Source organism: Malaclemys terrapin, chromosome 20 (assembly GCF_027887155.1).
Source record: "Malaclemys terrapin pileata isolate rMalTer1 chromosome 20, rMalTer1.hap1, whole genome shotgun sequence".
Taxonomy (NCBI): domain Eukaryota; kingdom Metazoa; phylum Chordata; order Testudines; family Emydidae; genus Malaclemys; species Malaclemys terrapin.
In genome coordinates, this window is record NC_071524.1 from 6,425,489 (window position 1) to 6,497,577 (window position 72,089).

Sequence of the window (72,089 nt, forward strand, 5' to 3'; positions counted from 1 at the left end):
GCTAATTCCTGGAGAATGTCGTGCCTAGGTATGGTCTGGAATGAACGGCTCATGTTTAGCAATTTTCAGGAAGGAATCACGGCCAAATGGCTAGCAATGCATCCTAATGACAGTTGCAGGAGAATTCCATGAGAAATTCATGCCTAGCTATGATCTGGAATCAATGTCTTATGTTCAGCTATATTCACCAAGGAATCTCTGCCATATTCCCAGCAGTACTCTGTAATGGCATTTGCAGCATTATTCTACGGGAAATCCGTCACTAGCTATGAAATGGAATGAATGTTTCATGTTTAGCAATTGTCACGAACCGATCTCTGCCAAATTACCAGCAGTGCATGCTAATAACATTTGGAGGAGGATACAATGAAGAAGTCGTTGTTAGCTATGACCTGTAATGAATCTCTCATGTTTAGGAATTGTCACGAACGGATCTCTACCAAATTGCCACCAGTGCATCCGAATGGCACTTGGAGGACGATCCCAGGAGAAATTCATCCCTAGCAGTTATCTGGATTCAGTTTCTCATCTTTAGACGTTGTCACGAACGAAACTCGGAGAAACGCCCAGCAGGTCATCCGAATGGCATTTGGAGGCTAATTCCTGGAGAAAGTCGTGCCTAGGTGTAATCTGGAATGAACGGCTCACGTTTAGCAATTGTCACGAAGGGATCTCTGCCAATTGGCTAGCAATGAATCCTGATGACAGTTGCAGGAGAATTCCACGAGAAACACATGCCTAGCTATGATCTGGAATCAATGTCTTATGTTTAGCTATATTCACCAAGGCATGTCTGCCCAATGCCCAGCAGTACTCTATAATGGCATTTGCAGCATTATTCCATGGGAAATTCGTCACTAGCTAAGAAATGGAATGAATGTTTCATGTTTAGCAATTGTCACGAAAGGATCTCTGCCAAATGCCCAGCTCTCTTTCCGATTTGCCTTTGGAGGACGATCCAGGAGACATTCGTCCCTAGCAGAGATGGGGAGTGAAAGGCACATGTTTATCAATTTGAACGAAGGTATCGCTGACCAATAGACAGTACTGCCTTCGAAAGGCATATGGAGGATACTTCCTGGAGATATTCGTGCCTAGGGGTCCTCTGGAATGAATGTTTCTTGTTTAGCAATTGTCACGAAAGGATCTCTGCCAAATGCCCAGCTCTCTATCCGATTTGCCTTTGGAGGATGATCCAGGAGACATTCATCCCTGACAGAGATAGGGAGTGAAAGGCACCTATGTATCAAAGTGAACGAAAGGGTCTCTGACAAATAGCCAGCACTGCCTGTGAAAGGCTTTTGGAGCTATTCGTGCGTGGTATGCTCTGGAATGAATGATTCATGTTTAGCAATTGACACGAACGGATCTCTGCCAAATTACCAGCAGTGCCACCTAATGACATTAGGAGGAGGATACAATGAAGAAGTCGTTGTTAGCTATGACCTGTAATGAATATCTCATGTTTAGGAATTGTCACGAACGGATCTCCACCAAATTGCCACCAATGCATCCGAATGGAACTTGAGGACGATCCGAGGAGAAATTCATCCCTAGCAGTTATCTGGATTCAGTTTCTCATCTTTAGACGCTGTCACAAAAGAAACTCGGAGAAAAGCCCAGCAGGTCATCCGAATGGCATTTGGAGGCTAATTCCTGGAGAAAGTCGTGCCTAGGTGTAATCTGGAATGAACGGCTCACGTTTAGCAATTGTCCCGAAGGGATCTCTGCCAAATACCCAGCCCTCTATCCGATTTGCATTCGGAGGACGATTCCAGCAGACATTCGTCCCTAGCAGAGATGAGGAGTGAAAGGCACAAGTTTATCAATTTGAACGAAGGTATCGCTGACAAATAGCCAGCACTGCCTTCGAAAGGCATATGGAGGATACTTCCTGGAAATATTCGTGCCTAGGTGTCCTCTGGAATGAATGGTTCATATTTAGCTATTGTGACGAATCGTTGTCTGCCAAATGGTTAGCAATGCATGCTGATGACAGTTGCAGGAGAATTCCACGAGAAACACATGCCTAGCTATGATCTGGAATCAATGTGTTATGTTTAGCTATATTCACCAAGGAATCTCTTCTATATGCCCAGCAGTACTCTGTAATAGCATTTGCAGCATTATTCCATGGGAAATTCGTCACTAGCTAAGAAATGGAATGAATGTTTCATGTTTAGCAATTGTCACGAAAGGATCTCTCCCAAATGCCCAGCTCTCTTTCCGATTTCCCTTTGGAGGACGATCCAGGAGACATTCGTCCCTAGCAGATGGGGGGAGTGAAAGGCACATGTTTATCAATTTGAACGAAGGTATCGCTGACCAATAGACAGTACTGCCTTCGAAAGGCATATGGAGGATACTTCCTGGAGATATTCGTGCCTAGGGGTCCTCTGGAATGAATGTTTCTTGTTTAGCAATTGTCACGAAAGGATCTCTGCCAAATGCCCAGCTCTCTATCCGATTTGCCTTTGGAGGATGATCCAGGAGACATTCATCCCTGACAGAGATAGGGAGTGAAAGGCACCTATGTATCAAAGTGAACGAAAGGGTCTCTGACAAATAGCCAGCACTGCCTGTGAAAGGCTTTTGGAGCTATTCGTGCGTGGTATGCTCTGGAATGAATGATTCATGTTTAGCAATTGACACGAACGGATCTCTGCCAAATTACCAGCAGTGCCACCTAATGACATTAGGAGGAGGATACAATGAAGAAGTCGTTGTTAGCTATGACCTGTAATGAATATCTCATGTTTAGGAATTGTCACGAACGGATCTCCACCAAATTGCCACCAATGCATCCGAATGGAACTTGAGGACGATCCGAGGAGAAATTCATCCCTAGCAGTTATCTGGATTCAGTTTCTCATCTTTAGACGCTGTCACAAAAGAAACTCGGAGAAAAGCCCAGCAGGTCATCCGAATGGCATTTGGAGGCTAATTCCTGGAGAAAGTCGTGCCTAGGTGTAATCTGGAATGAACGGCTCACGTTTAGCAATTGTCCCGAAGGGATCTCTGCCAAATACCCAGCCCTCTATCCGATTTGCATTCGGAGGACGATTCCAGGAGACATTCGTCCCTAGCAGAGATGAGGAGTGAAAGGCACAAGTTTATCAATTTGAACGAAGGTATCGCTGACAAATAGCCAGCACTGCCTTCGAAAGGCATATGGAGGATACTTCCTGGAAATATTCGTGCCTAGGTGTCCTCTGGAATGAATGGTTCATATTTAGCTATTGTGACGAACCGTTGTCTGCCAAATGGTTAGCAATGCATGCTGATGACAGTTGCAGGAGAATTCCACGAGAAACACATGCCTAGCTATGATCTGGAATCAATGTCTTATGTTTAGCTATATTCACCAAGGAATCTCTTCTATATGCCCAGCAGTACTCTGTAATAGCATTTGCAGCATTATTCCATGGGAAATTCGTCACTAGCTAAGAAATGGAATGAATGTTTCATGTTTAGCAATTGTCACGAAAGGATCTCTCCCAAATGCCCAGCTCTCTTTCCGATTTGCCTTTGGAGGACGATCCAGGAGACATTCGTCCCTAGCAGAGATGGGGAGTGAAAGGCACATGTTTATCAATTTGAACGAAGGTATCGCTGACCAATAGACAGTACTGCCTTCGAAAGGCATATGGAGGATACTTCCTGGAGATATTCGTGCCTAGGGGTCCTCTGGAATGAATGTTTCTTGTTTAGCAATTGTCACGAAAGGATCTCTGCCAAATGCCCAGCTCTCTATCCGATTTGCCTTTGGAGGATGATCCAGGAGACATTCATCCCTGACAGAGATAGGGAGTGAAAGGCACCTATGTATCAAAGTGAACGAAAGGGTCTCTGACAAATAGCCAGCACTGCCTGTGAAAGGCTTTTGGAGCTATTCGTGCGTGGTATGCTCTGGAATGAATGATTCATGTTTAGCAATTGACACGAACGGATCTCTGCCAAATTACCAGCAGTGCCACCTAATGACATTAGGAGGAGGATACAATGAAGAAGTCGTTGTTAGCTATGACCTGTAATGAATATCTCATGTTTAGGAATTGTCACGAACGGATCTCCACCAAATTGCCACCAATGCATCCGAATGGAACTTGAGGACGATCCGAGGAGAAATTCATCCCTAGCAGTTATCTGGATTCAGTTTCTCATCTTTAGACGCTGTCACAAAAGAAACTCGGAGAAAAGCCCAGCAGGTCATCCGAATGGCATTTGGAGGCTAATTCCTGGAGAAAGTCGTGCCTAGGTGTAATCTGGAATGAACGGCTCACGTTTAGCAATTGTCCCGAAGGGATCTCTGCCAAATACCCAGCCCTCTATCCGATTTGCATTCGGAGGACGATTCCAGGAGACATTCGTCCCTAGCAGAGATGAGGAGTGAAAGGCACAAGTTTATCAATTTGAACGAAGGTATCGCTGACAAATAGCCAGCACTGCCTTCGAAAGGCATATGGAGGATACTTCCTGGAAATATTCGTGCCTAGGTGTCCTCTGGAATGAATGGTTCATATTTAGCTATTGTGACGAACCGTTGTCTGCCAAATGGTTAGCAATGCATGCTGATGACAGTTGCAGGAGAATTCCACGAGAAACACATGCCTAGCTATGATCTGGAATCAATGTCTTATGTTTAGCTATATTCACCAAGGAATCTCTTCTATATGCCCAGCAGTACTCTGTAATAGCATTTGCAGCATTATTCCATGGGAAATTCGTCACTAGCTAAGAAATGGAATGAATGTTTCATGTTTAGCAATTGTCACGAAAGGATCTCTCCCAAATGCCCAGCTCTCTTTCCGATTTGCCTTTGGAGGACGATCCAGGAGACATTCGTCCCTAGCAGAGATGGGGAGTGAAAGGCACATGTTTATCAATTTGAACGAAGGTATCGCTGACCAATAGACAGTACTGCCTTCGAAAGGCATATGGAGGATACTTCCTGGAGATATTCGTGCCTAGGGGTCCTCTGGAATGAATGTTTCTTGTTTAGCAATTGTCACGAAAGGATCTCTGCCAAATGCCCAGCTCTCTATCCGATTTGCCTTTGGAGGATGATCCAGGAGACATTCATCCCTGACAGAGATAGGGAGTGAAAGGCACCTATGTATCAAAGTGAACGAAAGGGTCTCTGACAAATAGCCAGCACTGCCTGTGAAAGGCTTTTGGAGCTATTCGTGCGTGGTATGCTCTGGAATGAATGATTCATGTTTAGCAATTGACACGAACGGATCTCTGCCAAATTACCAGCAGTGCCACCTAATGACATTAGGAGGAGGATACAATGAAGAAGTCGTTGTTAGCTATGACCTGTAATGAATATCTCATGTTTAGGAATTGTCACGAACGGATCTCCACCAAATTGCCACCAATGCATCCGAATGGAACTTGAGGACGATCCGAGGAGAAATTCATCCCTAGCAGTTATCTGGATTCAGTTTCTCATCTTTAGACGCTGTCACAAAAGAAACTCGGAGAAAAGCCCAGCAGGTCATCCGAATGGCATTTGGAGGCTAATTCCTGGAGAAAGTCGTGCCTAGGTGTAATCTGGAATGAACGGCTCACGTTTAGCAATTGTCCCGAAGGGATCTCTGCCAAATACCCAGCCCTCTATCCGATTTGCATTCGGAGGACGATTCCAGGAGACATTCGTCCCTAGCAGAGATGAGGAGTGAAAGGCACAAGTTTATCAATTTGAACGAAGGTATCGCTGACAAATAGCCAGCACTGCCTTCGAAAGGCATATGGAGGATACTTCCTGGAAATATTCGTGCCTAGGTGTCCTCTGGAATGAATGGTTCATATTTAGCTATTGTGACGAACCGTTGTCTGCCAAATGGTTAGCAATGCATGCTGATGACAGTTGCAGGAGAATTCCACGAGAAACACATGCCTAGCTATGATCTGGAATCAATGTCTTATGTTTAGCTATATTCACCAAGGAATCTCTTCTATATGCCCAGCAGTACTCTGTAATAGCATTTGCAGCATTATTCCATGGGAAATTCGTCACTAGCTAAGAAATGGAATGAATGTTTCATGTTTAGCAATTGTCACGAAAGGATCTCTGCCAAATGCCCAGCTCTCTTTCCGATTTGCCTTTGGAGGACGATCCAGGAGACATTCGTCCCTAGCAGAGATGGGGAGTGAAAGGCACATGTTTATCAATTTGAACGAAGGTATCGCTGACCAATAGACAGTACTGCCTTCGAAAGGCATATGGAGGATACTTCCTGGAGATATTCGTGCCTAGGGGTCCTCTGGAATGAATGTTTCTTGTTTAGCAATTGTCACGAAAGGATCTCTGCCAAATGCCCAGCTCTCTTTCCGATTTGCCTTTGGAGGACGATCCAGGAGACATTCGTCCCTAGCAGAGATGGGTAGTGAAAGGCACATGTTTATCAATTTGAACGAAGGTATCGCTGACAAATAGACAGCACTGCCTTCGAAAGGCATATGGAGTATACTTCCTGCAGATATTCGTTCCTAGGTGTCCTCTGGAATGAATGTTTTATGTTTAGCAATTGTCACGAAAGGATCTCTGCCAAATGCCCAGCTCTCTATCCGATTTGCCTTTGGAGGATGATCCAGGAGACATTCATCCCTGACAGAGATAGGGAGTGAAAGGCACCTATGTATCAAAGTGAACGAAAGGGTCTCTGACAAATAGCCAGCACTGCCTGTGAAAGGCTTTTGGAGCTATTCGTGCGTGGGTATGCTCTGGAATGAATGTTTCATGTTTAGCAATTGACACGAATGGGTCTGTGCCAAATTGCCATCCGTGCATCCGAATGGCATTTGGAGGACGATCCCAGGAGAAATTCATCCCTAGCCGTTATATGGATTCAGTTTCTCCTCTTTAGGCGCTGTCACAAACGAAACTCGGGGAAATGCAGAACAGGTCATCCGAATGGCATTTGGAGGCTAATTCCTGGAGAATGTCGTGCCTAGGTATGGTCTGGAATGAACGGCTCATGTTTAGCAATTTTCAGGAAGGAATCACGGCCAAATGGCTAGCAATGCATCCTAATGACAGTTGCAGGAGAATTCCATGAGAAATTCATGCCTAGCTATGATCTGGAATCAATGTCTTATGTTCAGCTATATTCACCAAGGAATCTCTGCCATATTCCCAGCAGTACTCTGTAATGGCATTTGCAGCATTATTCTACGGGAAATCCGTCACTAGCTATGAAATGGAATGAATGTTTCATGTTTAGCAATTGTCACGAACCGATCTCTGCCAAATTACCAGCAGTGCATGCTAATAACATTTGGAGGAGGATACAATGAAGAAGTCGTTGTTAGCTATGACCTGTAATGAATCTCTCATGTTTAGGAATTGTCACGAACGGATCTCTACCAAATTGCCACCAGTGCATCCGAATGGCACTTGGAGGACGATCCCAGGAGAAATTCATCCCTAGCAGTTATCTGGATTCAGTTTCTCATCTTTAGACGTTGTCACGAACGAAACTCGGAGAAACGCCCAGCAGGTCATCCGAATGGCATTTGGAGGCTAATTCCTGGAGAAAGTCGTGCCTAGGTGTAATCTGGAATGAACGGCTCACGTTTAGCAATTGTCACGAAGGGATCTCTGCCAATTGGCTAGCAATGAATCCTGATGACAGTTGCAGGAGAATTCCACGAGAAACACATGCCTAGCTATGATCTGGAATCAATGTCTTATGTTTAGCTATATTCACCAAGGCATGTCTGCCCAATGCCCAGCAGTACTCTATAATGGCATTTGCAGCATTATTCCATGGGAAATTCGTCACTAGCTAAGAAATGGAATGAATGTTTCATGTTTAGCAATTGTCACGAAAGGATCTCTGCCAAATGCCCAGCTCTCTTTCCGATTTGCCTTTGGAGGACGATCCAGGAGACATTCGTCCCTAGCAGAGATGGGGAGTGAAAGGCACATGTTTATCAATTTGAACGAAGGTATCGCTGACCAATAGACAGTACTGCCTTCGAAAGGCATATGGAGGATACTTCCTGGAGATATTCGTGCCTAGGGGTCCTCTGGAATGAATGTTTCTTGTTTAGCAATTGTCACGAAAGGATCTCTGCCAAATGCCCAGCTCTCTATCCGATTTGCCTTTGGAGGATGATCCAGGAGACATTCATCCCTGACAGAGATAGGGAGTGAAAGGCACCTATGTATCAAAGTGAACGAAAGGGTCTCTGACAAATAGCCAGCACTGCCTGTGAAAGGCTTTTGGAGCTATTCGTGCGTGGTATGCTCTGGAATGAATGATTCATGTTTAGCAATTGACACGAACGGATCTCTGCCAAATTACCAGCAGTGCCACCTAATGACATTAGGAGGAGGATACAATGAAGAAGTCGTTGTTAGCTATGACCTGTAATGAATATCTCATGTTTAGGAATTGTCACGAACGGATCTCCACCAAATTGCCACCAATGCATCCGAATGGAACTTGAGGACGATCCGAGGAGAAATTCATCCCTAGCAGTTATCTGGATTCAGTTTCTCATCTTTAGACGCTGTCACAAAAGAAACTCGGAGAAAAGCCCAGCAGGTCATCCGAATGGCATTTGGAGGCTAATTCCTGGAGAAAGTCGTGCCTAGGTGTAATCTGGAATGAACGGCTCACGTTTAGCAATTGTCCCGAAGGGATCTCTGCCAAATACCCAGCCCTCTATCCGATTTGCATTCGGAGGACGATTCCAGGAGACATTCGTCCCTAGCAGAGATGAGGAGTGAAAGGCACAAGTTTATCAATTTGAACGAAGGTATCGCTGACAAATAGCCAGCACTGCCTTCGAAAGGCATATGGAGGATACTTCCTGGAAATATTCGTGCCTAGGTGTCCTCTGGAATGAATGGTTCATATTTAGCTATTGTGACGAACCGTTGTCTGCCAAATGGTTAGCAATGCATGCTGATGACAGTTGCAGGAGAATTCCACGAGAAACACATGCCTAGCTATGATCTGGAATCAATGTCTTATGTTTAGCTATATTCACCAAGGAATCTCTTCTATATGCCCAGCAGTACTCTGTAATAGCATTTGCAGCATTATTCCATGGGAAATTCGTCACTAGCTAAGAAATGGAATGAATGTTTCATGTTTAGCAATTGTCACGAAAGGATCTCTGCCAAATGCCCAGCTCTCTTTCCGATTTGCCTTTGGAGGACGATCCAGGAGACATTCGTCCCTAGCAGAGATGGGGAGTGAAAGGCACATGTTTATCAATTTGAACGAAGGTATCGCTGACCAATAGACAGTACTGCCTTCGAAAGGCATATGGAGGATACTTCCTGGAGATATTCGTGCCTAGGGGTCCTCTGGAATGAATGTTTCTTGTTTAGCAATTGTCACGAAAGGATCTCTGCCAAATGCCCAGCTCTCTTTCCGATTTGCCTTTGGAGGACGATCCAGGAGACATTCGTCCCTAGCAGAGATGGGTAGTGAAAGGCACATGTTTATCAATTTGAACGAAGGTATCGCTGACAAATAGACAGCACTGCCTTCGAAAGGCATATGGAGTATACTTCCTGCAGATATTCGTTCCTAGGTGTCCTCTGGAATGAATGTTTTATGTTTAGCAATTGTCACGAAAGGATCTCTGCCAAATGCCCAGCTCTCTATCCGATTTGCCTTTGGAGGATGATCCAGGAGACATTCATCCCTGACAGAGATAGGGAGTGAAAGGCACCTATGTATCAAAGTGAACGAAAGGGTCTCTGACAAATAGCCAGCACTGCCTGTGAAAGGCTTTTGGAGCTATTCGTGCGTGGGTATGCTCTGGAATGAATGTTTCATGTTTAGCAATTGACACGAATGGGTCTGTGCCAAATTGCCATCCGTGCATCCGAATGGCATTTGGAGGACGATCCCAGGAGAAATTCATCCCTAGCCGTTATATGGATTCAGTTTCTCCTCTTTAGGCGCTGTCACAAACGAAACTCGGGGAAATGCAGAACAGGTCATCCGAATGGCATTTGGAGGCTAATTCCTGGAGAATGTCGTGCCTAGGTATGGTCTGGAATGAACGGCTCATGTTTAGCAATTTTCAGGAAGGAATCACGGCCAAATGGCTAGCAATGCATCCTAATGACAGTTGCAGGAGAATTCCATGAGAAATTCATGCCTAGCTATGATCTGGAATCAATGTCTTATGTTCAGCTATATTCACCAAGGAATCTCTGCCATATTCCCAGCAGTACTCTGTAATGGCATTTGCAGCATTATTCTACGGGAAATCCGTCACTAGCTATGAAATGGAATGAATGTTTCATGTTTAGCAATTGTCACGAACCGATCTCTGCCAAATTACCAGCAGTGCATGCTAATAACATTTGGAGGAGGATACAATGAAGAAGTCGTTGTTAGCTATGACCTGTAATGAATCTCTCATGTTTAGGAATTGTCACGAACGGATCTCTACCAAATTGCCACCAGTGCATCCGAATGGCACTTGGAGGACGATCCCAGGAGAAATTCATCCCTAGCAGTTATCTGGATTCAGTTTCTCATCTTTAGACGTTGTCACGAACGAAACTCGGAGAAACGCCCAGCAGGTCATCCGAATGGCATTTGGAGGCTAATTCCTGGAGAAAGTCGTGCCTAGGTGTAATCTGGAATGAACGGCTCACGTTTAGCAATTGTCACGAAGGGATCTCTGCCAATTGGCTAGCAATGAATCCTGATGACAGTTGCAGGAGAATTCCACGAGAAACACATGCCTAGCTATGATCTGGAATCAATGTCTTATGTTTAGCTATATTCACCAAGGCATGTCTGCCCAATGCCCAGCAGTACTCTATAATGGCATTTGCAGCATTATTCCATGGGAAATTCGTCACTAGCTAAGAAATGGAATGAATGTTTCATGTTTAGCAATTGTCACGAAAGGATCTCTGCCAAATGCCCAGCTCTCTTTCCGATTTGCCTTTGGAGGACGATCCAGGAGACATTCGTCCCTAGCAGAGATGGGGAGTGAAAGGCACATGTTTATCAATTTGAACGAAGGTATCGCTGACCAATAGACAGTACTGCCTTCGAAAGGCATATGGAGGATACTTCCTGGAGATATTCGTGCCTAGGGGTCCTCTGGAATGAATGTTTCTTGTTTAGCAATTGTCACGAAAGGATCTCTGCCAAATGCCCAGCTCTCTATCCGATTTGCCTTTGGAGGATGATCCAGGAGACATTCATCCCTGACAGAGATAGGGAGTGAAAGGCACCTATGTATCAAAGTGAACGAAAGGGTCTCTGACAAATAGCCAGCACTGCCTGTGAAAGGCTTTTGGAGCTATTCGTGCGTGGTATGCTCTGGAATGAATGATTCATGTTTAGCAATTGACACGAACGGATCTCTGCCAAATTACCAGCAGTGCCACCTAATGACATTAGGAGGAGGATACAATGAAGAAGTCGTTGTTAGCTATGACCTGTAATGAATATCTCATGTTTAGGAATTGTCACGAACGGATCTCCACCAAATTGCCACCAATGCATCCGAATGGAACTTGAGGACGATCCGAGGAGAAATTCATCCCTAGCAGTTATCTGGATTCAGTTTCTCATCTTTAGACGCTGTCACAAAAGAAACTCGGAGAAAAGCCCAGCAGGTCATCCGAATGGCATTTGGAGGCTAATTCCTGGAGAAAGTCGCGCCTAGGTGTAATCTGGAATGAACGGCTCACGTTTAGCAATTGTCCCGAAGGGATCTCTGCCAAATACCCAGCCCTCTATCCGATTTGCATTCGGAGGACGATTCCAGCAGACATTCGTCCCTAGCAGAGATGAGGAGTGAAAGGCACAAGTTTATCAATTTGAACGAAGGTATCGCTGACAAATAGCCAGCACTGCCTTCGAAAGGCATATGGAGGATACTTCCTGGAAATATTCGTGCCTAGGTGTCCTCTGGAATGAATGGTTCATATTTAGCTATTGTGACGAATCGTTGTCTGCCAAATGGTTAGCAATGCATGCTGATGACAGTTGCAGGAGAATTCCACGAGAAACACATGCCTAGCTATGATCTGGAATCAATGTGTTATGTTTAGCTATATTCACCAAGGAATCTCTTCTATATGCCCAGCAGTACTCTGTAATAGCATTTGCAGCATTATTCCATGGGAAATTCGTCACTAGCTAAGAAATGGAATGAATGTTTCATGTTTAGCAATTGTCACGAAAGGATCTCTCCCAAATGCCCAGCTCTCTTTCCGATTTCCCTTTGGAGGACGATCCAGGAGACATTCGTCCCTAGCAGATGGGGGGAGTGAAAGGCACATGTTTATCAATTTGAACGAAGGTATCGCTGACCAATAGACAGTACTGCCTTCGAAAGGCATATGGAGGATACTTCCTGGAGATATTCGTGCCTAGGGGTCCTCTGGAATGAATGTTTCTTGTTTAGCAATTGTCACGAAAGGATCTCTGCCAAATGCCCAGCTCTCTATCCGATTTGCCTTTGGAGGATGATCCAGGAGACATTCATCCCTGACAGAGATAGGGAGTGAAAGGCACCTATGTATCAAAGTGAACGAAAGGGTCTCTGACAAATAGCCAGCACTGCCTGTGAAAGGCTTTTGGAGCTATTCGTGCGTGGTATGCTCTGGAATGAATGATTCATGTTTAGCAATTGACACGAACGGATCTCTGCCAAATTACCAGCAGTGCCACCTAATGACATTAGGAGGAGGATACAATGAAGAAGTCGTTGTTAGCTATGACCTGTAATGAATATCTCATGTTTAGGAATTGTCACGAACGGATCTCCACCAAATTGCCACCAATGCATCCGAATGGAACTTGAGGACGATCCGAGGAGAAATTCATCCCTAGCAGTTATCTGGATTCAGTTTCTCATCTTTAGACGCTGTCACAAAAGAAACTCGGAGAAAAGCCCAGCAGGTCATCCGAATGGCATTTGGAGGCTAATTCCTGGAGAAAGTCGTGCCTAGGTGTAATCTGGAATGAACGGCTCACGTTTAGCAATTGTCCCGAAGGGATCTCTGCCAAATACCCAGCCCTCTATCCGATTTGCATTCGGAGGACGATTCCAGGAGACATTCGTCCCTAGCAGAGATGAGGAGTGAAAGGCACAAGTTTATCAATTTGAACGAAGGTATCGCTGACAAATAGCCAGCACTGCCTTCGAAAGGCATATGGAGGATACTTCCTGGAAATATTCGTGCCTAGGTGTCCTCTGGAATGAATGGTTCATATTTAGCTATTGTGACGAACCGTTGTCTGCCAAATGGTTAGCAATGCATGCTGATGACAGTTGCAGGAGAATTCCACGAGAAACACATGCCTAGCTATGATCTGGAATCAATGGCTTATGTTTAGCTATATTCACCAAGGAATCTCTTCTATATGCCCAGCAGTACTCTGTAATAGCATTTGCAGCATTATTCCATGGGAAATTCGTCACTAGCTAAGAAATGGAATGAATGTTTCATGTTTAGCAATTGTCACGAAAGGATCTCTCCCAAATGCCCAGCTCTCTTTCCGATTTGCCTTTGGAGGACGATCCAGGAGACATTCGTCCCTAGCAGAGATGGGGAGTGAAAGGCACATGTTTATCAATTTGAACGAAGGTATCGCTGACCAATAGACAGTACTGCCTTCGAAAGGCATATGGAGGATACTTCCTGGAGATATTCGTGCCTAGGGGTCCTCTGGAATGAATGTTTCTTGTTTAGCAATTGTCACGAAAGGATCTCTGCCAAATGCCCAGCTCTCTATCCGATTTGCCTTTGGAGGATGATCCAGGAGACATTCATCCCTGACAGAGATAGGGAGTGAAAGGCACCTATGTATCAAAGTGAACGAAAGGGTCTCTGACAAATAGCCAGCACTGCCTGTGAAAGGCTTTTGGAGCTATTCGTGCGTGGTATGCTCTGGAATGAATGATTCATGTTTAGCAATTGACACGAACGGATCTCTGCCAAATTACCAGCAGTGCCACCTAATGACATTAGGAGGAGGATACAATGAAGAAGTCGTTGTTAGCTATGACCTGTAATGAATATCTCATGTTTAGGAATTGTCACGAACGGATCTCCACCAAATTGCCACCAATGCATCCGAATGGAACTTGAGGACGATCCGAGGAGAAATTCATCCCTAGCAGTTATCTGGATTCAGTTTCTCATCTTTAGACGCTGTCACAAAAGAAACTCGGAGAAAAGCCCAGCAGGTCATCCGAATGGCATTTGGAGGCTAATTCCTGGAGAAAGTCGTGCCTAGGTGTAATCTGGAATGAACGGCTCACGTTTAGCAATTGTCCCGAAGGGATCTCTGCCAAATACCCAGCCCTCTATCCGATTTGCATTCGGAGGACGATTCCAGCAGACATTCGTCCCTAGCAGAGATGAGGAGTGAAAGGCACAAGTTTATCAATTTGAACGAAGGTATCGCTGACAAATAGCCAGCACTGCCTTCGAAAGGCATATGGAGGATACTTCCTGGAAATATTCGTGCCTAGGTGTCCTCTGGAATGAATGGTTCATATTTAGCTATTGTGACGAATCGTTGTCTGCCAAATGGTTAGCAATGCATGCTGATGACAGTTGCAGGAGAATTCCACGAGAAACACATGCCTAGCTATGATCTGGAATCAATGTGTTATGTTTAGCTATATTCACCAAGGAATCTCTTCTATATGCCCAGCAGTACTCTGTAATAGCATTTGCAGCATTATTCCATGGGAAATTCGTCACTAGCTAAGAAATGGAATGAATGTTTCATGTTTAGCAATTGTCACGAAAGGATCTCTCCCAAATGCCCAGCTCTCTTTCCGATTTCCCTTTGGAGGACGATCCAGGAGACATTCGTCCCTAGCAGATGGGGGGAGTGAAAGGCACATGTTTATCAATTTGAACGAAGGTATCGCTGACCAATAGACAGTACTGCCTTCGAAAGGCATATGGAGGATACTTCCTGGAGATATTCGTGCCTAGGGGTCCTCTGGAATGAATGTTTCTTGTTTAGCAATTGTCACGAAAGGATCTCTGCCAAATGCCCAGCTCTCTATCCGATTTGCCTTTGGAGGATGATCCAGGAGACATTCATCCCTGACAGAGATAGGGAGTGAAAGGCACCTATGTATCAAAGTGAACGAAAGGGTCTCTGACAAATAGCCAGCACTGCCTGTGAAAGGCTTTTGGAGCTATTCGTGCGTGGTATGCTCTGGAATGAATGATTCATGTTTAGCAATTGACACGAACGGATCTCTGCCAAATTACCAGCAGTGCCACCTAATGACATTAGGAGGAGGATACAATGAAGAAGTCGTTGTTAGCTATGACCTGTAATGAATATCTCATGTTTAGGAATTGTCACGAACGGATCTCCACCAAATTGCCACCAATGCATCCGAATGGAACTTGAGGACGATCCGAGGAGAAATTCATCCCTAGCAGTTATCTGGATTCAGTTTCTCATCTTTAGACGCTGTCACAAAAGAAACTCGGAGAAAAGCCCAGCAGGTCATCCGAATGGCATTTGGAGGCTAATTCCTGGAGAAAGTCGTGCCTAGGTGTAATCTGGAATGAACGGCTCACGTTTAGCAATTGTCCCGAAGGGATCTCTGCCAAATACCCAGCCCTCTATCCGATTTGCATTCGGAGGACGATTCCAGGAGACATTCGTCCCTAGCAGAGATGAGGAGTGAAAGGCACAAGTTTATCAATTTGAACGAAGGTATCGCTGACAAATAGCCAGCACTGCCTTCGAAAGGCATATGGAGGATACTTCCTGGAAATATTCGTGCCTAGGTGTCCTCTGGAATGAATGGTTCATATTTAGCTATTGTGACGAACCGTTGTCTGCCAAATGGTTAGCAATGCATGCTGATGACAGTTGCAGGAGAATTCCACGAGAAACACATGCCTAGCTATGATCTGGAATCAATGGCTTATGTTTAGCTATATTCACCAAGGAATCTCTTCTATATGCCCAGCAGTACTCTGTAATAGCATTTGCAGCATTATTCCATGGGAAATTCGTCACTAGCTAAGAAATGGAATGAATGTTTCATGTTTAGCAATTGTCACGAAAGGATCTCTCCCAAATGCCCAGCTCTCTTTCCGATTTGCCTTTGGAGGACGATCCAGGAGACATTCGTCCCTAGCAGAGATGGGGAGTGAAAGGCACATGTTTATCAATTTGAACGAAGGTATCGCTGACCAATAGACAGTACTGCCTTCGAAAGGCATATGGAGGATACTTCCTGGAGATATTCGTGCCTAGGGGTCCTCTGGAATGAATGTTTCTTGTTTAGCAATTGTCACGAAAGGATCTCTGCCAAATGCCCAGCTCTCTATCCGATTTGCCTTTGGAGGATGATCCAGGAGACATTCATCCCTGACAGAGATAGGGAGTGAAAGGCACCTATGTATCAAAGTGAACGAAAGGGTCTCTGACAAATAGCCAGCACTGCCTGTGAAAGGCTTTTGGAGCTATTCGTGCGTGGTATGCTCTGGAATGAATGATTCATGTTTAGCAATTGACATGAACGGATCTCTGCCAAATTACCAGCAGTGCCACCTAATGACATTAGGAGGAGGATACAATGAAGAAGTCGTTGTTAGCTATGACCTGTAATGAATATCTCATGTTTAGGAATTGTCACGAACGGATCTCCACCAAATTGCCACCAATGCATCCGAATGGAACTTGAGGACGATCCGAGGAGAAATTCATCCCTAGCAGTTATCTGGATTCAGTTTCTCATCTTTAGACGCTGTCACAAAAGAAACTCGGAGAAAAGCCCAGCAGGTCATCCGAATGGCATTTGGAGGCTAATTCCTGGAGAAAGTCGTGCCTAGGTGTAATCTGGAATGAACGGCTCACGTTTAGCAATTGTCCCGAAGGGATCTCTGCCAAATACCCAGCCCTCTATCCGATTTGCATTCGGAGGACGATTCCAGGAGACATTCGTCCCTAGCAGAGATGAGGAGTGAAAGGCACAAGTTTATCAATTTGAACGAAGGTATCGCTGACAAATAGCCAGCACTGCCTTCGAAAGGCATATGGAGGATACTTCCTGGAAATATTCGTGCCTAGGTGTCCTCTGGAATGAATGGTTCATATTTAGCTATTGTGACGAACCGTTGTCTGCCAAATGGTTAGCAATGCATGCTGATGACAGTTGCAGGAGAATTCCACGAGAAACACATGCCTAGCTATGATCTGGAATCAATGTCTTATGTTTAGCTATATTCACCAAGGAATCTCTTCTATATGCCCAGCAGTACTCTGTAATAGCATTTGCAGCATTATTCCATGGGAAATTCGTCACTAGCTAAGAAATGGAATGAATGTTTCATGTTTAGCAATTGTCACGAAAGGATCTCTCCCAAATGCCCAGCTCTCTTTCCGATTTGCCTTTGGAGGACGATCCAGGAGACATTCGTCCCTAGCAGAGATGGGGAGTGAAAGGCACATGTTTATCAATTTGAACGAAGGTATCGCTGACCAATAGACAGTACTGCCTTCGAAAGGCATATGGAGGATACTTCCTGGAGATATTCGTGCCTAGGGGTCCTCTGGAATGAATGTTTCTTGTTTAGCAATTGTCACGAAAGGATCTCTGCCAAATGCCCAGCTCTCTATCCGATTTGCCTTTGGAGGATGATCCAGGAGACATTCATCCCTGACAGAGATAGGGAGTGAAAGGCACCTATGTATCAAAGTGAACGAAAGGGTCTCTGACAAATAGCCAGCACTGCCTGTGAAAGGCTTTTGGAGCTATTCGTGCGTGGTATGCTCTGGAATGAATGATTCATGTTTAGCAATTGACACGAACGGATCTCTGCCAAATTACCAGCAGTGCCACCTAATGACATTAGGAGGAGGATACAATGAAGAAGTCGTTGTTAGCTATGACCTGTAATGAATATCTCATGTTTAGGAATTGTCACGAACGGATCTCCACCAAATTGCCACCAATGCATCCGAATGGAACTTGAGGACGATCCGAGGAGAAATTCATCCCTAGCAGTTATCTGGATTCAGTTTCTCATCTTTAGACGCTGTCACAAAAGAAACTCGGAGAAAAGCCCAGCAGGTCATCCGAATGGCATTTGGAGGCTAATTCCTGGAGAAAGTCGTGCCTAGGTGTAATCTGGAATGAACGGCTCACGTTTAGCAATTGTCCCGAAGGGATCTCTGCCAAATACCCAGCCCTCTATCCGATTTGCATTCGGAGGACGATTCCAGGAGACATTCGTCCCTAGCAGAGATGAGGAGTGAAAGGCACAAGTTTATCAATTTGAACGAAGGTATCGCTGACAAATAGCCAGCACTGCCTTCGAAAGGCATATGGAGGATACTTCCTGGAAATATTCGTGCCTAGGTGTCCTCTGGAATGAATGGTTCATATTTAGCTATTGTGACGAACCGTTGTCTGCCAAATGGTTAGCAATGCATGCTGATGACAGTTGCAGGAGAATTCCACGAGAAACACATGCCTAGCTATGATCTGGAATCAATGTCTTATGTTTAGCTATATTCACCAAGGAATCTCTTCTATATGCCCAGCAGTACTCTGTAATAGCATTTGCAGCATTATTCCATGGGAAATTCGTCACTAGCTAAGAAATGGAATGAATGTTTCATGTTTAGCAATTGTCACGAAAGGATCTCTGCCAAATGCCCAGCTCTCTTTCCGATTTGCCTTTGGAGGACGATCCAGGAGACATTCGTCCCTAGCAGAGATGGGGAGTGAAAGGCACATGTTTATCAATTTGAACGAAGGTATCGCTGACCAATAGACAGTACTGCCTTCGAAAGGCATATGGAGGATACTTCCTGGAGATATTCGTGCCTAGGGGTCCTCTGGAATGAATGTTTCTTGTTTAGCAATTGTCACGAAAGGATCTCTGCCAAATGCCCAGCTCTCTTTCCGATTTGCCTTTGGAGGACGATCCAGGAGACATTCGTCCCTAGCAGAGATGGGTAGTGAAAGGCACATGTTTATCAATTTGAACGAAGGTATCGCTGACAAATAGACAGCACTGCCTTCGAAAGGCATATGGAGTATACTTCCTGCAGATATTCGTTCCTAGGTGTCCTCTGGAATGAATGTTTTATGTTTAGCAATTGTCACGAAAGGATCTCTGCCAAATGCCCAGCTCTCTATCTGATTTGCCTTTGGAGGATGATCCAGGAGACATTCATCCCTGACAGAGATAGGGAGTGAAAGGCACCTATGTATCAAAGTGAACGAAAGGGTCTCTGACAAATAGCCAGCACTGCCTGTGAAAGGCTTTTGGAGCTATTCGTGCGTGGGTATGCTCTGGAATGAATGTTTCATGTTTAGCAATTGACACGAATGGGTCTGTGCCAAATTGCCATCCGTGCATCCGAATGGCATTTGGAGGACGATCCCAGGAGAAATTCATCCCTAGCCGTTATATGGATTCAGTTTCTCCTCTTTAGGCGCTGTCACAAACGAAACTCGGGGAAATGCAGAACAGGTCATCCGAATGGCATTTGGAGGCTAATTCCTGGAGAATGTCGTGCCTAGGTATGGTCTGGAATGAACGGCTCATGTTTAGCAATTTTCAGGAAGGAATCACGGCCAAATGGCTAGCAATGCATCCTAATGACAGTTGCAGGAGAATTCCATGAGAAATTCATGCCTAGCTATGATCTGGAATCAATGTCTTATGTTCAGCTATATTCACCAAGGAATCTCTGCCATATTCCCAGCAGTACTCTGTAATGGCATTTGCAGCATTATTCTACGGGAAATCCGTCACTAGCTATGAAATGGAATGAATGTTTCATGTTTAGCAATTGTCACGAACCGATCTCTGCCAAATAACCAGCAGTGCATGCTAATAACATTTGGAGGAGGATACAATGAAGAAGTCGTTGTTAGCTATGACCTGTAATGAATCTCTCATGTTTAGGAATTGTCACGAACGGATCTCTGCCAAATTGCCACCAGTGCATCCGAATGGAACTTGAGGACGATCCCAGGAGAAATTCATCCCTAGCAGTTATCTGGATTCAGTTTCTCATCTTTAGACGTTGTCACGAACGAAACTCGGAGAAACGCCCAGCAGGTCATCCGAATGGCATTTGGAGGCAAATTCCTGGAGAAAGTCGTGCCTAGGTGTAATCTGGAATGAACGGCTCACGTTTAGCAATTGTCACGAAGGGATCTCTGCCAATTGACTAGCAATGAATCCTGATGACAGTTGCAGGAGAATTCCACGAGAAACACATGCCTAGCTATGATCTGGAATCAATGTCTTATGTTTAGCTATATTCACCAAGGCATGTCTGCCCAATGCCCAGCAGTACTCTATAATGGCATTTGCAGCATTATTCCATGGGAAAGTCGTCACTAGCTAAGAAATGGAATGAATGTTTCATGTTTAGCAATTGTCACGAAAGGATCTCTGCCAAATGCCCAGCTCTCTATCCGATTTGCCTTTGGAGGATGATCCAGGAGACATTCATCCCTGACAGAGATAGGGAGTGAAAGGCACAAGTTTATCAATTTGAACGAAGGTATCGCTGACAAATAGCCAGCACTGCCTTCGAAAGGCATATGGAGGATACTTCCTGGAAATATTCGTGCCTAGGTGTCCTCTGGAATGAATGGTTCATATTTAGCTATTGTGACGAACCGTTGTCTGCCAAATGGTTAGCAATGCATGCTGATGACAGTTGCAGGAGAATTCCACGAGAAACACATGCCTAGCTATGATCTGGAATCAATGTCTTATGTTTAGCTATATTCACCAAGGAATCTCTTCTATATGCCCAGCAGTACTCTGTAATAGCATTTGCAGCATTATTCCATGGGAAATTCGTCACTAGCTAAGAAATGGAATGAATGTTTCATGTTTAGCAATTGTCACGAAAGGATCTCTCCCAAATGCCCAGCTCTCTTTCCGATTTGCCTTTGGAGGACGATCCAGGAGACATTCGTCCCTAGCAGAGATGGGGAGTGAAAGGCACATGTTTATCAATTTGAACGAAGGTATCGCTGACCAATAGACAGTACTGCCTTCGAAAGGCATATGGAGGATACTTCCTGGAGATATTCGTGCCTAGGGGTCCTCTGGAATGAATGTTTCTTGTTTAGCAATTGTCACGAAAGGATCTCTGCCAAATGCCCAGCTCTCTATCCGATTTGCCTTTGGAGGATGATCCAGGAGACATTCATCCCTGACAGAGATAGGGAGTGAAAGGCACCTATGTATCAAAGTGAACGAAAGGGTCTCTGACAAATAGCCAGCACTGCCTGTGAAAGGCTTTTGGAGCTATTCGTGCGTGGGTATGCTCTGGAATGAATGATTCATGTTTAGCAATTGACACGAACGGATCTCTGCCAAATTACCAGCAGTGCCACCTAATGACATTAGGAGGAGGATACAATGAAGAAGTCGTTGTTAGCTATGACCTGTAATGAATATCTCATGTTTAGGAATTGTCTTGAACGGATCTCCACCAAATTGCCACCAATGCATCCGAATGGAACTTGAGGACGATCCGAGGAGAAATTCATCCCTAGCAGTTATCTGGATTCAGTTTCTCATCTTTAGACGCTGTCACAAAAGAAACTCGGAGAAAAGCCCAGCAGGTCATCCGAATGGCATTTGGAGGCTAATTCCTGGAGAAAGTCGTGCCTAGGTGTAATCTGGAATGAACGGCTCACGTTTAGCAATTGTCCCGAAGGGATCTCTGCCAAATACCCAGCCCTCTATCCGATTTGCATTCGGAGGACGATTCCAGGAGACATTCGTCCCTAGCAGAGATGAGGAGTGAAAGGCACAAGTTTATCAATTTGAACGAAGGTATCGCTGACAAATAGCCAGCACTGCCTTCGAAAGGCATATGGAGGATACTTCCTGGAAATATTCGTGCCTAGGTGTCCTCTGGAATGAATGGTTCATATTTAGCTATTGTGAGGAATCGTTGTCTGCCAAATGGTTAGCAATGCATGCTGATGACAGTTGCAGGAGAATTCCACGAGAAACACATGCCTAGCTATGATCTGGAATCAATGTCTTATGTTTAGCTATATTCACCAAGGAATCTCTTCTATATGCCCAGCAGTACTCTGTAATAGCATTTGCAGCATTTTTCCATGGGAAATTCGTCACTAGCTAAGAAATGGAATGAATGTTTCATGTTTAGCAATTGTCACGAAAGGATCTCTGCCAAATGCCCAGCTCTCTTTCCGATTTGCCTTTGGAGGACGATCCAGGAGACATTCGTCCCTAGCAGATGGGGGGAGTGAAAGGCACATGTTTATCAATATGAACGAAGGTATCGCTGACCAATAGACAGTACTGCCTTCGAAAGGCATATGGAGGATACTTCCTGGAGATATTCGTGCCTAGGGGTCCTCTGGAATGAATGTTTCTTGTTTAGCAATTGTCACGAAAGGATCTCTGCCAAATGCCCAGCTCTCTATCCGATTTGCCTTTGGAGGATGATCCAGGAGACATTCATCCCTGACAGAGATAGGGAGTGAAAGGCACCTATGTATCAAAGTGAACGAAAGGGTCTCTGGCAAATAGCCAGCACTGCCTGTGAAAGGCTTTTGGAGCTATTCGTGCGTGGTATGCTCTGGAATGAATGATTCATGTTTAGCAATTGACACGAACGGATCTCTGCCAAATTACCAGCAGTGCCACCTAATGACATTAGGAGGAGGATACAATGAAGAAGTCGTTGTTAGCTATGACCTGTAATGAATATCTCATGTTTAGGAATTGTCACGAACGGATCTCCACCAAATTGCCACCAATGCATCCGAATGGAACTTGAGGACGATCGGAGCAGAAATTCATCCCTAGCAGTTATCTGGATTCAGTTTCTCATCTTTAGACGCTGTCACAAAAGAAACTCGGAGAAAAGCCCAGCAGGTCATCCGAATGGCATTTGGAGGCTAATTCCTGGAGAAAGTCGCGCCTAGGTGTAATCTGGAATGAACGGCTCACGTTTAGCAATTGTCCCGAAGGGATCTCTGCCAAATACCCAGCCCTCTATCCGATTTGCATTCGGAGGACGATTCCAGGAGACATTCGTCCCTAGCAGAGATGAGGAGTGAAAGGCACAAGTTTATCAATTTGAACGAAGGTATCGCTGACAAATAGCCAGCACTGCCTTCGAAAGGCATATGGAGGATACTTCCTGGAAATATTCGTGCCTAGGTGTCCTCTGGAATGAATGGTTCATATTTAGCTATTGTGACGAACCGTTGTCTGCCAAATGGTTAGCAATGCATGCTGATGACAGTTGCAGGAGAATTCCACGAGAAACACATGCCTAGCTATGATCTGGAATCAATGTCTTATGTTTAGCTATATTCACCAAGGAATCTCTTCTATATGCCCAGCAGTACTCTGTAATAGCTTTTGCAGCATTATTCCATGGGAAATTCGTCACTAGCTAAGAAATAGAATGAATGTTTCATGTTTAGCAATTGTCACGAAAGGATCTCTCCCAAATGCCCAGCTCTCTTTCCGATTTGCCTTTGGAGGACGATCCAGGAGACATTCGTCCCTAGCAGAGATGGGTAGTGAAAGGCACATGTTTATCAATCTGAACGAAGGTATCGCTGACAAATAGACAGCACTGCCTTCGAAAGGCATATGGAGTATACTGTCTGCAGATATTCGTTCCTAGGTGTCCTCTGGAATGAATGTTTCATGTTTAGCAATTGACACGAACGGATCTCTGCCAAATTACCAGCAGTGCCACCTAATGACATTAGGAGGAGGATACAATGAAGAAGTCGTTGTTAGCTATGACCTGTAATGAATATCTCATGTTTAGGAATTGTCACGAACGGATCTCCACCAAATTGCCACCAATGCATCCGAATGGAACTTGAGGACGATCCGAGGAGAAATTCATCCCTAGCAGTTATCTGGATTCAGTTTCTCATCTTTAGACGCCGTCACAAAAGAAACTCGGAGAAAAGCCCAGCAGGTCATCCGAATAGCATTGGCAGGCTAATTCCTGGAGAAAGTCGCGCCTAGGTGTAATCTGGAATGAACGGCTCACGTTTAGCAATTGTCCCGAAGGGATCTCTGCCAAATACCCAGCCCTCTATCCGATTTGCATTCGGAGGACGATTCCAGGAGACATTCGTCCTTAGCAGAGATGAGGAGTGAAAGGCACAAGTTTATCAATTTGAACGAAGGTATCGCTGACAAATAGCCAGCACTGCCTTCGAAAGGCATATGGAGGATACTTCCTGGAAATATTCGTGCCTAGGTGTCCTCTGGAATGAATGGTTCATATTTAGCTATTGTGACGAACCGTTGTCTGCCAAATGGTTAGCAATGCATGCTGATGACAATTGCAGGAGAATTCCACGAGAAACACATGCCTAGCTATGATCTGGAATCAATGTCTTATGTTTAGCTATATTCACCAAGGAATCTCTTCTATATGCCCAGCAGTACTCTGTAATAGCATTTGCAGCATTATTCCATGGGAAATTCGTCACTAGCTAAGAAATGGAATGAATGTTTCATGTTTAGCAATTGTCACGAAAGGATCTCTGCCAAATGCCCAGCTCTCTTTCCGATTTGCCTTTGGAGGACGATCCAGGAGACATTCGTCCCTAGCAGAGATGGGGAGTGAAAGGCACATGTTTATCAATTTGCACGAAGGTATCGCTGACCAATAGACAGTACTGCCTTCGAAAGGCATATGGAGGATACTTCCTGCAGATATTCGTGCCTAGGGGTCCTCTGGAATGAATGTTTCTTGTTTAGCAATTGTCACGAAAGGATCTCTGCCAAATGCCCAGCTCTCTTTCCGATTTGCCTTTGGAGGACGATCCAGGAGACATTCGTCCCTAGCAGAGATGGGGAGTGAAAGGCACATGTTTATCAATTTGAACGAAGGTATCGCTGACCAATAGACAGTACTGCCTTCGAAAGGCATATGGAGGATACTTCCTGGAGATATTCGTGCCTAGGGGTCCTCTGGAATGAATGTTTCTTGTTTAGCAATTGTCACGAAAGGATCTCTGCCAAATGCCCAGCTCTCTATCCGATTTGCCTTTGGAGGATGATCCAGGAGACATTCATCCCTGACAGAGATAGGGAGTGAAAGGCACCTATGTATCAAAGTGAACGAAAGGGTCTCTGACAAATAGCCAGCACTGCCTGTGAAAGGCTTTTGGAGGTATTCGTGCGTGGGTATGCTCTGGAATGAATGATTCATGTTTAGCAATTGACACGAACGGATCTCTGCCAAATTACCAGCAGTGCCACCTAATGACATTAGGAGGAGGATACAATGAAGAAGTCGTTGTTAGCTATGACCTGTAATGAATATCTCATGTTTAGGAATTGTCACGAACGGATCTCCACCAAATTGCCACCAATGCATCCGAATGGAACTTGAGGACGATCGGAGCAGAAATTCATCCCTAGCAGTTATCTGGATTCAGTTTCTCATCTTTAGACGCTGTCACAAAAGAAACTCGGAGAAAAGCCCAGCAGGTCATCCGAATGGCATTTGGAGGCTAATTCCTGGAGAAAGTCGCGCCTAGGTGTAATCTGGAATGAACGGCTCACGTTTAGCAATTGTCCCGAAGGGATCTCTGCCAAATACCCAGCCCTCTATCCGATTTGCATTCGGAGGACGATTCCAGGAGACATTCGTCCCAAGCAGAGATGAGGAGTGAAAGGCACAAGTTTATCAATTTGAACGAAGGTATCGCTGACAAATAGCCAGCACTGCCTTCGAAAGGCATATGGAGGATACTTCCTGGAAATATTCGTGCCTAGGTGTCCTCTGGAATGAATGGTTCATATTTAGCTATTGTGACGAACCGTTGTCTGCCAAATGGTTAGCAATGCATGCTGATGACAGTTGCAGGAGAATTCCACGAGAAACACATGCCTAGCTATGATCTGGAATCAATGTCTTATGTTTAGCTATATTCACCAAGGAATCTCTTCTATATGCCCAGCAGTACTCTGTAATAGCTTTTGCAGCATTATTCCATGGGAAATTCGTCACTAGCTAAGAAATAGAATGAATGTTTCATGTTTAGCAATTGTCACGAAAGGATCTCTCCCAAATGCCCAGCTCTCTTTCCGATTTGCCTTTGGAGGACGATCCAGGAGACATTCGTCCCTAGCAGAGATGGGTAGTGAAAGGCACATGTTTATCAATCTGAACGAAGGTATCGCTGACAAATAGACAGCACTGCCTTCGAAAGGCATATGGAGTATACTGTCTGCAGATATTCGTTCCTAGGTGTCCTCTGGAATGAATGTTTCATGTTTAGCAATTGACACGAACGGATCTCTGCCAAATTACCAGCAGTGCCACCTAATGACATTAGGAGGAGGATACAATGAAGAAGTCGTTGTTAGCTATGACCTGTAATGAATATCTCATGTTTAGGAATTGTCACGAACGGATCTCCACCAAATTGCCACCAATGCATCCGAATGGAACTTGAGGACGATCCGAGGAGAAATTCATCCCTAGCAGTTATCTGGATTCAGTTTCTCATCTTTAGACGCCGTCACAAAAGAAACTCGGAGAAAAGCCCAGCAGGTCATCCGAATAGCATTGGCAGGCTAATTCCTGGAGAAAGTCGCGCCTAGGTGTAATCTGGAATGAACGGCTCACGTTTAGCAATTGTCCCGAAGGGATCTCTGCCAAATACCCAGCCCTCTATCCGATTTGCATTCGGAGGACGATTCCAGGAGACATTCGTCCTTAGCAGAGATGAGGAGTGAAAGGCACAAGTTTATCAATTTGAACGAAGGTATCGCTGACAAATAGCCAGCACTGCCTTCGAAAGGCATATGGAGGATACTTCCTGGAAATATTCGTGCCTAGGTGTCCTCTGGAATGAATGGTTCATATTTAGCTATTGTGACGAACCGTTGTCTGCCAAATGGTTAGCAATGCATGCTGATGACAATTGCAGGAGAATTCCACGAGAAACACATGCCTAGCTATGATCTGGAATCAATGTCTTATGTTTAGCTATATTCACCAAGGAATCTCTTCTATATGCCCAGCAGTACTCTGTAATAGCATTTGCAGCATTATTCCATGGGAAATTCGTCACTAGCTAAGAAATGGAATGAATGTTTCATGTTTAGCAATTGTCACGAAAGGATCTCTGCCAAATGCCCAGCTCTCTTTCCGATTTGCCTTTGGAGGACGATCCAGGAGACATTCGTCCCTAGCAGAGATGGGGAGTGAAAGGCACATGTTTATCAATTTGCACGAAGGTATCGCTGACCAATAGACAGTACTGCCTTCGAAAGGCATATGGAGGATACTTCCTGCAGATATTCGTGCCTAGGGGTCCTCTGGAATGAATGTTTCTTGTTTAGCAATTGTCACGAAAGGATCTCTGCCAAATGCCCAGCTCTCTTTCCGATTTGCCTTTGGAGGACGATCCAGGAGACATTCGTCCCTAGCAGAGATGGGGAGTGAAAGGCACATGTTTATCAATTTGAACGAAGGTATCGCTGACCAATAGACAGTACTGCCTTCGAAAGGCATATGGAGGATACTTCCTGGAGATATTCGTGCCTAGGGGTCCTCTGGAATGAATGTTTCTTGTTTAGCAATTGTCACGAAAGGATCTCTGCCAAATGCCCAGCTCTCTATCCGATTTGCCTTTGGAGGATGATCCAGGAGACATTCATCCCTGACAGAGATAGGGAGTGAAAGGCACCTATGTATCAAAGTGAACGAAAGGGTCTCTGACAAATAGCCAGCACTGCCTGTGAAAGGCTTTTGGAGGTATTCGTGCGTGGGTATGCTCTGGAATGAATGTTTCATGTTTAGCAATTGACACGAACGGATCTCTGCCAAATTACCAGCAGTGCCACCTAATGACATTAGGAGGAGGATACAATGAAGAAGTCGTTGTTAGCTATGACCTGTAATGAATATCTCATGTTTAGGAATTGTCACGAACGGATCTCCACCAAATTGCCACCAATGCATCCGAAAGGAACTTGAGGACGATCCGAGGAGAAATTCATCCCTAGCAGTTATCTGGATTCAGTTTCTCATCTTTAGACGCTGTCACAAAAGAAACTCGGAGAAAAGCCCAGCAGGTCATCCGAATGGCATTTGGAGGCTAATTCCTGGAGAAAGTCGTGCCTAGGTGTAATCTGGAATGAACGGCTCACGTTTAGCAATTGTCCCGAAGGGATCTCTGCCAAATACCCAGCCCTCTATCCGATTTGCATTCGGAGGACGATTCCAGGAGACATTCGTCCCTAGCAGAGATGAGGAGTGAAAGGCACAAGTTTATCAATTTGAACGAAGGTATCGCTGACAAATAGCCAGCACTGCCTTCGAAAGGCATATGGAGGATACTTCCTGGAAATATTCGTGCCTAGGTGTCCTCTGGAATGAATGGTTCATATTTAGCTATTGTGACGAACCGTTGTCTGCCAAATGGTTAGCAATGCATGCTGATGACAGTTGCAGGAGAATTCCACGAGAAACACATGCCTAGCTATGATCTGGAATCAATGTCTTATGTTTAGCTATATTCACCAAGGCATGTCTGCCCAATGCCCAGCAGTACTCTATAATGGCATTTGCAGCATTATTCCATGGGAAAGTCGTCACTAGCTAAGAAATGGAATGAATGTTTCATGTTTAGCAATAGTCACGAAAGGATCTCTGCCAAATGCCCAGCTCTCTTTCCGATTTGCCTTTCGAGGACGATCCAGGAGACATTCGTCCCTAGCAGAGATGGGGAGTGAAAGGCACATGTTTATCAATTTGAACGAAGGTATCGCTGACCAATAGACAGTACTGCCTTCGAAAGGCATATGGAGGATACTTCCTGGAGATATTCGTGCCTAGGGGTCCTCTGGAATGAATGTTTCTTGTTTAGCAATTGTCACGAAAGGATCTCTGCCAAATGCCCAGCTCTCTATCCGATTTGCCTTTGGAGGATGATCCAGGAGACATTCATCCCTGACAGAGATAGGGAGTGAAAGGCACCTATGTATCAAAGTGAACGAAAGGGTCTCTGACAAATAGCCAGCACTGCCTGTGAAAGGCTTTTGGAGCTATTCGTGCGTGGTATGCTCTGGAATGAATGATTCATGTTTAGCAATTGACACGAACGGATCTCTGCCAAATTACCAGCAGTGCCATCTAATGACATTAGGAGGAGGATACAATGAAGAAGTCGTTGTTAGCTATGACCTGTAATGAATATCTCATGTTTAGGAATTGTCACGAACGGATCTCCACCAAATTGCCACCAATGCATCCGAATGGAACTTGAGGACGATCCGAGGAGAAATTCATCCCTAGCAGTTATCTGGATTCAGTTTCTCATCTTTAGACGCTGTCACAAAAGAAACTCGGAGAAAAGCCCAGCAGGTCATCCGAATGGCATTTGGAGGCTAATTCCTGGAGAAAGTCGTGCCTAGGTGTAATCTGGAATGAACGGCTCACGTTTAGCAATTGTCCCGAAGGGATCTCTGCCAAATACCCAGCCCTCTATCCGATTTGCATTCGGAGGACGATTCCAGGAGACATTCGTCCCTAGCAGAGATGAGGAGTGAAAGGCACAAGTTTATCAATTTGAACGAAGGTATCGCTGACAAATAGCCAGCACTGCCTTCGAAAGGCATATGGAGGATACTTCCTGGAAATATTCGTGCCTAGGTGTCCTCTGGAATGAATGGTTCATATTTAGCTATTGTGACGAACCGTTGTCTGCCAAATGGTTAGCAATGCATGCTGATGACAGTTGCAGGAGAATTCCACGAGAAACACATGCCTAGCTATGATCTGGAATCAATGTCTTATGTTTAGCTATATTCACCAAGGAATCTCTTCTATATGCCCAGCAGTACTCTGTAATAGCATTTGCAGCATTATTCCATGGGAAATTCGTCACTAGCTAAGAAATGGAATGAATGTTTCATGTTTAGCAATTGTCACGAAAGGATCTCTCCCAAATGCCCAGCTCTCTTTCCGATTTGCCTTTGGAGGACGATCCAGGAGACATTCGTCCCTAGCAGAGATGGGGAGTGAAAGGCACATGTTTATCAATTTGAACGAAGGTATCGCTGACAAATAGACAGCACTGCCTTCGAAAGGCATATGGAGTATACTTCCTGCAGATATTCGTTCCTAGGTGTCCTCTGGAATGAATGTTTTATGTTTAGCAATTGTCACGAAAGGATCTCTGCCAAATGCCCAGCTCTCTATCCGATTTGCCTTTGGAGGATGATCCAGGAGACATTCATCCCTGACAGAGATAGGGAGTGAAAGGCACCTATGTATCAAAGTGAACGAAAGGGTCTCTGACAAATAGCCAGCACTGCCTGTGAAAGGCTTTTGGAGCTATTCGTGCGTGGGTATGCTCTGGAATGAATGTTTCATGTTTAGCAATTGACACGAATGGGTCTGTGCCAAATTGCCATCCGTGCATCCGAATGGCATTTGGAGGACGATCCCAGGAGAAATTCATCCCTAGCCGTTATATGGATTCAGTTTCTCCTCTTTAGGCGCTGTCACAAACGAAACTCGGGGAAATGCAGAACAGGTCATCCGAATGGCATTTGGAGGCTAATTCCTGGAGAATGTCGTGCCTAGGTATGGTCTGGAATGAACGGCTCATGTTTAGCAATTTTCAGGAAGGAATCACGGCCAAATGGCTAGCAATGCATCCTAATGACAGTTGCAGGAGAATTCCATGAGAAATTCATGCCTAGCTATGATCTGGAATCAATGTCTTATGTTCAGCTATATTCACCAAGGAATCTCTGCCATATTCCCAGCAGTACTCTGTAATGGCATTTGCAGCATTATTCTACGGGAAATCCGTCACTAGCTATGAAATGGAATGAATGTTTCATGTTTAGCAATTGTCACGAACCGATCTCTGCCAAATTACCAGCAGTGCATGCTAATAACATTTGGAGGAGGATACAATGAAGAAGTCGTTGTTAGCTATGACCTGTAATGAATCTCTCATGTTTAGGAATTGTCACGAACGGATCTCTACCAAATTGCCACCAGTGCATCCGAATGGCACTTGGAGGACGATCCCAGGAGAAATTCATCCCTAGCAGTTATCTGGATTCAGTTTCTCATCTTTAGACGTTGTCACGAACGAAACTCGGAGAAACGCCCAGCAGGTCATCCGAATGGCATTTGGAGGCTAATTCCTGGAGAAAGTCGTGCCTAGGTGTAATCTGGAATGAACGGCTCACGTTTAGCAATTGTCACGAAGGGATCTCTGCCAATTGGCTAGCAATGAATCCTGATGACAGTTGCAGGAGAATTCCACGAGAAACACATGCCTAGCTATGATCTGGAATCAATGTCTTATGTTTAGCTATATTCACCAAGGCATGTCTGCCCAATGCCCAGCAGTACTCTATAATGGCATTTGCAGCATTATTCCATGGGAAATTCGTCACTAGCTAAGAAATGGAATGAATGTTTCATGTTTAGCAATTGTCACGAAAGGATCTCTGCCAAATGCCCAGCTCTCTTTCCGATTTGCCTTTGGAGGACGATCCAGGAGACATTCGTCCCTAGCAGAGATGGGGAGTGAAAGGCACATGTTTATCAATTTGAACGAAGGTATCGCTGACCAATAGACAGTACTGCCTTCGAAAGGCATATGGAGGATACTTCCTGGAGATATTCGTGCCTAGGGGTCCTCTGGAATGAATGTTTCTTGTTTAGCAATTGTCACGAAAGGATCTCTGCCAAATGCCCAGCTCTCTATCCGATTTGCCTTTGGAGGATGAGCCAGGAGACATTCATCCCTGACAGAGATAGGGAGTGAAAGGCACCTATGTATCAAAGTGAACGAAAGGGTCTCTGACAAATAGCCAGCACTGCCTGTGAAAGGCTTTTGGAGCTATTCGTGCGTGGTATGCTCTGGAATGAATGATTCATGTTTAGCAATTGACACGAACGGATCTCTGCCAAATTACCAGCAGTGCCACCTAATGACATTAGGAGGAGGATACAATGAAGAAGTCGTTGTTAGCTATGACCTGTAATGAATATCTCATGTTTAGGAATTGTCACAAACGGATCTCCACCAAATTGCCACCAATGCATCCGAATGGAACTTGAGGACGATCCGAGGAGAAATTCATCCCTAGCAGTTATCTGGATTCAGTTTCTCATCTTTAGACGCTGTCACAAAAGAAACTCGGAGAAAAGCCCAGCAGGTCAATCCGAATGGCATTTGGAGGCTAATTCCTGGAGAAAGTCGTGCCTAGGTGTAATCTGGAATGAACGGCTCACGTTTAGCAATTGTCCCGAAGGGATCTCTGCCAAATACCCAGCCCTCTATCCGATTTGCATTCGGAGGACGATTCCAGGAGACATTCGTCCCTAGCAGAGATGAGGAGTGAAAGGCACAAGTTTATCAATTTGAACGAAGGTATCGCTGTCAAATAGCCAGCACTGCCTTCGAAAGGCATATGGAGGATACTTCCTGGAAATATTCGTGCCTAGGTGTCCTCTGGAATGAATGGTTCATATTTAGCTATTGTGACGAACCGTTGTCTGCCAAATGGTTAGCAATGCATGCTGATGACAGTTGCAAGAGAATTCCACGAGAAACACATGCCTAGCTATGATCTGGAATCAATGTCTTATGTTTAGCTATATTCACCAAGGAATCTCTTCTATATGCCCAGCAGTACTCTGTAATAGCATTTGCAGCATTATTCCATGGGAAATTCGTCACTAGCTAAGAAATGGAATGAATGTTTCATGTTTAGCAATTGTCACGAAAGGATCTCTGCCAAATGCCCAGCTCTCTTTCCGATTTGCCTTTGGAGGACGATCCAGGAGACATTCGTCCCTAGCAGAGATGGGGAGTGAAAGGCACATGTTTATCAATTTGAACGAAGGTATCGCTGACCAGTAGACAGTACTGCCTTCGAAAGGCATATGGAGGATACTTCCTGGAGATATTCGTGCCTAGGGGTCCTCTGGAATGAATGTTTCTTGTTTAGCAATTGTCACGAAAGGATCTCTGCCAAATGCCCAGCTCTCTATCCGATTTGCCTTTGGAGGATGATCCAGGAGACATTCATCCCTGACAGAGATAGGGAGTGAAAGGCACCTATGTATCAAAGTGAACGAAAAGGTCTCTGACAAATAGCCAGCACTGCCTGTGAAAGGCTTTTGGAGCTATTCGTGCGTGGGTATGCTCTGGAATGAATTATTCATGTTTAGCAATTGACACGAACGGATCTCTGCCAAATTACCAGCAGTGCCACCTAATGACATTAGGAGGAGGATACAATGAAGAAGTCGTTGTTAGCTATGACCTGTAATGAATATCTCATGTTTAGGAATTGTCACGAACGGATCTCCACCAAATTGCCACCAATGCATCCGAATGGAACTTGAGGACGATCCGAGGAGAAATTCATCCCTAGCAGTTATCTGGATTCAGTTTCTCATCTTTAGACGCTGTCACAAAAGAAACTCGGAGAAAAGCCCAGCAGGTCATCCGAATGGCATTTGGAGGCTAATTCCTGGAGAAAGTCGTGCCTAGGTGTAATCTGGAATGAACGGCTCACGTTTAGCAATTGTCCCGAAGGGATCTCTGCCAAATACCCAGCCCTCTATCCGATTTGCATTCGGAGGACGATTCCAGGAGACATTCGTCCCTAGCAGAGATGAGGAGTGAAAGGCACAAGTTTATCAATTTGAACGAAGGTATCGCTGACAAATAGCCAGCACTGCCTTCGAAAGGCATATGGAGGATACTTCCTGGAAATATTCGTGCCTAGGTGTCCTCTGGAATGAATGGTTCATATTTAGCTATTGTGACGAACCGTTGTCTGCCAAATGGTTAGCAATGCATGCTGATGACAGTTGCAGGAGAATTCCACGAGAAACACATGCCTAGCTATGATCTGGAATCAATGTCTTATGTTTAGCTATATTCACCAAGGAATCTCTTCTATATGCCCAGCAGTACTCTGTAATAGCATTTGCAGCATTATTCCATGGGAAATTCGTCACTAGCTAAGAAATGGAATGAATGTTTCATGTTTAGCAATTGTCACGAAAGGATCTCTGCCAAATGCCCAGCTCTCTTTCCGATTTGCCTTTGGAGGACGATCCAGGAGACATTCGTCCCTAGCAGAGATGGGGAGTGAAAGGCACATGTTTATCAATTTGAACGAAGGTATCGCTGACCAATAGACAGTACTGCCTTCGAAAGGCATATGGAGGATACTTCCTGGAGATATTCGTGCCTAGGGGTCCTCTGGAATGAATGTTTCTTGTTTAGCAATTGTCACGAAAGGATCTCTGCCAAATGCCCAGCTCTCTTTCCGATTTGCCTTTGGAGGACGATCCAGGAGACATTCGTCCCTAGCAGAGATGGGGAGTGAAAGGCACATGTTTATCAATTTGAACGAAGGTATCGCTGACCAATAGACAGTACTGCCTTCGAAAGGCATATGGAGGATACTTCCTGGAGATATTCGTGCCTAGGGGTCCTCTGGAATGAATGTTTCTTGTTTAGCAATTGTCACGAAAGGATCTCTGCCAAATGCCCAGCTCTCTATCCGATTTGCCTTTGGAGGATGATCCAGGAGACATTCATCCCTGACAGAGATAGGGAGTGAAAGGCACCTATGTATCAAAGTGAACGAAAGGGTCTCTGACAAATAGCCAGCACTGCCTGTGAAAGGCTTTTGGAGCTATTCGTGCGTGGTATGCTCTGGAATGAATGATTCATGTTTAGCAATTGACACGAACGGATCTCTGCCAAATTACCAGCAGTGCCACCTAATGACATTAGGAGGAGGATACAATGAAGAAGTCGTTGTTAGCTATGACCTGTAATGAATATCTCATGTTTAGGAATTGTCACGAACGGATCTCCACCAAATTGCCACCAATGCATCCGAATGGAACTTGAGGACGATCCGAGGAGAAATTCATCCCTAGCAGTTATCTGGATTCAGTTTCTCATCTTTAGACGCTGTCACAAAAGAAACTCGGAGAAAAGCCCAGCAGGTCATCCGAATAGCATTTGGAGGCTAATTCCTGGAGAAAGTCGCGCCTAGGTGTAATCTGGAATGAACGGCTCACGTTTAGCAATTGTCCCGAAGGGATCTCTGCCAAATACCCAGCCCTCTATCCGATTTGCATTCGGAGGACGATTCCAGGAGACATTCGTCCCTAGCAGAGATGAGGAGTGAAAGGCACAAGTTTATCAATTTGAACGAAGGTATCGCTGACAAATAGCCAGCACTGCCTTCGAAAGGCATATGGAGGATACTTCCTGGAAATATTCGTGCCTAGGTGTCCTCTGGAATGAATGGTTCATATTTAGCTATTGTGACGAACCGTTGTCTGCCAAATGGTTAGCAATGCATGCTGATGACAGTTGCAGGAGAATTCCACGAGAAACACATGCCTAGCTATGATCTGGAATCAATGTCTTATGTTTAGCTATATTCACCAAGGCATGTCTGCCCAATGCCCAGCAGTACTCTATAATGGCATTTGCAGCATTATTCCATGGGAAAGTCGTCACTAGCTAAGAAATGGAATGAATGTTTCATGTTTAGCAATTGTCACGAAAGGATCTCTGCCAAATGCCCAGCTCTCTTTCCGATTTGCCTTTGGAGGACGATCCAGGAGACATTCGTCCCTAGCAGAGATGGGGAGTGAAAGGCACATGTTTATCAATTTGAACGAAGGTATCGCTGACCAATAGACAGTACTGCCTTCGAAAGGCATATGGAGGATACTTCCTGGAGATATTCGTGCCTAGGGGTCCTCTGGAATGAATGTTTCTTGTTTAGCAATTGTCACGAAAGGATCTCTGCCAAATGCCCAGCTCTCTATCCGATTTGCCTTTGGAGGATGATCCAGGAGACATTCATCCCTGACAGAGATAGGGAGTGAAAGGCACCTATGTATCAAAGTGAACGAAAGGGTCTCTGACAAATAGCCAGCACTGCCTGTGAAAGGCTTTTGGAGCTATTCGTGCGTGGTATGCTCTGGAATGAATGATTCATGTTTAGCAATTGACACGAACGGATCTCTGCCAAATTACCAGCAGTGCCACCTAATGACATTAGGAGGAGGATACAATGAAGAAGTCGTTGTTAGCTATGACCTGTAATGAATATCTCATGTTTAGGAATTGTCACGAACGGATCTCCACCAAATTGCCACCAATGCATCCGAATGGAACTTGAGGACGATCCGAGGAGAAATTCATCCCTAGCAGTTATCTGGATTCAGTTTCTCATCTTTAGACGCTGTCACAAAAGAAACTCGGAGAAAAGCCCAGCAGGTCATCCGAATGGCATTTGGAGGCTAATTCCTGGAGAAAGTCGTGCCTAGGTGTAATCTGGAATGAACGGCTCACGTTTAGCAATTGTCCCGAAGGGATCTCTGCCAAATACCCAGCCCTCTATCCGATTTGCATTCGGAGGACGATTCCAGGAGACATTCGTCCCTAGCAGAGATGAGGAGTGAAAGGCACAAGTTTATCAATTTGAACGAAGGTATCGCTGACAAATAGCCAGCACTGCCTTCGAAAGGCATATGGAGGATACTTCCTGGAAATATTCGTGCCTAGGTGTCCTCTGGAATGAATGGTTCATATTTAGCTATTGTGACGAACCGTTGTCTGCCAAATGGTTAGCAATGCATGCTGATGACAGTTGCAGGAGAATTCCACGAGAAACACATGCCTAGCTATGATCTGGAATCAATGTCTTATGTTTAGCTATATTCACCAAGGAATCTCTTCTATATGCCCAGCAGTACTCTGTAAGAGCATTTGCAGCATTATTCCATGGGAAATTCGTCACTAGCTAAGAAATGGAATGAATGTTTCATGTTTAGCAATTGTCACGAAAGGATCTCTGCCAAATGCCCAGCTCTCTTTCCGATTTGCCTTTGGAGGACGATCCAGGAGACATTCGTCCCTAGCAGAGATGGGGAGTGAAAGGCACATGTTTATCAATTTGAACGAAGGTATCGCTGACCAATAGACAGTACTGCCTTCGAAAGGCATATGGAGGATACTTCCTGGAGATATTCGTGCCTAGGGGTCCTCTGGAATGAATGTTTCTTGTTTAGCAATTGTCACGAAAGGATCTCTGCCAAATGCCCAGCTCTCTATCCGATTTGCCTTTGGAGGATGATCCAGGAGACATTCATCCCTGACAGAGATAGGGAGTGAAAGGCACCTATGTATCAAAGTGAACGAAAGGGTCTCTGACAAATAGCCAGCACTGCCTGTGAAAGGCTTTTGGAGCTATTCGTGCGTGGGTATGCTCTGGAATGAATTATTCATGTTTAGCAATTGACACGAACGGATCTCTGCCAAATTACCAGCAGTGCCACCTAATGACATTAGGAGGAGGATACAATGAAGAAGTCGTTGTTAGCTATGACCTGTAATGAATATCTCATGTTTAGGAATTGTCACGAACGGATCTCCACCAAATTGCCACCAATGCATCCGAATGGAACTTGAGGACGATCCGAGGAGAAATTCATCCCTAGCAGTTATCTGGATTCAGTTTCTCATCTTTAGACGCTGTCACAAAAGAAACTCGGAGAAAAGCCCAGCAGGTCATCCGAATGGCATTTGGAGGCTAATTCCTGGAGAAAGTCGTGCCTAGGTGTAATCTGGAATGAACGGCTCACGTTTAGCAATTGTCCCGAAGGGATCTCTGCCAAATACCCAGCCCTCTATCCGATTTGCATTCGGAGGACGATTCCAGGAGACATTCGTCCCTAGCAGAGATGAGGAGTGAAAGGCACAAGTTTATCAATTTGAACGAAGGTATCGCTGACAAATAGCCAGCACTGCCTTCGAAAGGCATATGGAGGATACTTCCTGGAAATATTCGTGCCTAGGTGTCCTCTGGAATGAATGGTTCATATTTAGCTATTGTGACGAACCGTTGTCTGCCAAATGGTTAGCAATGCATGCTGATGACAGTTGCAGGAGAATTCCACGAGAAACACATGCCTAGCTATGATCTGGAATCAATGTCTTATGTTTAGCTATATTCACCAAGGAATCTCTTCTATATGCCCATCAGTACTCTGTAATAGCATTTGCAGCATTATTCCATGGGAAATTCGTCACTAGCTAAGAAATGGAATGAATGTTTCATGTTTAGCAATTGTCACGAAAGGATCTCTGCCAAATGCCCAGCTCTCTTTCCGATTTGCCTTTGGAGGACGATCCAGGAGACATTCGTCCCTAGCAGAGATGGGGAGTGAAAGGCACATGTTTATCAATTTGAACGAAGGTATCGCTGACCAATAGACAGTACTGCCTTCGAAAGGCATATGGAGGATACTTCCTGGAGATATTCGTGCCTAGGGGTCCTCTGGAATGAATGTTTCTTGTTTAGCAATTGTCACGAAAGGATCTCTGCCAAATGCCCAGCTCTCTATCCGATTTGCCTTTGGAGGATGATCCAGGAGACATTCATCCCTGACAGAGATAGGGAGTGAAAGGCACCTATGTATCAAAGTGAACGAAAGGGTCTCTGACAAATAGCCAGCACTGCCTGTGAAAGGCTTTTGGAGCTATTCGTGCGTGGTATGCTCTGGAATGAATGATTCATGTTTAGCAATTGACACGAACGGATCTCTGCCAAATTACCAGCAGTGCCACCTAATGACATTAGGAGGAGGATACAATGAAGAAGTCGTTGTTAGCTATGACCTGTAATGAATATCTCATGTTTAGGAATTGTCACGAACGGATCTCCACCAAATTGCCACCAATGCATCCGAATGGAACTTGAGGACGATCCGAGGAGAAATTCATCCCTAGCAGTTATCTGGATTCAGTTTCTCATCTTTAGACGCTGTCACAAAAGAAACTCGGAGAAAAGCCCAGCAGGTCATCCGAATGGCATTTGGAGGCTAATTCCTGGAGAAAGTCGTGCCTAGGTGTAATCTGGAATGAACGGCTCACGTTTAGCAATTGTCCCGAAGGGATCTCTGCCAAATACCCAGCCCTCTATCCGATTTGCATTCGGAGGACGATTCCAGGAGACATTCGTCCCTAGCAGAGATGAGGAGTGAAAGGCACAAGTTTATCAATTTGAACGAAGGTATCGCTGACAAATAGCCAGCACTGCCTTCGAAAGGCATATGGAGGATACTTCCTGGAAATATTCGTGCCTAGGTGTCCTCTGGAATGAATGGTTCATATTTAGCTATTGTGACGAACCGTTGTCTGCCAAATGGTTAGCAATGCATGCTGATGACAGTTGCAGGAGAATTCCACGAGAAACACATGCCTAGCTATGATCTGGAATCAATGTCTTATGTTTAGCTATATTCACCAAGGAATCTCTTCTATATGCCCAGCAGTACTCTGTAATAGCATTTGCAGCATTATTCCATGGGAAATTCGTCACTAGCTAAGAAATGGAATGAATGTTTCATGTTTAGCAATTGTCACGAAAGGATCTCTGCCAAATGCCCAGCTCTCTTTCCGATTTGCCTTTGGAGGACGATCCAGGAGACATTCGTCCCTAGCAGAGATGGGGAGTGAAAGGCACATGTTTATCAATTTGAACGAAGGTATCGCTGACCAATAGACAGTACTGCCTTCGAAAGGCATATGGAGGATACTTCCTGGAGATATTCGTGCCTAGGGGTCCTCTGGAATGAATGTTTCTTGTTTAGCAATTGTCACGAAAGGATCTCTGCCAAATGCCCAGCTCTCTTTCCGATTTGCCTTTGGAGGACGATCCAGGAGACATTCGTCCCTAGCAGAGATGGGGAGTGAAAGGCACATGTTTATCAATTTGAACGAAGGTATCGCTGACCAATAGACAGTACTGCCTTCGAAAGGCATATGGAGGATACTTCCTGGAGATATTCGTGCCTAGGGGTCCTCTGGAATGAATGTTTCTTGTTTAGCAATTGTCACGAAAGGATCTCTGCCAAATGCCCAGCTCTCTATCCGATTTGCCTTTGGAGGATGATCCAGGAGACATTCATCCCTGACAGAGATAGGGAGTGAAAGGCACCTATGTATCAAAGTGAACGAAAGGGTCTCTGACAAATAGCCAGCACTGCCTGTGAAAGGCTTTTGGAGCTATTCGTGCGTGGTATGCTCTGGAATGAATGATTCATGTTTAGCAATTGACACGAACGGATCTCTGCCAAATTACCAGCAGTGCCACCTAATGACATTAGGAGGAGGATACAATGAAGAAGTCGTTGTTAGCTATGACCTGTAATGAATATCTCATGTTTAGGAATTGTCACGAACGGATCTCCACCAAATTGCCACCAATGCATCCGAATGGAACTTGAGGACGATCCGAGGAGAAATTCATCCCTAGCAGTTATCTGGATTCAGTTTCTCATCTTTAGACGCTGTCACAAAAGAAACTCGGAGAAAAGCCCAGCAGGTCATCCGAATAGCATTTGGAGGCTAATTCCTGGAGAAAGTCGCGCCTAGGTGTAATCTGGAATGAACGGCTCACGTTTAGCAATTGTCCCGAAGGGATCTCTGCCAAATACCCAGCCCTCTATCCGATTTGCATTCGGAGGACGATTCCAGGAGACATTCGTCCCTAGCAGAGATGAGGAGTGAAAGGCACAAGTTTATCAATTTGAACGAAGGTATCGCTGACAAATAGCCAGCACTGCCTTCGAAAGGCATATGGAGGATACTTCCTGGAAATATTCGTGCCTAGGTGTCCTCTGGAATGAATGGTTCATATTTAGCTATTGTGACGAACCGTTGTCTGCCAAATGGTTAGCAATGCATGCTGATGACAGTTGCAGGAGAATTCCACGAGAAACACATGCCTAGCTATGATCTGGAATCAATGTCTTATGTTTAGCTATATTCACCAAGGCATGTCTGCCCAATGCCCAGCAGTACTCTATAATGGCATTTGCAGCATTATTCCATGGGAAAGTCGTCACTAGCTAAGAAATGGAATGAATGTTTCATGTTTAGCAATTGTCACGAAAGGATCTCTGCCAAATGCCCAGCTCTCTTTCCGATTTGCCTTTGGAGGACGATCCAGGAGACATTCGTCCCTAGCAGAGATGGGGAGTGAAAGGCACATGTTTATCAATTTGAACGAAGGTATCGCTGACCAATAGACAGTACTGCCTTCGAAAGGCATATGGAGGATACTTCCTGGAGATATTCGTGCCTAGGGGTCCTCTGGAATGAATGTTTCTTGTTTAGCAATTGTCACGAAAGGATCTCTGCCAAATGCCCAGCTCTCTATCCGATTTGCCTTTGGAGGATGATCCAGGAGACATTCATCCCTGACAGAGATAGGGAGTGAAAGGCACCTATGTATCAAAGTGAACGAAAGGGTCTCTGACAAATAGCCAGCACTGCCTGTGAAAGGCTTTTGGAGCTATTCGTGCGTGGTATGCTCTGGAATGAATGATTCATGTTTAGCAATTGACACGAACGGATCTCTGCCAAATTACCAGCAGTGCCACCTAATGACATTAGGAGGAGGATACAATGAAGAAGTCGTTGTTAGCTATGACCTGTAATGAATATCTCATGTTTAGGAATTGTCACGAACGGATCTCCACCAAATTGCCACCAATGCATCCGAATGGAACTTGAGGACGATCCGAGGAGAAATTCATCCCTAGCAGTTATCTGGATTCAGTTTCTCATCTTTAGACGCTGTCACAAAAGAAACTCGGAGAAAAGCCCAGCAGGTCATCCGAATGGCATTTGGAGGCTAATTCCTGGAGAAAGTCGTGCCTAGGTGTAATCTGGAATGAACGGCTCACGTTTAGCAATTGTCCCGAAGGGATCTCTGCCAAATACCCAGCCCTCTATCCGATTTGCATTCGGAGGACGATTCCAGGAGACATTCGTCCCTAGCAGAGATGAGGAGTGAAAGGCACAAGTTTATCAATTTGAACGAAGGTATCGCTGACAAATAGCCAGCACTGCCTTCGAAAGGCATATGGAGGATACTTCCTGGAAATATTCGTGCCTAGGTGTCCTCTGGAATGAATGGTTCATATTTAGCTATTGTGACGAACCGTTGTCTGCCAAATGGTTAGCAATGCATGCTGATGACAGTTGCAGGAGAATTCCACGAGAAACACATGCCTAGCTATGATCTGGAATCAATGTCTTATGTTTAGCTATATTCACCAAGGAATCTCTTCTATATGCCCAGCAGTACTCTGTAAGAGCATTTGCAGCATTATTCCATGGGAAATTCGTCACTAGCTAAGAAATGGAATGAATGTTTCATGTTTAGCAATTGTCACGAAAGGATCTCTGCCAAATGCCCAGCTCTCTTTCCGATTTGCCTTTGGAGGACGATCCAGGAGACATTCGTCCCTAGCAGAGATGGGGAGTGAAAGGCACATGTTTATCAATTTGAACGAAGGTATCGCTGACCAATAGACAGTACTGCCTTCGAAAGGCATATGGAGGATACTTCCTGGAGATATTCGTGCCTAGGGGTCCTCTGGAATGAATGTTTCTTGTTTAGCAATTGTCACGAAAGGATCTCTGCCAAATGCCCAGCTCTCTATCCGATTTGCCTTTGGAGGATGATCCAGGAGACATTCATCCCTGACAGAGATAGGGAGTGAAAGGCACCTATGTATCAAAGTGAACGAAAGGGTCTCTGACAAATAGCCAGCACTGCCTGTGAAAGGCTTTTGGAGCTATTCGTGCGTGGGTATGCTCTGGAATGAATTATTCATGTTTAGCAATTGACACGAACGGATCTCTGCCAAATTACCAGCAGTGCCACCTAATGACATTAGGAGGAGGATACAATGAAGAAGTCGTTGTTAGCTATGACCTGTAATGAATATCTCATGTTTAGGAATTGTCACGAACGGATCTCCACCAAATTGCCACCAATGCATCCGAATGGAACTTGAGGACGATCCGAGGAGAAATTCATCCCTAGCAGTTATCTGGATTCAGTTTCTCATCTTTAGACGCTGTCACAAAAGAAACTCGGAGAAAAGCCCAGCAGGTCATCCGAATGGCATTTGGAGGCTAATTCCTGGAGAAAGTCGTGCCTAGGTGTAATCTGGAATGAACGGCTCACGTTTAGCAATTGTCCCGAAGGGATCTCTGCCAAATACCCAGCCCTCTATCCGATTTGCATTCGGAGGACGATTCCAGGAGACATTCGTCCCTAGCAGAGATGAGGAGTGAAAGGCACAAGTTTATCAATTTGAACGAAGGTATCGCTGACAAATAGCCAGCACTGCCTTCGAAAGGCATATGGAGGATACTTCCTGGAAATATTCGTGCCTAGGTGTCCTCTGGAATGAATGGTTCATATTTAGCTATTGTGACGAACCGTTGTCTGCCAAATGGTTAGCAATGCATGCTGATGACAGTTGCAGGAGAATTCCACGAGAAACACATGCCTAGCTATGATCTGGAATCAATGTCTTATGTTTAGCTATATTCACCAAGGAATCTCTTCTATATGCCCATCAGTACTCTGTAATAGCATTTGCAGCATTATTCCATGGGAAATTCGTCACTAGCTAAGAAATGGAATGAATGTTTCATGTTTAGCAATTGTCACGAAAGGATCTCTGCCAAATGCCCAGCTCTCTTTCCGATTTGCCTTTGGAGGACGATCCAGGAGACATTCGTCCCTAGCAGAGATGGGGAGTGAAAGGCACATGTTTATCAATTTGAACGAAGGTATCGCTGACCAATAGACAGTACTGCCTTCGAAAGGCATATGGAGGATACTTCCTGGAGATATTCGTGCCTAGGGGTCCTCTGGAATGAATGTTTCTTGTTTAGCAATTGTCACGAAAGGATCTCTGCCAAATGCCCAGCTCTCTATCCGATTTGCCTTTGGAGGATGATCCAGGAGACATTCATCCCTGACAGAGATAGGGAGTGAAAGGCACCTATGTATCAAAGTGAACGAAAGGGTCTCTGACAAATAGCCAGCACTGCCTGTGAAAGGCTTTTGGAGCTATTCGTGCGTGGTATGCTCTGGAATGAATGATTCATGTTTAGCAATTGACACGAACGGATCTCTGCCAAATTACCAGCAGTGCCACCTAATGACATTAGGAGGAGGATACAATGAAGAAGTCGTTGTTAGCTATGACCTGTAATGAATATCTCATGTTTAGGAATTGTCACGAACGGATCTCCACCAAATTGCCACCAATGCATCCGAATGGAACTTGAGGACGATCCGAGGAGAAATTCATCCCTAGCAGTTATCTGGATTCAGTTTCTCATCTTTAGACGCTGTCACAAAAGAAACTCGGAGAAAAGCCCAGCAGGTCATCCGAATGGCATTTGGAGGCTAATTCCTGGAGAAAGTCGTGCCTAGGTGTAATCTGGAATGAACGGCTCACGTTTAGCAATTGTCCCGAAGGGATCTCTGCCAAATACCCAGCCCTCTATCCGATTTGCATTCGGAGGACGATTCCAGGAGACATTCGTCCCTAGCAGAGATGAGGAGTGAAAGGCACAAGTTTATCAATTTGAACGAAGGTATCGCTGACAAATAGCCAGCACTGCCTTCGAAAGGCATATGGAGGATACTTCCTGGAAATATTCGTGCCTAGGTGTCCTCTGGAATGAATGGTTCATATTTAGCTATTGTGACGAACCGTTGTCTGCCAAATGGTTAGCAATGCATGCTGATGACAGTTGCAGGAGAATTCCACGAGAAACACATGCCTAGCTATGATCTGGAATCAATGTCTTATGTTTAGCTATATTCACCAAGGAATCTCTTCTATATGCCCAGCAGTACTCTGTAATAGCATTTGCAGCATTATTCCATGGGAAATTCGTCACTAGCTAAGAAATGGAATGAATGTTTCATGTTTAGCAATTGTCACGAAAGGATCTCTGCCAAATGCCCAGCTCTCTTTCCGATTTGCCTTTGGAGGACGATCCAGGAGACATTCGTCCCTAGCAGAGATGGGGAGTGAAAGGCACATGTTTATCAATTTGAACGAAGGTATCGCTGACCAATAGACAGTACTGCCTTCGAAAGGCATATGGAGGATACTTCCTGGAGATATTCGTGCCTAGGGGTCCTCTGGAATGAATGTTTCTTGTTTAGCAATTGTCACGAAAGGATCTCTGCCAAATGCCCAGCTCTCTATCCGATTTGCCTTTGGAGGATGATCCAGGAGACATTCATCCCTGACAGAGATAGGGAGTGAACGGCACCTATGTATCAAAGTGAACGAAAGGGTCTCTGACAAATAGCCAGCACTGCCTGTGAAAGGCTTTTGGAGCTATTCGTGCGTGGTATGCTCTGGAATGAATGATTCATGTTTAGCAATTGACACGAACGGATCTCTGCCAAATTACCAGCAGTGCCACCTAATGACATTAGGAGGAGGATACAATGAAGAAGTCATTGTTAGCTATGACCTGTAATGAATATCTCATGTTTAGGAATTGTCACGAACGGATCTCCACCAAATTGCCACCAATGCATCCGAATGGAACTTGAGGACGATCCGAGGAGAAATTCATCCCTAGCAGTTATCTGGATTCAGTTTCTCATCTTTAGACGCTGTCACAAAAGAAACTCGGAGAAAAGCCCAGCAGGTCATCCGAATGGCATTTGGAGGCTAATTCCTGGAGAAAGTCGTGCCTAGGTGTAATCTGGAATGAACGGCTCACGTTTAGCAATTGTCCCGAAGGGATCTCTGCCAAATACCCAGCCCTCTATCCGATTTGCATTCGGAGGACGATTCCAGGAGACATTCGTCCCTAGCAGAGATGAGGAGTGAAAGGCACAAGTTTATCAATTTGAACGAAGGTATCGCTGTCAAATAGCCAGCACTGCCTTCGAAAGGCATATGGAGGATACTTCCTGGAAATATTCGTGCCTAGGTGTCCTCTGGAATGAATGGTTCATATTTAGCTATTGTGACGAACCGTTGTCTGCCAAATGGTTAGCAATGCATGCTGATGACAGTTGCAGGAGAATTCCACGAGAAACACATGCCTAGCTATGATCTGGAATCAATGTCTTATGTTTAGCTATATTCACCAAGGCATGTCTGCCCAATGCCCAGCAGTACTCTATAATGGCATTTGCAGCATTATTCCATGGGAAAGTCGTCACTAGCTAAGAAATGGAATGAATGTTTCATGTTTAGCAATTGTCACGAAAGGATCTCTGCCAAATGCCCAGCTCTCTTTCCGATTTGCCTTTGGAGGACGATCCAGGAGACATTCGTCCCTAGCAGAGATGGGGAGTGAAAGGCACATGTTTATCAATTTGAACGAAGGTATCGCTGACCAATAGACAGTACTGCCTTCGAAAGGCATATGGAGGATACTTCCTGGAGATATTCGTGCCTAGGGGTCCTCTGGAATGAATGTTTCTTGTTTAGCAATTGTCACGAAAGGATCTCTGCCAAATGCCCAGCTCTCTATCCGATTTGCCTTTGGAGGATGATCCAGGAGACATTCATCCCTGACAGAGATAGGGAGTGAAAGGCACCTATGTATCAAAGTGAACGAAAGGGTCTCTGACAAATAGCCAGCACTGCCTGTGAAAGGCTTTTGGAGCTATTCGTGCGTGGTATGCTCTGGAATGAATGATTCATGTTTAGCAATTGACACGAACGGATCTCTGCCAAATTACCAGCAGTGCCACCTAATGACATTAGGAGGAGGATACAATGAAGAAGTCGTTGTTAGCTATGACCTGTAATGAATATCTCATGTTTAGGAATTGTCACGAACGGATCTCCACCAAATTGCCACCAATGCATCCGAATGGAACTTGAGGACGATCCGAGGAGAAATTCATCCCTAGCAGTTATCTGGATTCAGTTTCTCATCTTTAGACGCTGTCACAAAAGAAACTCGGAGAAAAGCCCAGCAGGTCATCCGAATGGCATTTGGAGGCTAATTCCTGGAGAAAGTCGTGCCTAGGTGTAATCTGGAATGAACGGCTCACGTTTAGCAATTGTCCCGAAGGGATCTCTGCCAAATACCCAGCCCTCTATCCGATTTGCATTCGGAGGACGATTCCAGGAGACATTCGTCCCTAGCAGAGATGAGGAGTGAAAGGCACAAGTTTATCAATTTGAACGAAGGTATCGCTGACAAATAGCCAGCACTGCCTTCGAAAGGCATATGGAGGATACTTCCTGGAAATATTCGTGCCTAGGTGTCCTCTGGAATGAATGGTTCATATTTAGCTATTGTGACGAACCGTTGTCTGCCAAATGGTTAGCAATGCATGCTGATGACAGTTGCAGGAGAATTCCACGAGAAACACATGCCTAGCTATGATCTGGAATCAATGTCTTATGTTTAGCTATATTCACCAAGGAATCTCTTCTATATGCCCAGCAGTACTCTGTAAGAGCATTTGCAGCATTATTCCATGGGAAATTCGTCACTAGCTAAGAAATGGAATGAATGTTTCATGTTTAGCAATTGTCACGAAAGGATCTCTGCCAAATGCCCAGCTCTCTTTCCGATTTGCCTTTGGAGGACGATCCAGGAGACATTCGTCCCTAGCAGAGATGGGGAGTGAAAGGCACATGTTTATCAATTTGAACGAAGGTATCGCTGACCAATAGACAGTACTGCCTTCGAAAGGCATATGGAGGATACTTCCTGGAGATATTCGTGCCTAGGGGTCCTCTGGAATGAATGTTTCTTGTTTAGCAATTGTCACGAAAGGATCTCTGCCAAATGCCCAGCTCTCTATCCGATTTGCCTTTGGAGGATGATCCAGGAGACATTCATCCCTGACAGAGATAGGGAGTGAAAGGCACCTATGTATCAAAGTGAACGAAAGGGTCTCTGACAAATAGCCAGCACTGCCTGTGAAAGGCTTTTGGAGCTATTCGTGCGTGGGTATGCTCTGGAATGAATTATTCATGTTTAGCAATTGACACGAACGGATCTCTGCCAAATTACCAGCAGTGCCACCTAATGACATTAGGAGGAGGATACAATGAAGAAGTCGTTGTTAGCTATGACCTGTAATGAATATCTCATGTTTAGGAATTGTCACGAACGGATCTCCACCAAATTGCCACCAATGCATCCGAATGGAACTTGAGGACGATCCGAGGAGAAATTCATCCCTAGCAGTTATCTGGATTCAGTTTCTCATCTTTAGACGCTGTCACAAAAGAAACTCGGAGAAAAGCCCAGCAGGTCATCCGAATGGCATTTGGAGGCTAATTCCTGGAGAAAGTCGTGCCTAGGTGTAATCTGGAATGAACGGCTCACGTTTAGCAATTGTCCCGAAGGGATCTCTGCCAAATACCCAGCCCTCTATCCGATTTGCATTCGGAGGACGATTCCAGGAGACATTCGTCCCTAGCAGAGATGAGGAGTGAAAGGCACAAGTTTATCAATTTGAACGAAGGTATCGCTGACAAATAGCCAGCACTGCCTTCGAAAGGCATATGGAGGATACTTCCTGGAAATATTCGTGCCTAGGTGTCCTCTGGAATGAATGGTTCATATTTAGCTATTGTGACGAACCGTTGTCTGCCAAATGGTTAGCAATGCATGCTGATGACAGTTGCAGGAGAATTCCACGAGAAACACATGCCTAGCTATGATCTGGAATCAATGTCTTATGTTTAGCTATATTCACCAAGGAATCTCTTCTATATGCCCATCAGTACTCTGTAATAGCATTTGCAGCATTATTCCATGGGAAATTCGTCACTAGCTAAGAAATGGAATGAATGTTTCATGTTTAGCAATTGTCACGAAAGGATCTCTGCCAAATGCCCAGCTCTCTTTCCGATTTGCCTTTGGAGGACGATCCAGGAGACATTCGTCCCTAGCAGAGATGGGGAGTGAAAGGCACATGTTTATCAATTTGAACGAAGGTATCGCTGACCAATAGACAGTACTGCCTTCGAAAGGCATATGGAGGATACTTCCTGGAGATATTCGTGCCTAGGGGTCCTCTGGAATGAATGTTTCTTGTTTAGCAATTGTCACGAAAGGATCTCTGCCAAATGCCCAGCTCTCTATCCGATTTGCCTTTGGAGGATGATCCAGGAGACATTCATCCCTGACAGAGATAGGGAGTGAAAGGCACCTATGTATCAAAGTGAACGAAAGGGTCTCTGACAAATAGCCAGCACTGCCTGTGAAAGGCTTTTGGAGCTATTCGTGCGTGGTATGCTCTGGAATGAATGATTCATGTTTAGCAATTGACACGAACGGATCTCTGCCAAATTACCAGCAGTGCCACCTAATGACATTAGGAGGAGGATACAATGAAGAAGTCGTTGTTAGCTATGACCTGTAATGAATATCTCATGTTTAGGAATTGTCACGAACGGATCTCCACCAAATTGCCACCAATGCATCCGAATGGAACTTGAGGACGATCCGAGGAGAAATTCATCCCTAGCAGTTATCTGGATTCAGTTTCTCATCTTTAGACGCTGTCACAAAAGAAACTCGGAGAAAAGCCCAGCAGGTCATCCGAATGGCATTTGGAGGCTAATTCCTGGAGAAAGTCGTGCCTAGGTGTAATCTGGAATGAACGGCTCACGTTTAGCAATTGTCCCGAAGGGATCTCTGCCAAATACCCAGCCCTCTATCCGATTTGCATTCGGAGGACGATTCCAGGAGACATTCGTCCCTAGCAGAGATGAGGAGTGAAAGGCACAAGTTTATCAATTTGAACGAAGGTATCGCTGACAAATAGCCAGCACTGCCTTCGAAAGGCATATGGAGGATACTTCCTGGAAATATTCGTGCCTAGGTGTCCTCTGGAATGAATGGTTCATATTTAGCTATTGTGACGAACCGTTGTCTGCCAAATGGTTAGCAATGCATGCTGATGACAGTTGCAGGAGAATTCCACGAGAAACACATGCCTAGCTATGATCTGGAATCAATGTCTTATGTTTAGCTATATTCACCAAGGAATCTCTTCTATATGCCCAGCAGTACTCTGTAATAGCATTTGCAGCATTATTCCATGGGAAATTCGTCACTAGCTAAGAAATGGAATGAATGTTTCATGTTTAGCAATTGTCACGAAAGGATCTCTGCCAAATGCCCAGCTCTCTTTCCGATTTGCCTTTGGAGGACGATCCAGGAGACATTCGTCCCTAGCAGAGATGGGGAGTGAAAGGCACATGTTTATCAATTTGAACGAAGGTATCGCTGACCAATAGACAGTACTGCCTTCGAAAGGCATATGGAGGATACTTCCTGGAGATATTCGTGCCTAGGGGTCCTCTGGAATGAATGTTTCTTGTTTAGCAATTGTCACGAAAGGATCTCTGCCAAATGCCCAGCTCTCTATCCGATTTGCCTTTGGAGGATGATCCAGGAGACATTCATCCCTGACAGAGATAGGGAGTGAACGGCACCTATGTATCAAAGTGAACGAAAGGGTCTCTGACAAATAGCCAGCACTGCCTGTGAAAGGCTTTTGGAGCTATTCGTGCGTGGTATGCTCTGGAATGAATGATTCATGTTTAGCAATTGACACGAACGGATCTCTGCCAAATTACCAGCAGTGCCACCTAATGACATTAGGAGGAGGATACAATGAAGAAGTCATTGTTAGCTATGACCTGTAATGAATATCTCATGTTTAGGAATTGTCACGAACGGATCTCCACCAAATTGCCACCAATGCATCCGAATGGAACTTGAGGACGATCCGAGGAGAAATTCATCCCTAGCAGTTATCTGGATTCAGTTTCTCATCTTTAGACGCTGTCACAAAAGAAACTCGGAGAAAAGCCCAGCAGGTCATCCGAATGGCATTTGGAGGCTAATTCCTGGAGAAAGTCGTGCCTAGGTGTAATCTGGAATGAACGGCTCACGTTTAGCAATTGTCCCGAAGGGATCTCTGCCAAATACCCAGCCCTCTATCCGATTTGCATTCGGAGGACGATTCCAGGAGACATTCGTCCCTAGCAGAGATGAGGAGTGAAAGGCACAAGTTTATCAATTTGAACGAAGGTATCGCTGTCAAATAGCCAGCACTGCCTTCGAAAGGCATATGGAGGATACTTCCTGGAAATATTCGTGCCTAGGTGTCCTCTGGAATGAATGGTTCATATTTAGCTATTGTGACGAACCGTTGTCTGCCAAATGGTTAGCAATGCATGCTGATGACAGTTGCAGGAGAATTCCACGAGAAACACATGCCTAGCTATGATCTGGAATCAATGTCTTATGTTTAGCTATATTCACCAAGGAATCTCTTCTATATGCCCAGCAGTACTCTGTAATAGCATTTGCAGCATTATTCCATGGGAAATTCGTCACTAGCTAAGAAATGGAATGAATGTTTCATGTTTAGCAATTGTCACGAAAGGATCTCTGCCAAATGCCCAGCTCTCTTTCCGATTTGCCTTTGGAGGACGATCCAGGAGACATTCGTCCCTAGCAGAGATGGGGAGTGAAAGGCACATGTTTATCAATTTGAACGAAGGTATCGCTGACCAGTAGACAGTACTGCCTTCGAAAGGCATATGGAGGATACTTCCTGGAGATATTCGTGCCTAGGGGTCCTCTGGAATGAATGTTTCTTGTTTAGCAATTGTCACGAAAGGATCTCTGCCAAATGCCCAGCTCTCTATCCGATTTGCCTTTGGAGGATGATCCAGGAGACATTCATCCCTGACAGAGATAGGGAGTGAAAGGCACCTATGTATCAAAGTGAACGAAAGGGTCTCTGACAAATAGCCAGCACTGCCTGTGAAAGGCTTTTGGAGCTATTCGTGCGTGGGTATGCTCTGGAATGAATTATTCATGTTTAGCAATTGACACGAACGGATCTCTGCCAAATTACCAGCAGTGCCACCTAATGACATTAGGAGGAGGATACAATGAAGAAGTCGTTGTTAGCTATGACCTGTAATGAATATCTCATGTTTAGGAATTGTCACGAACGGATCTCCACCAAATTGCCACCAATGCATCCGAATGGAACTTGAGGACGATCCGAGGAGAAATTCATCCCTAGCAGTTATCTGGATTCAGTTTCTCATCTTTAGACGCTGTCACAAAAGAAACTCGGAGAAAAGCCCAGCAGGTCATCCGAATGGCATTTGGAGGCTAATTCCTGGAGAAAGTCGTGCCTAGGTGTAATCTGGAATGAACGGCTCACGTTTAGCAATTGTCCCGAAGGGATCTCTGCCAAATACCCAGCCCTCTATCCGATTTGCATTCGGAGGACGATTCCAGGAGACATTCGTCCCTAGCAGAGATGAGGAGTGAAAGGCACAAGTTTATCAATTTGAACGAAGGTATCGCTGACAAATAGCCAGCACTGCCTTCGAAAGGCATATGGAGGATACTTCCTGGAAATATTCGTGCCTAGGTGTCCTCTGGAATGAATGGTTCATATTTAGCTATTGTGACGAACCGTTGTCTGCCAAATGGTTAGCAATGCATGCTGATGACAGTTGCAGGAGAATTCCACGAGAAACACATGCCTAGCTATGATCTGGAATCAATGTCTTATGTTTAGCTATATTCACCAAGGAATCTCTTCTATATGCCCATCAGTACTCTGTAATAGCATTTGCAGCATTATTCCATGGGAAATTCGTCACTAGCTAAGAAATGGAATGAATGTTTCATGTTTAGCAATTGTCACGAAAGGATCTCTGCCAAATGCCCAGCTCTCTTTCCGATTTGCCTTTGGAGGACGATCCAGGAGACATTCGTCCCTAGCAGAGATGGGGAGTGAAAGGCACATGTTTATCAATTTGAACGAAGGTATCGCTGACCAATAGACAGTACTGCCTTCGAAAGGCATATGGAGGATACTTCCTGGAGATATTCGTGCCTAGGGGTCCTCTGGAATGAATGTTTCTTGTTTAGCAATTGTCACGAAAGGATCTCTGCCAAATGCCCAGCTCTCTATCCGATTTGCCTTTGGAGGATGATCCAGGAGACATTCATCCCTGACAGAGATAGGGAGTGAAAGGCACCTATGTATCAAAGTGAACGAAAGGGTCTCTGACAAATAGCCAGCACTGCCTGTGAAAGGCTTTTGGAGCTATTCGTGCGTGGTATGCTCTGGAATGAATGATTCATGTTTAGCAATTGACACGAACGGATCTCTGCCAAATTACCAGCAGTGCCACCTAATGACATTAGGAGGAGGATACAATGAAGAAGTCGTTGTTAGCTATGACCTGTAATGAATATCTCATGTTTAGGAATTGTCACGAACGGATCTCCACCAAATTGCCACCAATGCATCCGAATGGAACTTGAGGACGATCCGAGGAGAAATTCATCCCTAGCAGTTATCTGGATTCAGTTTCTCATCTTTAGACGCTGTCACAAAAGAAACTCGGAGAAAAGCCCAGCAGGTCATCCGAATGGCATTTGGAGGCTAATTCCTGGAGAAAGTCGTGCCTAGGTGTAATCTGGAATGAACGGCTCACGTTTAGCAATTGTCCCGAAGGGATCTCTGCCAAATACCCAGCCCTCTATCCGATTTGCATTCGGAGGACGATTCCAGGAGACATTCGTCCCTAGCAGAGATGAGGAGTGAAAGGCACAAGTTTATCAATTTGAACGAAGGTATCGCTGACAAATAGCCAGCACTGCCTTCGAAAGGCATATGGAGGATACTTCCTGGAAATATTCGTGCCTAGGTGTCCTCTGGAATGAATGGTTCATATTTAGCTATTGTGACGAACCGTTGTCTGCCAAATGGTTAGCAATGCATGCTGATGACAGTTGCAGGAGAATTCCACGAGAAACACATGCCTAGCTATGATCTGGAATCAATGTCTTATGTTTAGCTATATTCACCAAGGAATCTCTTCTATATGCCCAGCAGTACTCTGTAATAGCATTTGCAGCATTATTCCATGGGAAATTCGTCACTAGCTAAGAAATGGAATGAATGTTTCATGTTTAGCAATTGTCACGAAAGGATCTCTGCCAAATGCCCAGCTCTCTTTCCGATTTGCCTTTGGAGGACGATCCAGGAGACATTCGTCCCTAGCAGAGATGGGGAGTGAAAGGCACATGTTTATCAATTTGAACGAAGGTATCGCTGACCAATAGACAGTACTGCCTTCGAAAGGCATATGGAGGATACTTCCTGGAGATATTCGTGCCTAGGGGTCCTCTGGAATGAATGTTTCTTGTTTAGCAATTGTCACGAAAGGATCTCTGCCAAATGCCCAGCTCTCTATCCGATTTGCCTTTGGAGGATGATCCAGGAGACATTCATCCCTGACAGAGATAGGGAGTGAACGGCACCTATGTATCAAAGTGAACGAAAGGGTCTCTGACAAATAGCCAGCACTGCCTGTGAAAGGCTTTTGGAGCTATTCGTGCGTGGTATGCTCTGGAATGAATGATTCATGTTTAGCAATTGACACGAACGGATCTCTGCCAAATTACCAGCAGTGCCACCTAATGACATTAGGAGGAGGATACAATGAAGAAGTCATTGTTAGCTATGACCTGTAATGAATATCTCATGTTTAGGAATTGTCACGAACGGATCTCCACCAAATTGCCACCAATGCATCCGAATGGAACTTGAGGACGATCCGAGGAGAAATTCATCCCTAGCAGTTATCTGGATTCAGTTTCTCATCTTTAGACGCTGTCACAAAAGAAACTCGGAGAAAAGCCCAGCAGGTCATCCGAATGGCATTTGGAGGCTAATTCCTGGAGAAAGTCGTGCCTAGGTGTAATCTGGAATGAACGGCTCACGTTTAGCAATTGTCCCGAAGGGATCTCTGCCAAATACCCAGCCCTCTATCCGATTTGCATTCGGAGGACGATTCCAGGAGACATTCGTCCCTAGCAGAGATGAGGAGTGAAAGGCACAAGTTTATCAATTTGAACGAAGGTATCGCTGTCAAATAGCCAGCACTGCCTTCGAAAGGCATATGGAGGATACTTCCTGGAAATATTCGTGCCTAGGTGTCCTCTGGAATGAATGGTTCATATTTAGCTATTGTGACGAACCGTTGTCTGCCAAATGGTTAGCAATGCATGCTGATGACAGTTGCAGGAGAATTCCACGAGAAACACATGCCTAGCTATGATCTGGAATCAATGTCTTATGTTTAGCTATATTCACCAAGGAATCTCTTCTATATGCCCAGCAGTACTCTGTAATAGCATTTGCAGCATTATTCCATGGGAAATTCGTCACTAGCTAAGAAATGGAATGAATGTTTCATGTTTAGCAATTGTCACGAAAGGATCTCTGCCAAATGCCCAGCTCTCTTTCCGATTTGCCTTTGGAGGACGATCCAGGAGACATTCGTCCCTAGCAGAGATGGGGAGTGAAAGGCACATGTTTATCAATTTGAACGAAGGTATCGCTGACCAGTAGACAGTACTGCCTTCGAAAGGCATATGGAGGATACTTCCTGGAGATATTCGTGCCTAGGGGTCCTCTGGAATGAATGTTTCTTGTTTAGCAATTGTCACGAAAGGATCTCTGCCAAATGCCCAGCTCTCTATCCGATTTGCCTTTGGAGGATGATCCAGGAGACATTCATCCCTGACAGAGATAGGGAGTGAAAGGCACCTATGTATCAAAGTGAACGAAAGGGTCTCTGACAAATAGCCAGCACTGCCTGTGAACGGCTTTTGGAGCTATTCGTGCGTGGGTATGCTCTGGAATGAATTATTCATGTTTAGCAATTGACACGAACGGATCTCTGCCAAATTACCAGCAGTGCCACCTAATGACATTAGGAGGAGGATACAATGAAGAAGTCGTTGTTAGCTATGACCTGTAATGAATATCTCATGTTTAGGAATTGTCACGAACGGATCTCCACCAAATTGCCACCAATGCATCCGAATGGAACTTGAGGACGATCCGAGGAGAAATTCATCCCTAGCAGTTATCTGGATTCAGTTTCTCATCTTTAGACGCTGTCACAAAAGAAACTCGGAGAAAAGCCCAGCAGGTCATCCGAATGGCATTTGGAGGCTAATTCCTGGAGAAAGTCGTGCCTAGGTGTAATCTGGAATGAACGGCTCACGTTTAGCAATTGTCCCGAAGGGATCTCTGCCAAATACCCAGCCCTCTATCCGATTTGCATTCGGAGGACGATTCCAGGAGACATTCGTCCCTAGCAGAGATGAGGAGTGAAAGGCACAAGTTTATCAATTTGAACGAAGGTATCGCTGACAAATAGCCAGCACTGCCTTCGAAAGGCATATGGAGGATACTTCCTGGAAATATTCTTGCCTAGGTGTCCTCTGGAATGAATGGTTCATATTTAGCTATTGTGACGAACCGTTGTCTGCCAAATGGTTAGCAATGCATGCTGATGACAGTTGCAGGAGAATTCCACGAGAAACACATGCCTAGCTATGATCTGGAATCAATGTCTTATGTTTAGCTATATTCACCAAGGAATCTCTTCTATATGCCCAGCAGTACTCTGTAATAGCATTTGCAGCATTATTCCATGGGAAATTCGTCACTAGCTAAGAAATGGAATGAATGTTTCATGTTTAGCAATTGTCACGAAAGGATCTCTGCCAAATGCCCAGCTCTCTTTCCGATTTGCCTTTGGAGGACGATCCAGGAGACATTCGTCCCTAGCAGAGATGGGGAGTGAAAGGCACATGTTTATCAATTTGAACGAAGGTATCGCTGACCAATAGACAGTACTGCCTTCGAAAGGCATATGGAGGATACTTCCTGGAGATATTCGTGCCTAGGGGTCCTCTGGAATGAATGTTTCTTGTTTAGCAATTGTCACGAAAGGATCTCTGCCAAATGCCCAGCTCTCTTTCCGATTTGCCTTTGGAGGACGATCCAGGAGACATTCGTCCCTAGCAGAGATGGGTAGTGAAAGGCACATGTTTATCAATTTGAACGAAGGTATCGCTGACAAATAGACAGCACTGCCTTCGAAAGGCATATGGAGTATACTTCCTGCAGATATTCGTTCCTAGGTGTCCTCTGGAATGAATGTTTTATGTTTAGCAATTGTCACGAAAGGATCTCTGCCAAATGCCCAGCTCTCTATCCGATTTGCCTTTGGAGGATGATCCAGGAGACATTCATCCCTGACAGAGATAGGGAGTGAAAGGCACCTATGTATCAAAGTGAACGAAAGGGTCTCTGACAAATAGCCAGCACTGCCTGTGAAAGGCTTTTGGAGCTATTCGTGCGTGGGTATGCTCTGGAATGAATGTTTCATGTTTAGCAATTGACACGAATGGGTCTGTGCCAAATTGCCATCCGTGCATCCGAATGGCATTTGGAGGACGATCCCAGGAGAAATTCATCCCTAGCCGTTATATGGATTCAGTTTCTCCTCTTTAGGCGCTGTCACAAACGAAACTCGGGGAAATGCAGAACAGGTCATCCGAATGGCATTTGGAGGCTAATTCCTGGAGAATGTCGTGCCTAGCTATGGTCTGGAATGAACGGCTCATGTTTAGCAATTTTCAGGAAGGAATCACGGCCAAATGGCTAGCAATGCATCCTAATGACAGTTGCAGGAGAATTCCATGAGAAATTCATGCCTAGCTATGATCTGGAATCAATGTCTTATGTTCAGCTATATTCACCAAGGAATCTCTGCCATATTCCCAGCAGTACTCTGTAATGGCATTTGCAGCATTATTCTACGGGAAATCCGTCACTAGCTATGAAATGGAATGAATGTTTCATGTTTAGCAATTGTCACGAACCGATCTCTGCCAAATTACCAGCAGTGCATGCTAATAACATTTGGAGGAGGATACAATGAAGAAGTCGTTGTTAGCTATGACCTGTAATGAATCTCTCATGTTTAGGAATTGTCACGAACGGATCTCTACCAAATTGCCACCAGTGCATCCGAATGGCACTTGGAGGACGATCCCAGGAGAAATTCATCCCTAGCAGTTATCTGGATTCAGTTTCTCATCTTTAGACGTTGTCACGAACGAAACTCGGAGAAACGCCCAGCAGGTCATCCGAATGGCATTTGGAGGCTAATTCCTGGAGAAAGTCGTGCCTAGGTGTAATCTGGAATGAACGGCTCACGTTTAGCAATTGTCACGAAGGGATCTCTGCCAATTGGCTAGCAATGAATCCTGATGACAGTTGCAGGAGAATTCCACGAGAAACACATGCCTAGCTATGATCTGGAATCAATGTCTTATGTTTAGCTATATTCACCAAGGCATGTCTGCCCAATGCCCAGCAGTACTCTATAATGGCATTTGCAGCATTATTCCATGGGAAAGTCGTCACTAGCAAAGAAATGGAATGAATGTTTCATGTTTAGCAATTGTCACGAAAGGATCTCTGCCAAATGCCCAGCTCTCTTTCCGATTTGCCTTTGGAGGACGATCCAGGAGACATTCGTCCCTAGCAGAGATGGGGAGTGAAAGGCACATGTTTATCAATTTGAACGAAGGTATCGCTGACCAATAGACAGTACTGCCTTCGAAAGGCATATGGAGGATACTTCCTGGAGATATTCGTGCCTAGGGGTCCTCTGGAATGAATGTTTCTTGTTTAGCAATTGTCACGAAAGGATCTCTGCCAAATGCCCAGCTCTCTATCCGATTTGCCTTTGGAGGATGAGCCAGGAGACATTCATCCCTGACAGAGATAGGGAGTGAAAGGCACCTATGTATCAAAGTGAACGAAAGGGTCTCTGACAAATAGCCAGCACTGCCTGTGAAAGGCTTTTGGAGCTATTCGTGCGTGGTATGCTCTGGAATGAATGATTCATGTTTAGCAATTGACACGAACGGATCTCTGCCAAATTACCAGCAGTGCCACCTAATGACATTAGGAGGAGGATACAATGAAGAAGTCGTTGTTAGCTATGACCTGTAATGAATATCTCATGTTTAGGAATTGTCACGAACGGATCTCCACCAAATTGCCACCAATGCATCCGAATGGAACTTGAGGACGATCCGAGGAGAAATTCATCCCTAGCAGTTATCTGGATTCAGTTTCTCATCTTTAGACGCTGTCACAAAAGAAACTCGGAGAAAAGCCCAGCAGGTCATCCGAATAGCATTTGGAGGCTAATTCCTGGAGAAAGTCGCGCCTAGGTGTAATCTGGAATGAACGGCTCACGTTTAGCAATTGTCCCGAAGGGATCTCTGCCAAATACCCAGCCCTCTATCCGATTTGCATTCGGAGGACGATTCCAGGAGACATTCGTCCCTAGCAGAGATGAGGAGTGAAAGGCACAAGTTTATCAATTTGAACGAAGGTATCGCTGACAAATAGCCAGCACTGCCTTCGAAAGGCATATGGAGGATACTTCCTGGAAATATTCGTGCCTAGGTGTCCTCTGGAATGAATGGTTCATATTTAGCTATTGTGACGAACCGTTGTCTGCCAAATGGTTAGCAATGCATGCTGATGACAGTTGCAGGAGAATTCCACGAGAAACACATGCCTAGCTATGATCTGGAATCAATGTCTTATGTTTAGCTATATTCACCAAGGCATGTCTGCCCAATGCCCAGCAGTACTCTATAATGGCATTTGCAGCATTATTCCATGGGAAAGTCGTCACTAGCTAAGAAATGGAATGAATGTTTCATGTTTAGCAATTGTCACGAAAGGATCTCTGCCAAATGCCCAGCTCTCTTTCCGATTTGCCTTTGGAGGACGATCCAGGAGACATTCGTCCCTAGCAGAGATGGGGAGTGAAAGGCACATGTTTATCAATTTGAACGAAGGTATCGCTGACCAATAGACAGTACTGCCTTCGAAAGGCATATGGAGGATACTTCCTGGAGATATTCGTGCCTAGGGGTCCTCTGGAATGAATGTTTCTTGTTTAGCAATTGTCACGAAAGGATCTCTGCCAAATGCCCAGCTCTCTATCCGATTTGCCTTTGGAGGATGATCCAGGAGACATTCATCCCTGACAGAGATAGGGAGTGAAAGGCACCTATGTATCAAAGTGAACGAAAGGGTCTCTGACAAATAGCCAGCACTGCCTGTGAAAGGCTTTTGGAGCTATTCGTGCGTGGTATGCTCTGGAATGAATGATTCATGTTTAGCAATTGACACGAACGGATCTCTGCCAAATTACCAGCAGTGCCACCTAATGACATTAGGAGGAGGATACAATGAAGAAGTCGTTGTTAGCTATGACCTGTAATGAATATCTCATGTTTAGGAATTGTCACGAACGGATCTCCACCAAATTGCCACCAATGCATCCGAATGGAACTTGAGGACGATCCGAGGAGAAATTCATCCCTAGCAGTTATCTGGATTCAGTTTCTCATCTTTAGACGCTGTCACAAAAGAAACTCGGAGAAAAGCCCAGCAGGTCATCCGAATGGCATTTGGAGGCTAATTCCTGGAGAAAGTCGTGCCTAGGTGTAATCTGGAATGAACGGCTCACGTTTAGCAATTGTCCCGAAGGGATCTCTGCCAAATACCCAGCCCTCTATCCGATTTGCATTCGGAGGACGATTCCAGGAGACATTCGTCCCTAGCAGAGATGAGGAGTGAAAGGCACAAGTTTATCAATTTGAACGAAGGTATCGCTGACAAATAGCCAGCACTGCCTTCGAAAGGCATATGGAGGATACTTCCTGGAAATATTCGTGCCTAGGTGTCCTCTGGAATGAATGGTTCATATTTAGCTATTGTGACGAACCGTTGTCTGCCAAATGGTTAGCAATGCATGCTGATGACAGTTGCAGGAGAATTCCACGAGAAACACATGCCTAGCTATGATCTGGAATCAATGTCTTATGTTTAGCTATATTCACCAAGGAATCTCTTCTATATGCCCAGCAGTACTCTGTAATAGCATTTGCAGCATTATTCCATGGGAAATTCGTCACTAGCTAAGAAATGGAATGAATGTTTCATGTTTAGCAATTGTCACGAAAGGATCTCTGCCAAATGCCCAGCTCTCTTTCCGATTTGCCTTTGGAGGACGATCCAGGAGACATTCGTCCCTAGCAGAGATGGGGAGTGAAAGGCACATGTTTATCAATTTGAACGAAGGTATCGCTGACCAATAGACAGTACTGCCTTCGAAAGGCATATGGAGGATACTTCCTGGAGATATTCGTGCCTAGGGGTCCTCTGGAATGAATGTTTCTTGTTTAGCAATTGTCACGAAAGGATCTCTGCCAAATGCCCAGCTCTCTATCCGATTTGCCTTTCGAGGATGATCCAGGAGACATTCATCCCTGACAGAGATAGGGAGTGAAAGGCACCTATGTATCAAAGTGAACGAAAGGGTCTCTGACAAATAGCCAGCACTGCCTGTGAAAGGCTTTTGGAGCTATTCGTGCGTGGTATGCTCTGGAATGAATGATTCATGTTTAGCAATTGACACGAACGGATCTCTGCCAAATTACCAGCAGTGCCACCTAATGACATTAGGAGGAGGATACAATGAAGAAGTCGTTGTTAGCTATGACCTGTAATGAATATCTCATGTTTAGGAATTGTCACGAACGGATCTCCACCAAATTGCCACCAATGCATCCGAATGGAACTTGAGGACGATCCGAGGAGAAATTCATCCCTAGCAGTTATCTGGATTCAGTTTCTCATCTTTAGACGCTGTCACAAAAGAAACTCGGAGAAAAGCCCAGCAGGTCATCCGAATGGCATTTGGAGGCTAATTTCTGGAGAAAGTCGTGCCTAGGTGTAATCTGGAATGAACGGCTCACGTTTAGCAATTGTCCCGAAGGGATCTCTGCCAAATACCCAGCCCTCTATCCGATTTGCATTCGGAGGACGATTCCAGGAGACATTCGTCCCTAGCAGAGATGAGGAGTGAAAGGCACAAGTTTATCAATTTGAACGAAGGTATCGCTGACAAATAGCCAGCACTGCCTTCGAAAGGCATATGGAGGATACTTCCTGGAAATATTCGTGCCTAGGTGTCCTCTGGAATGAATGGTTCATATTTAGCTATTGTGACGAACCGTTGTCTGCCAAATGGTTAGCAATGCATGCTGATGACAGTTGCAGGAGAATTCCACGAGAAACACATGCCTAGCTATGATCTGGAATCAATGTCTTATGTTTAGCTATATTCACCAAGGAATCTCTTCTATATGCCCAGCAGTACTCTGTAATAGCATTTGCAGCATTATTCCATGGGAAATTCGTCACTAGCTAAGAAATGGAATGAATGTTTCATGTTTAGCAATTGTCACGAAAGGATCTCTGCCAAATGCCCAGCTCTCTTTCCGATTTGCCTTTGGAGGACGATCCAGGAGACATTCGTCCCTAGCAGAGATGGGGAGTGAAAGGCACATGTTTATCAATTTGAACGAAGGTATCGCTGACCAATAGACAGTACTGCCTTCGAAAGGCATATGGAGGATACTTCCTGGAGATATTCGTGCCTAGGGGTCCTCTGGAATGAATGTTTCTTGTTTAGCAATTGTCACGAAAGGATCTCTGCCAAATGCCCAGCTCTCTATCCGATTTGCCTTTGGAGGATGATCCAGGAGACATTCATCCCTGACAGAGATAGGGAGTGAACGGCACCTATGTATCAAAGTGAACGAAAGGGTCTCTGACAAATAGCCAGCACTGCCTGTGAAAGGCTTTTGGAGCTATTCGTGCGTGGTATGCTCTGGAATGAATGATTCATGTTTAGCAATTGACACGAACGGATCTCTGCCAAATTACCAGCAGTGCCACCTAATGACATTAGGAGGAGGATACAATGAAGAAGTCATTGTTAGCTATGACCTGTAATGAATATCTCATGTTTAGGAATTGTCACGAACGGATCTCCACCAAATTGCCACCAATGCATCCGAATGGAACTTGAGGACGATCCGAGGAGAAATTCATCCCTAGCAGTTATCTGGATTCAGTTTCTCATCTTTAGACGCTGTCACAAAAGAAACTCGGAGAAAAGCCCAGCAGGTCATCCGAATGGCATTTGGAGGCTAATTCCTGGAGAAAGTCGTGCCTAGGTGTAATCTGGAATGAACGGCTCACGTTTAGCAATTGTCCCGAAGGGATCTCTGCCAAATACCCAGCCCTCTATCCGATTTGCATTCGGAGGACGATTCCAGGAGACATTCGTCCCTAGCAGAGATGAGGAGTGAAAGGCACAAGTTTATCAATTTGAACGAAGGTATCGCTGACAAATAGCCAGCACTGCCTTCGAAAGGCATATGGAGGATACTACCTGGAAATATTCGTGCCTAGGTGTCCTCTGGAATGAATGGTTCATATTTAGCTATTGTGACGAACCGTTGTCTGCCAAATGGTTAGCAATGCATGCTGATGACAGTTGCAGGAGAATTCCACGAGAAACACATGCCTAGCTATGATCTGGAATCAATGTCTTATGTTTAGCTATATTCACCAAGGAATCTCTTCTATATGCCCAGCAGTACTCTGTAATAGCATTTGCAGCATTATTCCATGGGAAATTCGTCACTAGCTAAGAAATGGAATGAATGTTTCATGTTTAGCAATTGTCACGAAAGGATCTCTGCCAAATGCCCAGCTCTCTTTCCGATTTGCCTTTGGAGGACGATCCAGGAGACATTCGTCCCTAGCAGAGATGGGTAGTGAAAGGCACATGTTTATCAATTTGAACGAAGGTATCGCTGACAAATAGACAGCACTGCCTTCGAAAGGCATATGGAGTATACTTCCTGCAGATATTCGTTCCTAGGTGTCCTCTGGAATGAATGTTTTATGTTTAGCAATTGTCACGAAAGGATCTCTGCCAAATGCCCAGCTTTCTATCCGATTTGCCTTTGGAGGATGATCCAGGAGACATTCATCCCTGACAGAGATAGGGAGTGAAAGGCACCTATGTATCAAAGTGAACGAAAGGGTCTCTGACAAATAGCCAGCACTGCCTGTGAAAGGCTTTTGGAGCTATTCGTGCGTGGGTATGCTCTGGAATGAATGTTTCATGTTTAGCAATTGTCACGAATGGGTCTGTGCCAAATTGCCATCCGTGCATCCGAATGGCATTTGGAGGACGATCCCAGGAGAAATTCATCCCTAGCCGTTATATGGATTCAGTTTCTCCTCTTTAGGCGCTGTCACAAACGAAACTCGGGGAAATGCAGAACAGGTCATCCGAATGGCATTTGGAGGCTAATTCCTGGAGAATGTCGTGCCTAGGTATGGTCTGGAATGAACGGCTCATGTTTAGCAATTTTCAGGAAGGAATCACGGCCAAATGGCTAGCAATGCATCCTAATGACAGTTGCAGGAGAATTCCATGAGAAATTCATGCCTAGCTATGATCTGGAATCAATGTCTTATGTTTAGCTATATTCACCAAGGAATCTCTGCCATATTCCCAGCAGTACTCTGTAATGGCATTTGCAGCATTATTCTACGGGAAATCCGTCACTAGCTATGAAATGGAATGAATGTTTCATGTTTAGCAATTGTCACGAACCGATCTCTGCCAAATTACCAGCAGTGCATGCTAATAACATTTGGAGGAGGATACAATGAAGAAGTCGTTGTTAGCTATGACCTGTAATGAATCTCTCATGTTTAGGAATTGTCACGAACGGATCTCTACCAAATTGCCACCAGTGCATCCGAATGGCACTTGGAGGACGATCCCAGGAGAAATTCATCCCTAGCAGTTATCTGGATTCAGTTTCTCATCTTTAGACGTTGTCACGAACGAAACTCGGAGAAACGCCCAGCAGGTCATCCGAATGGCATTTGGAGGCTAATTCCTGGAGAAAGTCGTGCCTAGGTGTAATCTGGAATGAACGGCTCACGTTTAGCAATTGTCACGAAGGGATCTCTGCCAATTGACTAGCAATGAATCCTGATGACAGTTGCAGGAGAATTCCACGAGAAACACATGCCTAGCTATGATCTGGAATCAATGTCTTATGTTTAGCTATATTCACCAAGGCATGTCTGCCCAATGCCCAGCAGTACTCTATAATGGCATTTGCAGCATTATTCAATGGGAAATTCGTCACTAGCTAAGAAATGGAATGAATGTTTCATGTTTAGCAATTGTCACGAAAGGATCTCTCCCAAATGCCCAGCTCTCTTTCCGATTTGCCTTTGGAGGACGATCCAGGAGACATTCGTCCCTAGCAGAGATGGGTAGTGAAAGGCACATGTTTATCAATTTGAACGAAGGTATCGCTGACAAATAGACAGCACTGCCTTCGAAAGGCATATGGAGTATACTTCCTGCAGATATTCGTTCCTAGGTGTCCTCTGGAATGAATGTTTTATGTTTAGCAATTGTCACGAAAGAATCTCTGCCAAATGCCCAGCTCTCTATCCGATTTGCCTTTGGAGGATGATCCAGGAGACATTCATCCCTGACAGAGATAGGGAGTGAAAGGCACCTATGTATCAAAGTGAACGAAAGGGTCTCTGACAAATAGCCAGCACTGCCTGTGAAAGGCTTTTGGAGCTATTCGTGCGTGGGTATGCTCTGGAATGAATGTTTCATGTTTAGCAATTGACACGAATGGGTCTGTGCCAAATTGCCATCCGTGCATCCGAATGGCATTTGGAGGACGATCCCAGGAGAAATTCATCCCTAGCCGTTATATGGATTAAGTTTCTCCTCTTTAGGCGCTGTCACAAAGGAAACTCGGGGAAATGCAGAACAGGTCATCCGAATGGCATTTGGAGGCTAATTCCTGGAGAATGTCGTGCCTAGGTATGGTCTGGAATGAACGGCTCATGTTTAGCAATTTTCAGGAAGGAATCACGGCCAAATGGCTAGCAATGCATCCTAATGACAGTTGCAGGAGAATTCCATGAGAAATTCATGCCTAGCTATGATCTGGAATCAATGTCTTATGTTTAGCTATATTCACCAAGGAATCTCTGCCATATTCCCAGCAGTACTCTGTAATGGCATTTGCAGCATTATTCTACGGGAAATCCGTCACTAGCTATGAAATGGAATGAATGTTTCATGTTTAGCAATTGTCACGAACCGATCTCTGCCAAATTACCAGCAGTGCATGCTAATAACATTTGGAGGAGGATACAATGAAGAAGTCGTTGTTAGCTATGACCTGTAATGAATCTCTCATGTTTAGGAATTGTCACGAACGGATCTCTACCAAATTGCCACCAGTGCATCCGAATGGCACTTGGAGGACGATCCCAGGAGAAATTCATCCCTAGCAGTTATCTGGATTCAGTTTCTCATCTTTAGACGTTGTCACGAACGAAACTCGGAGAAACGCCCAGCAGGTCATCCGAATGGCATTTGGAGGCTAATTCCTGGAGAAAGTCGTGCCTAGGTGTAATCTGGAATGAACGGCTCACGTTTAGCAATTGTCACGAAGGGATCTCTGCCAATTGGCTAGCAATGAATCCTGATGACAGTTGCAGGAGAATTCCACGAGAAACACATGCCTAGCTATGATCTGGAATCAATGTCTTATGTTTAGCTATATTCACCAAGGCATGTCTGCCCAATGCCCAGCAGTACTCTATAATGGCATTTGCAGCATTATTCCATGGGAAAGTCGTCACTAGCTAAGAAATGGAATGAATGTTTCATGTTTAGCAATTGTCACGAAAGGATCTCTGCCAAATGCCCAGCTCTCTTTCCGATTTGCCTTTGGAGGACGATCCAGGAGACATTCGTCCCTAGCAGAGATGGGGAGTGAAAGGCACATGTTTATCAATTTGAACGAAGGTATCGCTGACCAATGGACAGTACTGCCTTCGAAAGGCATATGGAGGATACTTCCTGGAGATATTCGTGCCTAGGGGTCCTCTGGAATGAATGTTTCTTGTTTAGCAATTGTCACGAAAGGATCTCTGCCAAATGCCCAGCTCTCTATCCGATTTGCCTTTGGAGGATGATCCAGGAGACATTCATCCCTGACAGAGATAGGGAGTGAAAGGCACCTATGTATCAAAGTGAACGAAAGGGTCTCTGACAAATAGCCAGCACTGCCTGTGAAAGGCTTTTGGAGCTATTCGTGCGTGGTATGCTCTGGAATGAATGATTCATGTTTAGCAATTGACACGAACGGATCTCTGCCAAATTACCAGCAGTGCCACCTAATGACATTAGGAGGAGCATACAATGAAGAAGTCGTTGTTAGCTATGACCTGTAATGAATATCTCATGTTTAGGAATTGTCACGAACGGATCTCCACCAAATTGCCACCAATGCATCCGAATGGAACTTGAGGACGATCCGAGGAGAAATTCATCCCTAGCAGTTATCTGGATTCAGTTTCTCATCTTTAGACGCTGTCACAAAAGAAACTCGGAGAAAAGCCCAGCAGGTCATCCGAATGGCATTTGGAGGCTAATTCCTGGAGAAAGTCGTGCCTAGGTGTAATCTGGAATGAACGGCTCACGTTTAGCAATTGTCCCGAAGGGATCTCTGCCAAATACCCAGCCCTCTATCCGATTTGCATTCGGAGGACGATTCCAGGAGACATTCGTCCCTAGCAGAGATGAGGAGTGAAAGGCACAAGTTTATCAATTTGAACGAAGGTATCGCTGACAAATAGCCAGCACTGCCTTCGAAAGGCATATGGAGGATACTTCCTGGAAATATTCGTGCCTAGGTGTCCTCTGGAATGAATGGTTCATATTTAGCTATTGTGACGAACCGTTGTCTGCCAAATGGTTAGCAATGCATGCTGATGACAGTTGCAGGAGAATTCCACGAGAAACACATGCCTAGCTATGATCTGGAATCAATGTCTTATGTTTAGCTATATTCACCAAGGAATCTCTTCTATATGCCCAGCAGTACTCTGTAATAGCATTTGCAGCATTATTCCATGGGAAATTCGTCACTAGCTAAGAAATGGAATGAATGTTTCATGTTTAGCAATTGTCACGAAAGGATCTCTCCCAAATGCCCAGCTCTCTTTCCGATTTGCCTTTGGAGGACGATCCAGGAGACATTCGTCCCTAGCAGAGATGGGGAGTGAAAGGCACATGTTTATCAATTTGAACGAAGGTATCGCTGACAAATAGACAGCACTGCCTTCGAAAGGCATATGGAGTATACTTCCTGCAGATATTCGTTCCTAGGTGTCCTCTGGAATGAATGTTTTATGTTTAGCAATTGTCACGAAAGGATCTCTGCCAAATGCCCAGCTCTCTATCCGATTTGCCTTTGGAGGATGATCCAGGAGACATTCATCCCTGACACAGATAGGGAGTGAAAGGCACCTATGTATCAAAGTGAACGAAAGGGTCTCTGACAAATAGCCAGCACTGCCTGTGAAAGGCTTTTGGAGCTATTCGTGCGTGGGTATGCTCTGGAATGAATGTTTCATGTTTAGCAATTGACACGAATGGGTCTGTGCCAAATTGCCATCCGTGCATCCGAATGGCATTTGGAGGACGATCCCAGGAGAAATTCATCCCTAGCCGTTATATGGATTCAGTTTCTCCTCTTTAGGCGCTGTCACAAACGAAACTCGGGGAAATGCAGAACAGGTCATCCGAATGGCATTTGGAGGCTAATTCCTGGAGAATGTCGTGCCTAGGTATGGTCTGCAATGAACGGCTCATGTTTAGCAATTTTCAGGAAGGAATCACGGCCAAATGGCTAGCAATGCATCCTAATGACAGTTGCAGGAGAATTCCATGAGAAATTCATGCCTAGCTATGATCTGGAATCAATGTCTTATGTTCAGCTATATTCACCAAGGAATCTCTGCCATATTCCCAGCAGTACTCTGTAATGGCATTTGCAGCATTATTCTACGGGAAATCCGTCACTAGCTATGAAATGGAATGAATGTTTCATGTTTAGCAATTGTCACGAACCGATCTCTGCCAAATTACCAGCAGTGCATGCTAATAACATTTGGAGGAGGATACAATGAAGAAGTCGTTGTTAGCTATGACCTGTAATGAATCTCTCATGTTTAGGAATTGTCACGAACGGATCTCTACCAAATTGCCACCAGTGCATCCGAATGGCACTTGGAGGACGATCCCAGGAGAAATTCATCCCTAGCAGTTATCTGGATTCAGTTTCTCATCTTTAGACGTTGTCACGAACGAAACTCGGAGAAACGCCCAGCAGGTCATCCGAATGGCATTTGGAGGCTAATTCCTGGAGAAAGTCGTGCCTAGGTGTAATCTGGAATGAACGGCTCACGTTTAGCAATTGTCACGAAGGGATCTCTGCCAATTGGCTAGCAATGAATCCTGATGACAGTTGCAGGAGAATTCCACGAGAAACACATGCCTAGCTATGATCTGGAATCAATGTCTTATGTTTAGCTATATTCACCAAGGCATGTCTGCCCAATGCCCAGCAGTACTCTATAATGGCATTTGCAGCATTATTCCATGGGAAAGTCGTCACTAGCTAAGAAATGGAATGAATGTTTCATGTTTAGCAATTGTCACGAAAGGATCTCTGCCAAATGCCCAGCTCTCTTTCCGATTTGCCTTTGGAGGACGATCCAGGAGACATTCGTCCCTAGCAGAGATGGGGAGTGAAAGGCACATGTTTATCAATTTGAACGAAGGTATCGCTGACCAATAGACAGTACTGCCTTCGAAAGGCATATGGAGGATACTTCCTGGAGATATTCGTGCCTAGGGGTCCTCTGGAATGAATGTTTCTTGTTTAGCAATTGTCACGAAAGGATCTCTGCCAAATGCCCAGCTCTCTATCCGATTTGCCTTTGGAGGATGATCCAGGAGACATTCATCCCTGACAGAGATAGGGAGTGAAAGGCACCTATGTATCAAAGTGAACGAAAGGGTCTCTGACAAATAGCCAGCACTGCCTGTGAAAGGCTTTTGGAGCTATTCGTGCGTGGTATGCTCTGGAATGAATGATTCATGTTTAGCAATTGACACGAACGGATCTCTGCCAAATTACCATCAGTGCCACCTAATGACATTAGGAGGAGGATACAATGAAGAAGTCGTTGTTAGCTATGACCTGTAATGAATATCTCATGTTTAGGAATTGTCACGAACGGATCTCCACCAAATTGCCACCAATGCATCCGAATGGAACTTGAGGACGATCCGAGGAGAAATTCATCCCTAGCAGTTATCTGGATTCAGTTTCTCATCTTTAGACGCTGTCACAAAAGAAACTCGGAGAAAAGCCCAGCAGGTCATCCGAATAGCATTTGGAGGCTAATTCCTGGAGAAAGTCGCGCCTAGGTGTAATCTGGAATGAACGGCTCACGTTTAGCAATTGTCCCGAAGGGATCTCTGCCAAATACCCAGCCCTCTATCCGATTTGCATTCGGAGGACGATTCCAGGAGACATTCGTCCCTAGCAGAGATGAGGAGTGAAAGGCACAAGTTTATCAATTTGAACGAAGGTATCGCTGACAAATAGCCAGCACTGCCTTCGAAAGGCATATGGAGGATACTTCCTGGAAATATTCGTGCCTAGGTGTCCTCTGGAATGAATGGTTCATATTTAGCTATTGTGACGAACCGTTGTCTGCCAAATGGTTAGCAATGCATGCTGATGACAGTTGCAGGAGAATTCCACGAGAAACACATGCCTAGCTATGATCTGGAATCAATGTCTTATGTTTAGCTATATTCACCAAGGAATCTCTTCTATATGCCCAGCAGTACTCTGTAATAGCATTTGCAGCATTATTCCATGGGAAATTCGTCACTAGCTAAGAAATGGAATGAATGTTTCATGTTTAGCAATTGTCACGAAAGGATCTCTCCCAAATGCCCAGCTCTCTTTCCGATTTGCCTTTGGAGGACGATCCAGGAGACATTCGTCCCTAGCAGAGATGGGGAGTGAAAGGCACATGTTTATCAATTTGAACGAAGGTATCGCTGACCAATAGACAGTACTGCCTTCGAAAGGCATATGGAGGATACTTCCTGGAGATATTCGTGCCTAGGGGTCCTCTGGAATGAATGTTTCTTGTTTAGCAATTGTCACGAAAGGATCTCTGCCAAATGCCCAGCTCTCTATCCGATTTGCCTTTCGAGGATGATCCAGGAGACATTCATCCCTGACAGAGATAGGGAGTGAAAGGCACCTATGTATCAAAGTGAACGAAAGGGTCTCTGACAAATAGCCAGCACTGCCTGTGAAAGGCTTTTGGAGCTATTCGTGCATGGTATGCTCTGGAATGAATGATTCATGTTTAGCAATTGACACGAACGGATCTCTGCCAAATTACCAGCAGTGCCACCTAATGACATTAGGAGGAGGATACAATGAAGAAGTCGTTGTTAGCTATGACCTGTAATGAATATCTCATGTTTAGGAATTGTCACGAACGGATCTCCACCAAATTGCCACCAATGCATCCGAATGGAACTTGAGGACGATCCGAGGAGAAATTCATCCCTAGCAGTTATCTGGATTCAGTTTCTCATCTTTAGACGCTGTCACAAAAGAAACTCGGAGAAAAGCCCAGCAGGTCATCCGAATGGCATTTGGAGGCTAATTCCTGGAGAAAGTCGTGCCTAGGTGTAATCTGGAATGAACGGCTCACGTTTAGCAATTGTCCCGAAGGGATCTCTGCCAAATACCCAGCCCTCTATCCGATTTGCATTCGGAGGACGATTCCAGGAGACATTCGTCCCTAGCAGAGATGAGGAGTGAAAGGCACAAGTTTATCAATTTGAACGAAGGTATCGCTGACAAATAGCCAGCACTGCCTTCGAAAGGCATATGGAGGATACTTCCTGGAAATATTCGTGCCTAGGTGTCCTCTGGAATGAATGGTTCATATTTAGCTATTGTGACGAACCGTTGTCTGCCAAATGGTTAGCAATGCATGCTGATGACAGTTGCAGGAGAATTCCACGAGAAACACATGCCTAGCTATGATCTGGAATCAATGTCTTATGTTTAGCTATATTCACCAAGGAATCTCTTCTATATGCCCAGCAGTACTCTGTAATAGCATTTGCAGCATTATTCCATGGGAAATTCGTCACTAGCTAAGAAATGGAATGAATGTTTCATGTTTAGCAATTGTCACGAAAGGATCTCTCCCAAATGCCCAGCTCTCTTTCCGATTTGCCTTTGGAGGACGATCCAGGAGACATTCGTCCCTAGCAGAGATGGGGAGTGAAAGGCACATGTTTATCAATTTGAACGAAGGTATCGCTGACAAATAGACAGCACTGCCTTCGAAAGGCATATGGAGTATACTTCCTGCAGATATTCGTTCCTAGGTG